This window comes from Drosophila subpulchrella, chromosome 3L, assembly GCF_014743375.2.
Source record: "Drosophila subpulchrella strain 33 F10 #4 breed RU33 chromosome 3L, RU_Dsub_v1.1 Primary Assembly, whole genome shotgun sequence".
Classification (NCBI taxonomy): Eukaryota; Metazoa; Arthropoda; class Insecta; order Diptera; family Drosophilidae; genus Drosophila; species Drosophila subpulchrella.
Genome location: NC_050612.1, coordinates 8,720,842 through 8,781,989, shown reverse-complemented (window position 1 = coordinate 8,781,989; position 61,148 = coordinate 8,720,842). Strand labels below are relative to the sequence as shown.

The following is a 61,148-nucleotide window of genomic DNA, read 5'->3' as shown; positions in this document are numbered from 1 at the left end:
AAAATCGAAATCTTACTCAATTATACATCAATCTGTACATGTAGAATGGAAAAACCTGTTAAATCTAAATCTACAAAAAAGTTCCTAATAAAAATACACGTTTACAAAGTATAAATAAATAAATATTTTGTTTTTTTTTAAAGTGAGTTCGTTTTATCGGGAGTGTGTATCGGCTTTTTTGTTGGAGACTGTTAGCAAGGACTTCTTCCATTTTGAAGAAATATTTTTTTTTAACATTAGAAAGACGAGGTTGGTGTTACCAGATCAGGAAAAATAAGACTCATGTTCATGAAGAGGAAGAACACATGGCGCCTTGATTCAAATATATTGCATTTTTAAGCTTGATAAGCTTGATAAAGTGTAGGAACAGAGAAGAACAAGAATGGATAATAAAAAAATAGGCGAAAATAAAGGGGAAGCATTATATATGAACCTAAAATAGTCCTTTTAATTATACGGACATCAAAAAATATATCTTTATTTGTGGTTGATTATTACTATAATTACAGCAGCTGTACATATATGTTTTTAACTGATTTTTGGGTGATGTAAGAGCGATTGGCCCAACAGCTTTACGTTTACAGTAATACTTTGGGATAGTTCTCAATTCAAATGAGTTTAAAAATTTGGGGTAAATGAAAGAAAGCCAATCATAAAATAAATTTCTGTGGTATGGCAAGGATCTTATTAATTTTACCCAAAAATAAGTTTAAAAAGAATTTACTTGTATTTGAATGCAGACCGAATTACTTCATATCCATTTTCGTGGTACTTATCAAAAATAATTATTATCAAGATTTACAAAATAGTAATCCATTCATAAAATATACAACTTAAATTAAGCAATCGGAATTCAAATATTATTATTATTATTATTATCCCCAGTAATTGCAATGCCATATAATGAATAATTGAATTAATTTATTTAGTCAAAAATTGAACACTTTGCACTTGGTAAAAAAGCTTACAATTAACTTAAGGCTGCAACAGATTCGTCGGGGGAACCTAAAGCTATCGATCTCAAAATAGTATGTAAAATCATCAGAAACAGAAGGCTGATGCCGCAATTCCATCGGCACAAATCGTTCATTGGGCTTAGTATGCAGTTCTTTGGAGTGGCCAATATGGCAGTTTGATAAAGAGTATATCTTAAAGTAGCTCCTTCAGGGATCGATGAAGGAAATCATGATGTAGCGAGTGCCATTGGTCACGAGCAGACCCTCGTGGTAGTGGGTCAGTCGTCCCGGATGCATCAGCATCCATCCCTTCTTGGTGTCGGTCACGGAGCAGTTGTACCTCAGGAAGCGACAGCCGCCGCCCTCGTAATCCACTCCCGCCCTGTTCATGGCGATGTTGATTGTGTAGGTAGAGGCGTCGTGGTGGGGTCGCAGGGAAGGCTGTTCATCCGGCCGATAGCGCACCATGAAGTTCATAAGCGATCGGGGAGGCTGCGAAAAATATCATCACATTATTAAATGTTTTCTATAAGCCAAAGACATAGCTTCAACTTACATTGTGAACGTAGCCATCGAAGACTCGCTCCTGCAGCGGGCGAACGAACAGCTGGAGGAACTTGAGATACATCTGGTCCAAGCCCACCTGCTTCATGTGGATGTCCCTGGTGGGCACCGCCTCGTAGCCGCCCTCCAGCCGGTTGTCCGAGTTGCTGCCGTCTGACCAGCTGTTGTGCGCCTCCATAATGGCCACCAAATCGTCGCAGAACGCGTCCGTCACGATCTGGAACCAGAAGACATCCGGACACGGCTGCGGTATCTTGTAGCTGTTGTTCAGCTGGAGCGAGTAGTTCGGGTGTATGTACTTCTCGGTCCAATCCAACCGGTTGCTGAACAGCGTATGGAAGTCCGGACGTGTCACCGTACTATTGAAGTTATCGGCGTTGACCAAGTGACCGAACGAGCGCAGATTGCTTATATACATGAAGATGCCCTGCGGAGAAGAGGGGACACACCTTTATATTTGCTAGCTAAAATAATTTTGAAATATTCCTTATTAACTTGGGTCACGTAATTTTTTATTGTTTAAAAAACCAGTAAAAGCGAATCTCTAAACATTCTAAAACATCCTCACAAATTTATAAAATACATTAATTCCAAATGATGAACCAATTCAAAAACTTAACCGATTTAAAGTTCAGACCAGGAACAGATATATTCATTATTTTGATTATTTCTAATAAATATTTAGAAAAATCAGAAAAAAAGATTAGGTTTGAGCAAAATCAATTAAAAATTAATATCCATTGCGGATTTGAATAGGCTATCTAATTAGTACCAAATTGGTAGATTTCAGTTGATTTTCCAACTCAAAAAATTCAAAAATAAGGATAATAATAAGGATAGTAATAAGGATCACTTCTGGAAATCTAAAATTGCTTTAATTATCTCTCCCCTATCAATTCAAGAATATTTTGTGCTTTCAAAATGGGTGAGTTAATTATTTTAATTACCCATGATTATAAAATGGTTTCTAGATATTTCTCAAAACTTACCGCATTCCGCAGTGACTCACACATGGCCATGTCGGGGTCGAATTCGTTGTGCTTGAAGGAGATGGCATTGAAGGCAGACTTCTTCACCAGGTAAATACTGGTCACATGGGGCACGTTGAACATTCCACTGCAAATGGGGTAAAAATAAATGTGATGAATGTGGTAGTCAAAACAGGGCGACTGATAAAGTCGAGAGCACAATGATTGCGATGTCCAGCGAATTTGCAACAATGTTGCGAAATGGAAAGTGACGTCGCACCTTCTGGCGACCCCAACTAGATCCACTTAATTCAATCAAAATGCTCGGATTGAAGCGGAGTGGATTGCTTTTTGCACAGAATTCGGGAGCGCAGTTTGAAAACAACATTCACCGCAAGCGATCGGCATCTCGGCTCGACAATAATGCCTCGTGGCATCTGGAATCTTGAGCGGATGGTACTCCTCTTCCTCTGCATCTTGATATTCGGGGATCTCATCTATATAGCTGCCCAAAGTACGTGGTCAAAGTGCTCTAAAATATTAGCTAAACATCGGATATTTTCGTAGGAAGTACGGCGGGAAAGACGGAGCGTCGCAACTACACGGGCAAAAAGCCCGTGGTCATCCAACACCGATCACAGGATGCAGTCAACTATTATGATCACGAGAATGTGAGTGGGCCGAGGATAAATTATAGACTTTTAACTACTTTATAACACATTATTCAGGGTGCCAAGATCATAAAATCTTCCCATTTCGAGTTGGATTACACCCTGGGACGCAAGATCACTTTCTTTTGTATGGCTCAAGGTGGGAATAATATTATGTATAGGCTAATTGAAGTACTTAGTACTGGGATTTTTCCTTTTTAGGCAACCCAAGGCCCACTATCACCTGGTTTAAAGATGGAGCAGAGCTATATCAGCATCGATTCTTTCAGGTACTCTTAAAAAAATATTCTTCAATATTATCTATGATATGTTCTTTCTTTATCCAGGTACACGAATCTCACATAGAGACGAACATCGTTAAATCTAAAATGGAAATTGATCCAACCACACAAATGGATGCTGGTAAGTGAATTTAATTATTTATTTAAATGTTTAAAGGTTAATCCCTTAATATCCTTTTATTTCAGGATTCTACGAATGTCAAGCGGACAATATCTACGCTATCGATCGTCGCGGTTTTCGCACGGACTATGTCATGGTTAACTTTTGAGCAATGTTTACAATTACCATTTTAAATACACAATTAAACTTTTTGACCCTGTAAATCTAAAATGTAACTGATGAATACTTTAAAGCATACAATTAAATAAAAAATATTTAAAAATACATTTTTGCGTCTCGTGTTATGGAAATTTTACATCTATTTGAGTCCGACCTTTCTCCTCTTATGTGTCAGTATCTGTGAGTTCTAAAGTGCACAAGTTTGTGTACGCACAAAGCCGACAAATTGACTCAATTACCCAATTCCAGTGATTTTTTTGCATTTATTTTATTAAAAAGTTTGAAAGCAAAGCAAACAAACCGAGGCTTTTTGGTTCTAAAGTGTTGAGTGCTCCACAGCCTCCAAAAGGATACAGTGGGTCACGACTTTTAAAAATTAGAGAAAATGAAATAAAGGATTTGGAATATAAAATTACATTATAGTTTATGTATATTGTATGTAAATTATAAAATTTTACTCTTCGTGATATCGTAAAATTAAGGTATTTCTAATTTAGGAAAACACACACAACACATTTTGAAGAAACTCTATAATACCATTATTATATTTTTAAATCGATCAATATGAAAGCCTTAAGATATTTGATAATGTAGAAAAAAATAACTATATTAAAAACCGAAATCCTTTCTAGAGTAATTTGGATTTAGAAGAAGAGAGAAAATGTACTACCTTAACAAATTAGAAAGAAAAAGCTTAAGGATTTGTTAAAGATCCTACCGAGTTATCAGTTGTATTGTTAGAAAAAGGAAGGTATTTTGGAGTAACTAACAATATGTTCTTTTAACTAGCAGTTTGGACCTTCTCCACATAATCCACCAGTACCATAGACCCATTGCCACTGTAAACTAGACCATTTCCCAGCAAGACACACGGAAAGGGGTGATACTACGTATGGTGGGCGATATCAGCAAGGGTCCAAATCAAATCAAGCCAGGGAATTGAGTGAAATATGGAAATGCGGCGATGAGAAAGCCAACCCATAACAAAAAGCCGCGAGCGGCGAATTTCGAGAGCACACCAAACGGATTTAATCCGCCGGACAATTGTGGCAAATTAGATGGGATGAGCAGAGTGGTGCAGACTCTGGCCGAGCGGATCAGTCGCCGAGCAAACGAGATTCGCACAGCAACGCCACCAGCCAGCAGCAGCAGAAAAAGCCATCGCGATCTCCGCCAGCAGCATATCCATCATCCGGAGAGTCATGCAGGTCAAGTGCCTGATCATCTGCCTCGCTTTGGGGCTGCTCATGCTGGCCACGCCCCTTTGCGAGGCTCGGCGAGGGCGTGGCCGTGGACGAACCAAGTCCAGGGTGCAGATCGGTCTGCCAATTACGGGAAAGTATCGAGATCCGGAGTCCGATCAGTACTACAACAACAATAATGTGAGTACTGAGTGAAACAATATGGGTTTATAGGTGAAATATCATAGTTTTAAGGCTCCAAATTAAAGATCCTCATCACTTCCCCCCACTCTTAGGGCGCCAAAATCCTGCAAGCCTCGCACTTTGATCTTGAGTATGTTCTGGGCCACAAGATCGCCTTCCTTTGCGTGGCCAAGGGAAACCCCCGACCCCACATCACGTGGTACAAGGACGGGGCGGAGATCTACCAGCACCTCTACATGCACGTCCATGAGTGGCGAATCGGCGACGACAAGGTCAAGTCGAAGATCGAAATTGACCCTGCCACCCAAATGGACGCCGGACTCTACGAGTGCACCGCCGACAATATGTACTCCATTGATCGGCGCAGTTTCAAGACGGATTTCTCCATTGCCTTCGACTGATCGGAACAATCCATTGCCACCGTTTTGTCTTACAATTTTTGCAGAAATGATTCGGTGATATAAAGTGGGAATTATTGTTTAGGCCATTGGGAACCTTTTTTTCTTGCAGTTTAATATAAATTTTAAAAATATTAAGAAATAGACTTTGTAAAATTGTACAACTTTGAAAGAAATGGTTTTCTAGAAAAATATTCTGTTAGATAGGGCATAAACTGTTTCTGTTTATAATAATAAACATAAATGTGTTCCTAAAATCATGACTGGACATAATATTTTTTAATAATATGATTGCCGTTCTGTAAGGGCAAGCCAAAATTTAACATAAGTAAATAACCTATGACGAGATTATATGGACTATAAAAATAATCGCGACACCTAAATTATCGTTAAAAATTCAAAACAAACATGTTCTCCAAACATAAAAGTTTTGAAATGTATTAAGAATACTTTCTCTTCTAACAAAGAAAGCTCCTGACATAATAAAATAAAATGTATAAGCCCAGGATAACTTAATTTTTACTTACATCAGTTCGTTCTTTACGATGTCCACGTAATCATGTGACCTAGCGTAGTAACCTCCCTCGGAAAGGGCGCCCCAGAAGTTGCTCCACAACTCGTTGTGCTTGGTGAAAAGCGGCCCAATGAATTGCCTGCAAGTGGGTCATTATTACTTGGGAAATCAAATTATAGAAGCCTTGACCTACTTGTTCATCCTGAGCAGCTCCCGGAGCACCTCGCTATCGTCAATGTGCGCATCTGCGTCCACGTAAAATATGTAATCGCTGTGATGGAGTCGAGCTTTGTCCCTGGAAAATACAATACATTACTAAAAAATAATACTTTACAAATTTTAGACTAATATCTAATTCAAGTTCTGAAGAATGTCATGAAATAGATTTTATAAATCGAATAAAAACTTGTTTCCATTGCAATTAATTTCAAAAGACTCACAAGAACTTCCAACTATTATAAAGTTTGCTTAAAAAATCAAATAGTGTTACCCAAGGAACTACTTGAATTCATTGACTCAGATTATACTGATAGCGGAGCACTTATAAGACTTACAGGGCCAACTGCCTGCCTTGGCGTTCGTCCAACTTATCCGTGGAAAGAACATATTTGGCAGTGGCGTACTTCTCGCCATGTTTGCTCACAAATGACTTGCTGTCATCGTCGTGGAAGGGGACATTGCTGAAGATGAGCAAGTGGAGCTTTTCCTTGGGATAGTTCAGTTTCTCGATGCCTTCGAGGAACTGGTCGAAGAAAGGCACGGGTTGCGTGACAATCAGGGCCAAAGAAATAACAGGAAGGTCTGTCTCCTACAAAAAAAAATTAATAATATTAATACAGATTATATAAAAGCGTATTAAAAACCACCCACATCCAAGTCCAAGAGGTTTTCCTGACAAAACAGGCAGACGCCGTTGTAGGTCCTGGCCAAATAGTTGCCATATGCATTCAGATCCACCTTGCTCAGTCCGTTGCCATGGATGATGGCCGGCGTGGTCATGAAATCCACATTCTGTAGAACACCCTGATTGCTCTCGAGATCCACTTTAAGCTTCACATCGTTCTTGGCACCATGCAGGTTTTGGAATAGCCGGGATTGGGTGTCTAACTTCATGCCCAGCTTGGCGCGTTTGGTCTCGTCGAGGAAAATCTTGGTAAAATAGAGCTGATCGTCAGCAGAGTCTTCAATGGGATCCTCCAGGAGCCCGTAAACTTGTGGGGCATATCCAATAAAAGCGCCGGAGTTGAGGAACCTTGAGGCCCTGCCCTCCACTTCGGGATAATCGTTGGCCAGACTTTGATCGGGCCAGCAATATTTCTCGGCTGAGACGAGCAGCTTGGCTCCCGACTCTTGGAACTTTTCATAAATCTCATCCAGCGTACTCGTAATGATCACATCGTAACTAAAAATATAATGGATTAAAATCATTTTCTTTTTGATACCATCAAATACAAACCTGTCTGTAAATAGGATTATTATTTCAGGATCATTTTTATAGGGCGCAATGGCTTCGCGGAGAAGATTAAGCTTGAAACCGCCTCCGAGTCTTTGCATATCCCCTCCTTTCCATTCTTCGCCCAGTCCCAGAGTAGTCACCTTTTGAGATTGAAATATTATATTAATATTAACAGAAATGAATTGAAATGATCTGAATTTTTAATGGAAAACTGGATTATCAAACATCTATAAAATAACATATCGGTGGAAGTGGTTATGAATATAATTTTCAAGCGGTTACTGGGTGATAACTAGATCTATTAGTTTGAAGTTAAACCCACGAGTATAAATACAAAACATTTCCACTGCCCAAATTATCAGTATCAGTTATAATAAAAATTTTGATATCACTGCAAAATTCAGTAACAAATTACTTCTTATTTTTAGCGACTATTACAAAGTACCAAACTATATATAAAACAAACTTTACTAGAAATTCTAAACTCATATATAAAAGACAATAACCCAACCCTCAAAACCCATTCATTTAGCAATTGTTGAAAGATCAAATAACTTGGGTCACACAGTTCTCTATATACAAAAAAGAAATTCAAAACAAAAGGGGAGAGATCAGCTTCAACTTATAAAAAAGCCGGGTAAACCAGCTTATCAGCACATTTTGTTGTCGGGTTTTTGAACAAGAAATACATTTTGGAACGGCAACACAAAAAGTGTCACATGATAAGCAAAGTCTCGCATCAACTTGGTGTAGAAAGTTCTAAGCTATCAATAGAAGTCGTAATGTATTGTGCTAATTACCCCCGGCAACTGCACCGAATCTGTCTGGACTACGTGATTCCAACATGTGTGCACTATATGTTGCCTATATGTTGTCGTTGCCCCACAAGTCCAGCCAATCTCGGTGTTCCACATCAGAAGATCGGACGCCACCGCCGGATGTTTGGGTAGGGCCAACCATCTACAGATATATAGCTACTATGTACTAACCAGACATGTGAACTATACAAAGTTGCCTAAGTGTGCCAAGCCACCGGACAAGTCTTGGGAGTCATATTCCTTCTCAGTTCTTATCTGTCATACATTTTATGTGCCTGTTTATATATGTACTAGGTTTTGAGAAGATTCGTTTGTCTGTGAGTCGTCAAATTAGAAATTCATCAATAACAATCAACACAGATTTACATATACCACAGTTGGAGACAGATGTTCTCAAAACCATAAAAGTGTGCAAATTTTGTCGGGGGAGATCATAACTGTATTTAATGTGCTGAATTTTTATTTTTATTTTAAGAACTCTGGGACTCTGACCTATTAGGATTGATGACACATCTTTAAAAATCACAACAAATGCATTTTATGTACTAAACATAGATGGTTGTTCGACTGTCTCTAAAATTGACTTGATGAATTTATCAAGATTTTATATTCGACCGCTAATGAATTGTAGATTTACCTAACGGTTCTTTGCAAACCAAATCTCAGACTTTAGATATCACGATTTAAGATTGTTCTAATTAATGAGGGTTTACATTCAATATTGGTCTCACCTCAATGTCGTAGACGCGTGAAGATCGGAGATACCGGAGATATCCATCGGTGGGTTCAGTGGCCACAGTGAACACTTTGATTTTGTCTGTGAATGAGGTGAATGAGCAGAGATTTATAGAGGGTAATTATTGGTAACACTAGAACATTAAAACAATATTCAGAAAATAAACTAAGTTTTCCGATTATCTGCCGGTTTAACTAGAGCTGTCTACTGTCATTTATATGATATATTTTATGGGGCCACAAATACATGATGATAATTGGATCAAATTAGAATAACAAAAGCTTCAATATGTATTGTTTTGCCGAGTCATTATTTTATGTCGACCACCAACCGGTCATATGAATATTAGCTAACAAGTTGAGCCAGTTTAGTTTATGAATATGTAAAAGAATTCGCTATTCCAGAACCGTCTGTATCTTCCATCTTGAAAGCAGATGCATCTGAATACGAACACTTGCATCTGCATCTGCTCCGTTTCCATGCAATTCCAGAGTAACGACCGCAACATCAAAGCGGAATAAAAACAAAAGCAATTTTTAAAGGCAAGGGGATGTGAGATGGTATGGATCATAAACAAATTCTCAGAGATATGTGGTACATATACACAGGGGAAAATTTCGAAATCGAAATGTTTGTAAAAATATTCTTTGCTTTAAATATATAAGGGAAGTGTAGGGTAAGGTGACGAGTAGGGTAAGGTAACGAACTTGTCAAATATTATATGTGACGTCACGTCAAAAATTGCAAATAATTGTTGTCGGTTTCTCTTATCGTGCCGACAATGTATTTTAAATTATATTTTTAAGAATTCTCGTAATTTGTTTGTGAGAAAATTTTGACTAGAAATGTGGAGCACAAATTAAAAAACCTATTCATTTTATTTGTGTTTCAGCAGTGCCAGAGCAAAGATTTGTGGAAAACCAAATCAGATATATACATACATATATACAAGTATTAATAAGATCCTTGGCACCAGTTCTTGGTATTTTGAGATTTTTTCTTTTGCGCCTTTTGGAAACATTTTGTAGGGTATGAAGATTAAATTTTTTTTGGATTTGTTGACTTTAAATCGTTATTTGCTATTTTTTTACAGCCGATTGCCAAAAAAACGAATTATTTTTTGTTGATTTTTGTGAATTAGATATTGAACAACTTAATTTGTTCAATTTAAAAAAAGAATTGAAGTAGACATTTTTCAAAATATACAGTTTAATTTGTATTCCATTATTGTACATCTTCACCTTTTTCAAAGAGGAAATAAATAATTTTCACATCTGCATAGAGTTTAAGTGTGTATTTATCAGTTCGTCACCTTACCCTACAACTTATACAAGTGAAAAAAATGTTGGTTTACGCCATGAGCTGAGTAGTTAACTCCGCTGGAATTTTACGAATGAACTTTTACAGAAATATACTCAATAGATGTCAGCAACTTTCTGCTTTCAAGCCTTTGAAACCTCACTTAATTACTTTTAAAATTGTAATACTAAATTTAAATGCTGAAAAACGTTCCTTAATAATACAAATTTATAGATCTTGGGTTGAGGAATGACAAATAATGTCCTTTTAATTTATTGTTCCTTTTTCTTTCTGTGTATTGGGGCTCTACGTGAGTGGGATGCACTTGAAGCCGCTTAAATGAGTGCAGTTTACAATTCTATGTCCGCTGATGAACTCATTCTAGTTAGAATTTAGAAACAAACCATTCCAATTGGACTCCGGCGCTGCAGCGACGTCGGCGTCTGCGCTGGCTGCTCCTTGCGACGTCACAGCCAACAGCAACAAAAACAAGGCGCTTTGTTGTTGCATTTTCATGATGCTAGAATCCTAGAATCGTTCTTTCTCACTCACACACACAACAAGCACTCGCTAACGGTGGCTTATATTTTATAGCGGGAACTTTACGTTACACTAGTTGCATTTTTCAAAAAAGGGTTAGGAAAATCAAAACACATTCGGCTCCTCGAAAAGTGGGAGTCCGCTCGGCTGAAAATCAGAATCGCGAATAACAATAATAAATACAATATACAATGTGTGACTGCTTGGCCGTTGGGTAAAAAATATCAAAATATATATATATCGATAGTTTTGAATAAAAATAAATATTTAGAGATTTTTATTTTCTGCATTTCGCAGCGGTTGGCGGATGGTCACACTAGCTAAATATGATAAACAGAAATGTTAAGATGTATCAAAATCTAACAGCACTGTTAAGATGTATCAAAATCTGTTTTCTGTTAGAAAACGTTACGTCTTAACATTTCGTTGAAGGGAGAGGAGAGGAAAAAAATTGCTGTAAATGGCGCTGCGAAAAAACGCCGAAACGCGCGAAAAGACAGATCGTATTTGTATTTTCTTTTTGAATTGGCTGGGCGGATTGTCATTCCGAATTTTTATAAATGTATAATAACTACACGTTTCAGAACCAAAGTATCATAGTTAGTAATTAAAGTCTTTCAGTCATATACGTGTTCATTAGGTTTAAATTTGAGTATTACAATTCCTAAACTTGGCCGTTGAAAAATATGTGTATATACAACAACGCAGGTGGAAAAGACATCGAAAATTACAAGAAAACGTAAAACCACGTTAAAAAAGGGGAAATAAAAATATTAATTATACAACAATAGGAGCAGATAATAAAACTAAAAAATGGTTTTATTGCTATAACAAATCCAATTAAATATCCGCATGAAATTGCTTTAAGCCGAAAATAAATAGATTCCAATAAAAAAAAATGACTTCCATTTAAAATTTATTGTTTAGGCGCGGCTTTCCATCAGAGAAATTATAAAAAAATTAAGGAATTTCAACTTTCTCGTCATTTTTTAAAGACTTTAAAATGACGTAAAATTGAAATATTTAAAGAAATGATTAATTATTTAAATCTAAATTAAGGATGTACTGTAGGACAGTTGAATTGCGATTTTTATTTTAAGTAAATTAACCCATAATTTATATTTTTCGAGAACAGAGAAAAAAACTACTGCGTATTCTCGAAACTCATATGTACTTTGTATAGCCTGAAAATTAAAAAAAAAACTCCAATCTTTTCATAATTAAAAAAAAAATATAACCAAAGATTTAAAAAAAAAATTAATTTGTTCCGACTTTTAAATGTATTGTTCCTAAAAACCAATTATTTAATGCATTTTGCTTAAAGTTTGCACAACGAAAAACAAATTGAATTTCGATCAAACTGTGGGATCCATTTGCATTATTCAAAACTTACATGAACCATAATGAACCTTGAATACAGCCAAACTCCCCATAATAAATTAATCGCAATTCTTTCGGCGCACAACATTAAATTTATTTAGGAAAATATTCAGCGCGTTCCGATTTAAATGTGGGTGTTACAAAGGTGAATGCACATAATGCGGTATGTGGTGTGTATTTACATTTAACTGGGCGACAAAGGAAAACAAAATCGCGTGTCCGTTCGGTCTGCTCGCTAGCCATCGCACCATAAATTGAGCAGATATATTTCGCATGTATATTGTCTCATTGAACAGGTCGTATCAAAAATAAATGGCAGAACCCAAAACGAACTCAAACCCATAAAAATCTTATCCTTCTTCATCCCAGAGAGGTGGGTCAGTTCCGATGACAGACTTGGACTTGGACTTGGAGTTTGGACTTGGACTTGGTGAGAGAGCGCCCGGCCGGCCTACAGCATGCCGAAACCCTTCGAGTAGTTAATGGCCTTCATCAGGCGCTCCTCCAACTTCTCGCGGCTACTGTACTCGGGCAGTAGGAGGACGTTGAAGCAGGTGTGCGAGGTAGGCAGCCGGTCGCTATCCGGACCGTGTCGCGTGATCAGCAGCCGCAGGCACTTCAGCCCGCCCACCGGAACACGCGCCGATCCCGTCGTGAATTCGAGCAGCTTCCGTTTTGATTCGTTGGGCATCGCATGCACAATGCTCCAGAAATCCTGGATGATCTGAGTCTCGTCCGTGTAGCCGCCCTCGTACTCCGTCGAGTTCTCAAGTTCCACGAAGTCGAACTCCTGCAAAGGATATTGATCAATCAAGACAAGTCTTGCAACTACTAAATGCAGCTACTTACCCGACTGCCGCAGACCAGCATCTCGATCTCCTCGGGTCGGAAGAGCAGCTTCAAGGGCGACTCATCCGTGACCATTTCGAAGCCCTTGCGGAAGGCATTGAACTGCTGCTGAATATTCGTATTCAGGAGGAAGTCACTGTACAGATTAACAAACAGCTGCTTGTTGTGCTGTCCCACCAGCACCTCTTTGCCATTCGGCACCAGTTCGTGCTCCACCATTTCGCCGAATACGTTGCTGTAGCTGATCTTGAAGGTCTGGTCGAACACCTCCTCCATGTCCTGGCCCTGGTAGTCCACCATGGACTTCAGACTTTTGTACAGCGCCGGACTCCAGTCGTTGAGATCCGCAAAGGTGCCGCAATAGCCCATTAGCTTGCGGTAGACCACCATGGGGAAGTTTACGGCCAGGATAACGTTGTTATATATCGCCAGGCCGATAATTATTCCTATCAGAGTGAACTGAGCTCCGTTCTCAAAGGGTGTGGCATTGAACCTGGAAGTGGGGATAAAGTTGAATTTTTAGTTGTGCTCTATATCGAGTAAACCCAATTGAACCCCTACCACATATTGTTGGTTTCCTCCTGCTGTATAAACATTCCAAAAGCCGGATTGAAAATCTCCTCCACAATCAGCTGGAAGAACTCTTTGGATACGCCACCTTCATCGATGCCCTGTTCTCCGACGAACTCCACGACCAACTGCTTTTTGAGATCCTTGGGATTGCTCATGGCCACCAGTTCCAGCTGAAACACCAATGATTATGTTAGGTATCAATTAACTAGAAAGGGAATATAAGTACACACCCCGATGAGCGCATCGTTGATGAGTTGGTCCCTGCGCACAGTCAGCTTAAGATCCGGGCGGGGAGTGCCGTCCTGCCCTTCCTGGCCAAAGTTGTTGAGCATTGAGTAGAGCGAGGTGTATCGCTCGCTGTACATCCTCATCCGGCTGTCGTAGTACAAGGCATCTACTTTCGTTGCCGGCGTGAGGATAAAGGCGTACAGCATGAACGAAAAATAGTTTGTTTGTCCGGAGCCTATCTCGCTCTCCATGGCCAGAGTCTTGTAGGAGAGGTAGTCGTGGTGCATCTGGATGTTCTCACTAAGCGCCTCGTTGTAGAATTCCTCCAGTGGCACCAATGGTCTGCGGCAATCTATGGCCGACACCTGCAGCGCCTTTTCTAACTGATCCTCTGCGAACTTTGGCATGTGCGGCTGGAGTACTGAGTTGTAGGCGAACAGGTCGTCTTCCACCGCTCCACTGCCGGATGCCGAGGTGGCCGCCGTTTCCGTACGATCCTCCAGCGGCACCCGACAAGAGGGTCGCTCCAGTTCGCTAGCCAAGATGTTGGCGTAAAAAACGATCTGTATAAGGAGAACGACCAATAAGTTTAGCACAATTTCAGGTATATGTGAATTACCTTCAAAACTTTGGTCACGCTGATAATGGACCCATTTTCGCGCATGGATTCTTCATCTAGGAGCACCTGTAACGTAATCTGCTGCTGGCAGGCGGCCACCAACGCCTGCAGCTGATCCGAACAATGGGCCGCCCAGATCCTGGCCAGACGCGCCTGTGCCGGCACTGGCATGGACGCTGCCACATGACACAGCTTCGGAAGCACCCTGTCCAGATAGTCCATGTCTACCACACTGTTGTTGGCTACGGAAAAGATAATTTGTAAATCAAGGAACCTATACAGACTTACGTTTAAGAACTCACTATTGGTGGCCAGGTCGAAGCAGATGACCAGGCAATGGATGACCTTCTCCCAATCGGGGCGCATGTAGTGCACCCATTCCGCCAGTTGGATAACGCTGTTGGTCAGCTTGTCCGTGATGGCACGCGTTTGGCAGCCAAACAGGAGACGCTGTACACGACGCAATCCAGGTAAATCCACCTGCGTGTCGCTACTTTGGGGCGGATCGTCCTCCGCAGTTGTCTCTGTGGGTTGGGCCATCGGCACGTCTTCGTCCTCTTCTTCGGGCTCCGCCTCCGTTTCAGCTTCTGGTCCTGCACAAGCGTTTGCTACTCCGTCGTCGGTTGCCTCCACTTCTTCCACCTGCTGTGTACTGTCCTCGTCTTTGTCGTGTTCACCTTCTAAGGTTCGAAGTTGCTCCTTGTTTAAAGCCTCCGGTGGATTGGCCAGCAGCTCCTGGAGACTACTGGAAGCTGCTGGTTCTGCGCTGCGTATGAAGCTCTTGCTCAGTCTATCCACACTGGAGAATACTTCGCCGATGGCATGGCAAATCCTGTCGTAACTGTCCGCCGCCCTGCACTGCTCGTAAAGAGCCATCAGGCTGTTGGCGTCCAGGCTCTGAACCGCCGGTAGGGTGGGTGTACAAGGTTCCGAGTCGCCGGAGGAGGGTTCAACACCGCCGAGGTCCAGCTGCGGCGCACTTTGGACAGGATTTGAACTGGCAACCGCCACTACAACGGCAGCTGGCACACTCTGCGACTGTCTGCTGGTTGTGGTGGTGGTGCTGGCGGAGGTAATGGTGCTCGTCGAGCTGCCGCTGCTGCTGCTACTGCTGTCGTTGGGCGACAGCATGTCCACGTCCTGAGGACTGAAAGGAGGGTTAGTGGATCTGTCAGGGCTCAGTGGGTTGTAACAAGTAGAGCCAAGTCTTAAGCAAATTGCATATTAATCTTAGTACATATTATATGCAATTCAGTTAGCACAGTGTAAGCATTAATAGTCAACCGTTAAGGGTTACAAATAAGTGCATAATTGTTATAATTGTACAAAATTAGAAGGTTACAGTACAAGAAACTACTTTGAACTAGCTGACATCTTTACATTTCGCAAAACCAGTGGACTCTATACATTATCCATCTTATTTTATGAATCCTAATGGCTAACGAAAACTACTGGTTGATCTCGACTTGGCACAACCCACTTGTGGGTGAAAGATTCCCACCTGCTGGCCGCCGATGTGGATGGCTCGCAGAGCTGTGCATCCTGTGAGAAGAGCTGCAGGGCCCGGGCGGCCACCTCGTTGGGCGTCATGGGCGCCACCTTGCCGCTGGAGGCGCAATTGGCATTGCTGCAGTGGGCGTTCCCGCAGCCGGACTGCAGTTGGTGGAAGTATCGCTGGATCAGGCTGCGCACCGCCGATCGCTTCATTTCGGGCGTGGCACGTCCGCCCGCCGTTCCAGCTGCAGATCCCGATGCACTGGTGGGCAGAAAAGGGTCATTAGAACGCCACAATTCAAGTAGAACAAGCCACTCACCTGGAAACACCTGGCAGATGCTGCTCCTCCTCGCCGCCGCCGCCTCCGCTCATCTTCGCTGAAATCTCCGTACTTCACGCCCCCACCGCCTCCGCCCCGTTCTTTGTTTGTCGAATGGTATTGTGCCCCACGCGCAAAAAAAAAGGGTGCAAAAAAATCGATGTTGATGTCCCTTTTTTGTGTCGCTGTGACCTTAAATTCTCAAGTTGCCGCTGCTCTGCCGCTGTCTTGCCTCTGCCGCCGCCTCTGCTGGCCGCGCATAGAGCTCTGAACGCCCGCTTCCCTACGATACGATATCTATCATAAATAACTCAACGATTCATCACTACGATTTGACAATTTTGACTTAAGAACGCAAGTGTTTTTCAAAAACGCAGTGGCAAAGCAATATTGAAAATCATTCGCGGCCAGTGTGCGAAACGCGCTTTGCGGCGGTGTTGGTCAGCGCTCGAGAAGGTATCGCCGCGTCTATCGATAGAATGCGGTTGTAATTTTAAAATAACTGAAGGTTGCACTTTGTGCTATAATGTAGCTAAAGCTATTATGCGGCCAAATTTAGACAAAGAAATATTACAAATAATCAAAATGCTTCCAGGTCTTCTTTATACAGATAATGTCGCCGTTATAAATCGCGGTTTCAGCATATTTTAACTAATTTCCTCAAGAAGCAGCACCTTAAATATCCAAAGCATAAGTTGCAATTCATTTCTTGTGTTCTTCAACAATATGTTATCGCAACCCGTTCTTAACTATTCAATTTGAAAACATATTTTGACAGCAAGGCCTGTTTAAGTGAACTCTGAACATCTCATTCTGACTACAAAGAATAAAATTTGTTGACTACTGAGTGTGTTTGTGTGTGATATTTCATAGACCTTTGGTTGTTTCTAGTTTGACACATTCGAGGTCGACTTTGACCTCGGTTTAGTAACTATTTCCTTTTTTTTTGGCGATTTTACAGAAAAGTTTGCAGAAAAATGTAAGAGCAAGACTTTGAAGCATATTTATTATTAAAAGCATTTCTTTGTCTAAATATGACCCCGACTACGGTAGCACGCGATAATCTTTCAAATGAATTAATAGAGAAAAAAACATACTCCAATACCTTTGATTTTGACATACAAAGGTTTAAATTAAAGCTCTCGTTTTCAAGATATTAATAAAAACAAGAGAGAACGCTATAGTCGATGCCATAACTATAAAATGCCCGTTACTCAGCTAAGTTTATTATGTTATATGTTTTAAATGGTTGGTCCGATTTCAATAATTGTAGATGTAGGAATGTAATGGGTATTAATAATAAGAACAAGCTTATATTTACATTTTTACAAAACATTAAACAATGTAGGCGCTAGACATGGCTAGATCGACTTGGCTAGTGTTCCTAATAATACTTTATAGGGTCGAAACGCATCCTTCTATACCTGTTACATACTTTCCGTCGAATTTAGTAAACTTAAATTCTACGAGTTAAGGGTATAACAAATATTGGTGGAAAACATAGAGTATTAAGAGGAATATTGAACGAGTTATGAATTAAAGACATAGCCATGATGGCTCCCAACTATAAGTCCCCAAGGGTTCCAAAACGTGTGAAATACTTCGAAAATCAATCAATAGTTTTTAAATAATGTTTACATGATACAATAAAAATCATAAAATATTTCAATTTGATATTTTTATTCCTGACTTGCGTTAAACGGTTAATAAACAAACAACTTACATACTTACAACTTAAATAGTTTTTTGCTAAATTTTTTTATTTATTTTATTTTATACATCGATGTTTTTCCACCAGTATCGAGTTCTCCTTACTTGATACCCAATATCGATAGTTTTACGGCGACCAGTACTGCAGAACACCCGCGGTTTTTATCAGCTGTCAACTTAAAAAACAAATAACCTTCTGCTATCGGACCTATCGTTATCCGATAACAAGAAAAAAAGAAAAATAACACGCAGGAGAAAAATACTGGATTCCGCAGCCGGAGGCCTTGAAATGAGTTAATCCGCCCAGCAGGAGGACCTAATCCGAGTACCGTGATGACGGAGCAAGAGGATTTGGCCAGCGGCGGAGGCAGTGCATCCACGGCGTCCGGGAACAATTGCCAAAACCAACTGCAGCAATGCGTGCGTGGGAATGTCACCTGGGAATTACTGCCCGTGCACCTGCGATCCGTTCTGCACAACAATCAGCGCGATTACGAGAAGTTTGTCTTTAACTACAGTTTGAAGAACCAGCTAAGATTTCGGGGCAACCTGGCCGCCAAGGTGTTCCGCCGGGAGCAACGATACTACGAGCTGTTGGTCCAGAAAAGCATCAATGGCTTGGGTGCATTTCCCTATCACCTGGCCGATATCGTCACCAAGGGCTTGAGGGTCACGCCCTTTAATTATTATCTGGATGTATTGGGTCAGCTTCTTCGGAGCGACAAAAGCTATGACACATTGCCCAACTTTACGGCAGCCGATTGCCTGCGTGTTCTGGGCATTGGCCGCAACGAGTACCTGGCCCTGATCAGCGATCTGAAAACCCACACGCCACGCTCTTTGATCTTCGGTTCGCGGCCCAATCCGCTGGACTTCCTCCCACGCTTTCCCGTACGCATACACATCGAGCCCTGGTGGCGATTGGACATTGGCTACGTCCTGGAAGCGGACATCCGGTATCTAACGCCCGCCGAGAGGGGCCTGTTGGATGACCTCATCGATTTTGGAGCCCAACCGGCTGGCAAATGCGACCACGAGGTGGTGCACAGCCTGTACAGGAAGGGTCTAATCTATTTGGATGTGCCCATCAGCGGGGAGGATAGGATATCTATTCCACCGTTGCGCAACTTTGTGATGAACCGCGTGAGTGGGGATTACTTCGAGAACCTGCTGTACAAGATTTTTGTCAGTGCGGATGAACACATGACCATTGCCGAGCTAGCGCATATGCTGCAACTGGAACTGGACAGCGTTAAGCAGGCCATTTCCTTCATCTGCCGCCTGGGTTTTGCCCACCGCAAGCAAGACTATCTGAATCAACCAAATCATAGCAGCTGGGAGGGATACAACCAGGAGCAGATGCCCGAAACGCCACAGATCACGCCGCTGAATTACAACCTACATGCTAGTAACAGCTTCGAATTTGACCAGAGCCCCAAGTCTCCAAAGACGCCCAAGGACAAGGATAAGGACAGCAGTTCGATAGGCTATCTATCCTCGGATGGCAACACCAGTGACTTTAGCTTTGCCAATCTGAATACCACACCCCCGGAAAGGATGAACAACAGCGATGAACAGGAGCTGAGCTCCGAGCTGGAAACAGAGGATTTGACTACCACAAAGAAGCCTGCTCCTGCGGCTGCGATCTCGGCAGCTGCTCTGCCAAAAAGCGGTAAGAGGGTGGGCTTCCTGTTCGACTCAACGCTCACCGCCTTCCTGATGATGGGCAACCTTTCTCCGGGCTTAAAAAACCATGCGGTGACCATGTTCGAAGTGGGCAAGTTATGCGAGGAGAGCTTGGATAGCTTTTTGGCTGAACTGGAGCAAGTTTCGCTCCTGGATGCTGAGGGCGAGGGCGATGTCTCGCGCTATTTTGCACATGCCGTAATTCTACGTTCCACCATTTGCTCACTTCGTCATTTGCTGCCGGGTGGTCTGGATCTGCTGCGACTTGAGTGTCTGGAGGGCTTGGACAGGCAGACAAGAGATCGCGTTCTGGAGAAGAAGTACAAGTTTATCATTGCCGCCTCGCCGTTGACGGCGGCACTAAGTAACACATTTAGCATTCCCTACTTTGGCCAATTCCTACGTAGCTCCGATGTGGCGCCCATGTGGAGCAAGCTATTCTACAATCATATCACAGGTATGGGTTAATTAAGTTACTTTTTATTACACAAGTTATTTTACTGAAATATTTCTATACTAAGGCTATGGACCGCCCAGTTTGCTGCTCTGCCGGGGAACTGTTCTAAAAACCTTGCCACGTTTATTCCTGGGATACGGCAAACTGCTGGTAAACATCCTGCACTCCGACTCGTACGTGCTGAACTCTGAGAATTTCCGCAACCTGAACGATCAGCTCAAGAATGGTTGTGTGCTGCTCCAGGGCTATGGAATCCGCACAGCCGGCGTGCTTCACTATGAGTCCTTTCCGTTCCAGCCGGCGGACACACGCCAAGTCAAGTGGGCCGCCCATCGAGCCGTGCGCAAACTGGCCAACCTTTTGAACCTGCGCCAGCAGTGCGGCTATATTACATTCCTGAACACTGGAGTGCCGGATCTCGGCTGCGAAGATTACGAGCTGCAGGTGCGTTTGAAGCCGGCTCAGCGCCAGAAACGCTCATCAATCGCAGCGCCCAGCAAAACGAACCATGTGCCAAGTAACGAGGTGACAAGCTTTCAGCTCAAGAGCCCCGATGAGAACCACTTTGCGACCACGCCGGAACATGGTCCTGCGAATGAGTTTACCTCTCCAGATTGCAGCCAAGTGCTGGCCAGCGAACTGGCCAAGTGCAGCAGTCGATCGGATCTGGTGTCGCAGAGTTCGGTGGAGATACCGATGGCACTGGAGGAGGTTTCTCCAACGGTGGAGGAAGAGGAGGACGCCACTGAAGAGTGGACCCTGCTGGACGTTAGTTTTGGCGTACCACTGTTCGATGTGGACACCAATACAAGGATTTGTGAGCAGCTGGTCCAAGGTCTCTGCAGCGACGCCAATCTGGAGGCATTGCCCGCAGCCGCCAGCCAGGCGCAGGTTCTTTTCCTAGATTTTGTGCGGCAGTGCCTGTACTTCGAAGATGATCCTGCAAAGCAGTCAGTGCAGGCAACCAGGCCACTTCCTCACCCTAGGATCAACCTGGCCTTTGAAAACGGGCACGTGGGCCATTGGAACGGGCGCTAAAGAGCCCACGCATCGATGCATTCCCCGAGTATTCCGTATTTTCTTTACTTTCCCAGTTACTTATCAGTTTGTAAACAGTTGGCGGACCGATTTATAAGCAAACAGATCTATATTTATATATACGTATATATAACCGCTACCGCATTCACGTATGCTAACCATCAGCCAAGTCAGCATCGCAGTCTGAAAGTTTGCGTTTGTTCGTTTTTTATTAGTTTTGTAAGCTCCTTGGGGAGACAGAAAGATAAAGATTGGCTTTGTGCCCTCCAACCATATACACATGCATAGCTAACATACCTATACAACTATTATTGTATTTCTGAATAAATGCAATTTTAAAACTTATAACTACAGTACTGGAAAATGCCTGTTTATTCGTTTGAAAACTTATTCATTTTTGCTGGAGGACAAAAAGTAAACTATTCCTGCAATTGGTTATCAACATGATTTCTGTATGTAATCTATTGATAACTTCAGACCTTATTGAAAGATAACTTTGGTGGATTTATTTTCCGAACGCGCCCATTTCCAAAATTTTTTTTTTTTATTTGATCGAAAAATAATGTTTTATTCTAATTTTTATATATATACTATTTTTGTATAGTTTATGAATTTTTTGATATCATTTCTGTATATTCGTATTTATCTAATTTATTGTAACATTTAAAACCTTTGAATCCCCAACTTTTATTATAATTATTTAAAATTAAAATTACGTTACTTTTCTGCAGCCTTATGTCCATGGTGAAATTGCTTTTTATGCTGAGTCTGATTGAAAAAAAGTAAGAAAATTGGGAAACTATTAAAAACGCACTCGATTTTTCTTACTGCTTTTTAAATTAGACAAAAAATATAGTTTAGAAAACATATATTGCTGGGTTTTATAGATATATATAATAGTTTAATTAAATTAAATATTAAATTAAACGAAATAGAACGAAGTATTAAATTAGTATATAAATACTGAAAATCCCAGCGAAAATTGCCTAAGCCCCGATAACATACCGTTTATCGATGCATATAGTATTCAATTATTTCATCTTTCAGTATATAAATACTGAAAATCCGGAGTTCTCAAACAACAACAACGGCACAACAAACGAAAAAGTTTGCAATTCCAGGCGCTGTTTTTTTTGCTTCGCCCAGCAAGTAAATAATCCACCATAAAACCAAATGATTGTGTGAATATAAAGTACAGCTCATCGAGCCAAAAATAGTGCAGTTGAAATGGTGAAAAGTGAAAAATAAGCTGTGAAAAGCGAACGCGAAACAAGTGCACCAATTGGAAGGGGGCGAGAAAAAAAAATTTGGTGGGGCAGTAAATGCCAATACAATACACGAAGAGAGAGGGAGGAAAATGTTCTCTCTCTCTTGTTATCATTTGCGCGGCAATTGTTTTTGTTTCGGCCACTTGACAATTGCCCAGTCTTATAAATCCTTCATTCGGTGAAATAAAATCACCCATTTCAACGGGAACTGAAGTTAGTTCACCTGTTCGCGCGAAAATCGAGAGTGATCGCAAGTGTTCGTTTTAAAAATAGCGTTTGGCGTCGCCATTTGAAGGCCACCTGTCGAGTGCACTGCCTGCGGATATTTGTGCCCAGTGAAGCGTGAATCTGCAGAAAGCGATTCATTCGTCGAATTATCTGATTTGTGTTTGTTTTCTGGTCTGTTCTGTGTTATTCAACGGGTTAATTAGCTCCTGGCCAGGCCAAAACAATCAATGCGGAGAGCCAAAAAGAGTAAAGAGAGAGATAAATAGAGAGAGGGCTGCCAGCTTTCTGTAGTTTTGTCTTTGGTTCGAAGATTTTCCACCAACAACCTTGTTTAGTACAAATTCGGGTGCTTAGTTTAACCAAGATAGCCATCTGTATTTTTTTTTGTGTTGGCATTGAATTATTATGCTTTTTAAAAAGAAAAGTTCACTATTCAGAGGCAACGCGACAACCCTGAAATGGTCGACAACTCCCAGCTGTTTGCTTACTCTCCTTCTTTCTCTCTCCGAAAGCAAACACTTTGTTGTCGTGCTGCCAGCCAAGCTTTTTTCAAGCCAAGGCTGGCTATTTTTCCGTCTTAGAAATCCCAAGTCAGTTTATAAATATTGAACAATTTTTGAAAATTTTAAAGCACTAAACTTAAAATGTATCAAAGTAAACAAGCTTGGCTAGCAATTTACAAATTGCTATACAAATGCAAGGCAAATTATAAAAGCTTAGGCATTTTTTTTTCCAAGCTTTGAAAATGAAATTGATCAAACTACTATTTTATTGCTAAAAACTTGTATAAAAAATTAATTTGACTTGCAAATGTTTGTCAACCTCCTAATGAAAATATAGCTATTTTATGGCTACATTAAGCTGTAGCCACTTTGGCTACCAATAGCAACACTGCCGTGCGCTCTCCATTGTATTGTTGTCGCGTGCTCGCTGCCTCTCTCTCCCTCTCTGGCGTCACTTTTGGCCAGGCCAACAGCTCACGCACACCTGCGACGCTCATTCTGACTGAATTGCCCGTGAGTAACCGTTGGTCTGAAAAAACGAGCGCGTGTCGCGGGTCGGAAAATCGAGACAAAGATTAAGAAAAGTTCATTATCAAATGCAGAAGGAACAACGGAAAATAAAGCCGCTGAACAAGTGAAAATCGAAAGGGAAATGCCAGCGAGAAGTCCAATTGGACCGACCCTGCCCTTGAAAGTGTGTATGTGCTGGCCGCAAAAGTCTGCGCCTTTGTGTGCGTGTGTCTGTGCGTGTGCCTCCAAAAGTGTTCAATGTAAAAATAAAATATCCGATTAGGTTCTCGAGCACAACAAAAGCAACCTTGAAAAGGCAGCCAAGAATCTGCCTTTCTGCTTTCGGCTATTTTTACGCATGTGGAAATGCCCGAACGGTTTTCCAAGTGTCCAATCGGAAAACTCACGTCGAACAATTGGAAATTCTTTGGTCATTTACCTATTCAACGTGTCTCAGTGTTTCCGTTTTCGGTTGGGGCGTGATCACGCATCCTTAAACAGAAAAACCAAAAGGGGTTTTCAGTTCTTTAAATTACAGCTGCGGTCAAATTAATAGTGTATTGTGTTGTAAAAATCCATAAAAAGCAATCAAAACAAACCTATAGAAAACCAGAAAAATTAAACCTTTGAAGAGTTGTCAAGTTAATAACTATTCGATTATTTGGCAATCTACCAAATTCTAATTGTAAAGAAGTTATAAAATATATGTTTTCAGTATAGGAATTATATTTTTTTTAATAGCAATCTTATCAGCAACTTGACCACTATTACTTCGACCGCAGCTAATGCCCTTTTCACAACTCCGATTGTCAGGTAAAAAGCAACCCACTGGAATTCACTTCACGCACAAAACGACATTAGAACGCAGCAGGATGTGGAAAGCATAGTAGTGGCAAGCCAGTAGACAGCACGCAACGAAGGCCGGAAAATCGTGGAAATGCCTAGCTAATTAATTAGCTAAGTAGGCAAAGAAAAGCTGCGAATATAGGCGTACCTTCTGAACCAACAATAAATTCCGATTTGTTGCAAAATTTATAACCAGCCAAGGCTTAAAATGACATCATACGCAAACGACACCACGACTTCGGCAGCAGCGGCGACATCAGCTGGCGCAGTGGAAGCGGCAGCAACAACAGCAGCCGTCAACGCCCCCCAATCAGCTGTGGGGGGCGTGGCGGCCCCTGCAGCTGCTGATTCATCCAAAGTCAAGGGCCGCGACAATTTGTCCATCAGCCGCACACAGTATGGCGACGAAGATGGCAACAGCAGCGATGGTCGCGAAAAGGCCGACACAACGCCGGAGAACATCAAGAAAATCGCCGAAATCATGGACAGTCCGGATGGTACGATGTCGGCCAACTCGCCCATCCCCTCGCCCCGCCACGTGCAGCTCAGGAACCCCATGAATCCCGGCTTCGTGGGCCTCGGTGCTGCCATCGACGAGTCCTGCGGCAAGTTCTGCCTTGGCAAGCCGCCACCATCGCCGGCCGAGAAAGGTGAGACATATGGAAAAGTACAGTTTAGGCTCTTAAGTACAACTTTAATGGGCTGAACTTGTGGTTAGAAATCAGAAAATGCTTTACTGAAATACTCTATATGGTCCTATTCCTTAAAACTTATGCTACAGAACTATAAACTAAAATAAAAAAGTATATAATTGTACAGATCACTTAAAAAACAGTAATATACAACTTGTAAATTCATTGCACATACCTTTCGGGTTTTTTCAAAAATCCAACATGAGTTAATAATGACAAAGTTAATTCATCTGGAGTTCCCTAAGCAAACCTGCATTTTGTATTTATGACTAGGTAATTTTCAATTTATTGGCTTTCACTTACAGCGATTGAACAAAAAAAATCATGAATGTAATTGAACACATATAATTTAATTGTATTAGAACGTAAAAAATTAGTTTGTTGCTTAGTTCAGAAACATATGTAAGATTTTGTTTAGCATACTATGGAAATCATTTTTCTTAGCCCATGAATATTTATGAGGAAAGCATTATTTAACATTTTTTCATCCCAAAAACTAATGAGATTAATTTTTTTTTTTGTTTAATGACTGTTAAACTTTAGTAAATCTTAAGAATTCAAAGAGTTTAACGTTAAAACTCTAATTTTTTTTTAAAAAGGCTGTTTTGTATTTGTAAAAAATAGTACTTAATTTGAAATGTCTAAAGCTTATGTTACAGAATATCGACTGTATATGTAAACGATACAGCAGCAACCGCAAACCCGGCGACAATTGATGGCTAATTTAACCATGGTGTTGTTGCTCCGGCTTTGTTGTTCCAGGTTGCGGCTTGTCTTCGCTTCTTGCCTTTTTCTCCGTTAATTTGAATTTTTAATGAAGTTATTTTGTGCGAGTCTCTGGCCACGACTAAGCGCAAATATTTATTGCAATAGTCATGCCTGAGACTCACAAACACACCGAAACACACTCCCTCAAACACACCTCGGTTATGTTGCTGTTCAGATTGGCACAGTGGGCCGAGTTGGGTTGAAAAGCAAGTTCTCCATTCTGGTTTCGGGAAAGTGGAACGGGATCAATAGCCCGCGAAAGCAGCCAGTGACATCAGCTTGTGTTGTCTTTTTTTTATGGCCCTAGACTCCAAACTTGTCAAGTTGTCTTTTGGAAATTCCGGAAATACTGATTTCAAATATATTTTTTTTGTTATCTTTAAAATATTTGTTATTAAAGCTATTCATTTACGATCCTATTAAGTACTATTTGTGAACCCTGACTAGGTATAATCACTTTTTAAATTGAATAAAATGTGTTTATTTGAAACCTGTTCAGTTTTTACATTGCCTTCGTTGAGTTGCATAATGAAACTTTAACTACGAGGTTTTAACAACACCTAAATATAGAAGCAATTAAAAAGATAATTTGAGAATACATGGATTGATTTAACCTATGTATACATTTATCTTCAGTTGGATGTTTACAAACCCGAAACATTGATTGATATATATGTTATTCTTATTCTTTGTTATGTTTGTTCTCAAGTGTTGCAATCAGACATATGTTACACGTGTAATGAATGCAATTTGTGAATTAGGATTTGGCATTTACCCAAAATTTAAATTGAACAGGGAAAGAACTTGTGGTAAATATTTCACGACCGTTCTTCAAAAAGACTAAAGGTGTTATGATTATTATTGCTTTGAATGCAAATTTCCAGACAAGTCAGCGTTTCAAGCTTTTAAGGTAAACAACTTTCGTAGTTCGTATAAAAATACACTACCCAAAAACATATTTTAACGAATATACAACAGTTTGAATGTCTGAGTTCTGTTTACGTTTTCATTAAGCGATCTGCGCACATGAGTGCTTGCATTCCTTTGTTTTCAATTAAATGATTCTGGGTAATATTGGCCAGCCTGGCATTCAGAAAAAGTAGCCTGTATCGCAGTAACCTCCGATCGATCAACGCCCGCAGCTGTTGGCTGAGTCATCCACTTCCACATCCAGATACTCAGTCGCAAATCTGTTTCACTTTTTGAATTTTTTATTTTGTTGCGTGCAAGGAATGAAAATGTGTGAGATAATGACGGTGATTGTCATAATTGTGTAAGATTTGGCAAGCGTTTCGAAAAGAAACCAAAGCTGATAAACATTGCGAAATGGGAGATTTTTGAAAAACAAATCTGCGCACTTGAACAAATGGTAGTAGAGGGGAATTGGTACCTGGGAATTTAGGTTTTTATTCAAGTACCGTTGACAATGAGAGTCGAAGTGTGAAACCACTCCGCAAACAGGGTATTATGTCATTTCTTAACTGAGTTTGGGTATTGGGATAACGAAGGTTTTTGAAAGTGACCTATTTCAAATTGTAGTTCGTTTTGGTTTTGTTGCTTTCACATTGGTTTCTAATTTTGATTGAATTATAGTTTATATGCATCTTAAAATTCAAAATATCTATTAATGAACATAACGCAATTCAAAATATTTCAACTCTGGTCACGTGCTACTTTGCTTGTTGAATCCATTTTCCTATTACGTGTGTATTTTCATTACGTCTCTTTTTGCACATTCCAATCCAATATAAATTTGAGGCATTAATTCTTGGCAAACACCCAAGAATCAAACAGATTCAGAACAAATCTCTTGGTTCTGGCCTTGTTCCCAAATTGATAACAATTTGGGCATGCTTAATTAGTTGTGTTATTAAATTGTAGGTTTTTGAATATATTGTCAAGAAACGTTTTTAAAATATTTTAAAAATGTATTTTTGTCTTAAAGTATAATTAGCCTGATGTGTCAGAAAAAGAAAATTGGGGCATGTTCATATTATCTATGTTTTATAAATGTTTAAAAATGGTTCCAACTCACTTTGATAAACATTTTTCTGCACGTCCGTCCATATGTATGGTCGTGATCTAATGGACTTTAGATACTTATGATTGTTCCATAGGAAAACATAAGAAGCATGAAATTTTGTTGAACTACTTCCCAACAATTTTCTTCTTCAACTCGAGCACCACAATATCTCAAGTATATATTATTAAAATGCCCCGTAAAAGCCAAACAATCGCCGATAACAAGGCGCAACAAATAGCCGCCAGTCGATGACCTCATTCGCAGATGACAAATGATGATGATCACCGATAGCTTTCTCTGGTGTCGCCGAGCAGAAAAAAATATAAATAAATTGTTAATAGCATTTATTTAAATGTGAGAACTTAACCCCCTCGAAAGGCAACAAATTCGAAGTGGAACCAAAGACCCCACACCGAAATACATAAATATGTATGTAGTATGTCTGATTGATCGGCGATGACGTAAGCCCAAAATGCAATTAGCGAAACCAATTGGTAGCGTGAGAGATTTGGTTATCGATTTCCGTTTTGCATTCGCTCGATTACGATTATCTTGGACTGCACATTTGCTAACCGAAATTTGGCTACCCCTCGGAACTGCGGCGAGTGAAAAGCAAATGATCCAAAATCAGCAGGCGGTCACAATTTCCTCTGCTCGACTTTCCCAAAACAACTACAATAGAAGCTAGCTGACCGACAAAAAAAAAGGCAAAAGTAATATATATTTTGTTTTATTTATTGCGAAAAGTAAAAGCGACTGCACAACGGCCACCAAATAAAACCAAACAAAAGACTTTTAAACGAGCTCTAGCACTACTACTCGACATACGGTCTACGGCAATGGCCAATAGTAATAATAATGGCAATAATACCCGACATTTGTGTGTTGTGCCAACAGTTTTCAATTGTTGGCCCATAGAAAACTTGATGGTGGAAAAAGGCAGGGGCACGGTGCCCAGCGATAACTCGATAGAAGACATTTTATGGCCATGCACAGTGGGCAGCGTAATTACCGTTAGTCGTTACCTACTGCGGTCTATTGTCTATCGGCGATTGCTCCGCTCTATGGAGGGGACTGTATTTCCTGCCAAATTAGATTGCAAATTTTGTGATCCAACAAGCGAGTAATGTCGTTCTAGTTTCAAGCCAATCTGTAACTTCCTTACCATTTTATCACTCTTTTAGGCCTGTTTTCTTATATTTTTCTAGCAAACTAAACAATTTCTTAGCTTACTGTTAGGATCTGGAAGTCTTCGGAATTTGAAAATGCGTTAGTCCACAATATGAGGTTTGCAATCTGCTATGCTCTATTAAATATTAACAGTGGATCAAATGACTTTATGACTTAATGACAAATAAAGGCTATTATAGTCCATCATTCATAGCTCGACTTTTCATATTTGTTACTACATTTTCTTAAACATTTATTGAAACATATATTATAACAGTCTTTAGCTAAACGAAATTAATATAACGCATACAAAGAAAGTTTTTTAAAAAAAGTTTTAGCACTCAAATTGATAAACAATATTTTCTAATAGCTTGACTGTGTCAAATAAATAATCATAAATACCGGAATTAAGAAGAATTGAGAACAAAGAAAATGTGCGCCATATTTCCCTTAATGATTCCGATGAAGCAGCTACATCTGAGGTTGATATCTGAGAATCTTGCTTGGGGTACAATTACGATAGCAAGTTAATTTGTGCCAATCAAAATGATCTTTAAGCTTTAATGTGAAAACTTGTCTGATAGCAATGAATATATCTTTAACTTAAGTACTGCAATTTTCTGCAGCGATGAACAAGATGCAAAACAATACTTATAAAAGTTTATCTGCAAGCTTGAATACATATAGAAGAAAGATATGTACCTCCATCTATTTAATTTCACACCTAAGCTAATAATAAAACATTATCACCTTGACTCCTTACTTAATTGCACATCTGCATAATGGTTAGCCAAATAATATATTTTGGTTCGTGACCAAAAACTTGTTTAAAAAAGGCTGGATATGGTGTTTGAAATATATTTTCGTGGCTAACGAAACGGAAGTTCCATGGCCAACAAAGTTTGGCAGAGCGTAAAAGCAATGTGGGTCTGCCCCGTGGAACACCCCCATCCACTGGCAGAGAAAAAACCTGCAATTGACCGAAATCACCGAACTCTAACCTTCACTTGCCGGGCAGTCGACCGCCTTATAGAGAGTACGTGTAGAAGCTACCCATCCATAGATCACGATTCTGAGAGGCGGCCCCCTAGATGGTTTCCCACCTCTCTACCGTATGCGCTTGTGCTGGTGCTTGTGCCACTTCGCGTGGCAGAGCTGAAAGCAAATTGTTTGATTTTCTTTTCTCCCTGCTTCGGTCGCGGAAACGTATAGAAATTGTTTGCGGAAGCAGTGAGGGATCTCCCCGGGCTGCAGGTGGGCGTTTCTGGGCCCTTGAATAGGTCGAACTTGGTGGAAGCTATATCTCGGTGTTGTCATCCGGGATACAGCTTGATTACGTGTTTCCTTATTTGTCTTGTGGCTGGAACAACCAGATCACAGATGCCATTCGGCTGCCTAAAACTCTTGGGATTTAAATATGAAAGACACAAAAGAGTTTAAGATGTTTCTTAAATTAGCCGGTTGTTTGTTTTAATTAGTTGGATCGATCCATATTTGACTAACGAGTTAACACTCATATTTTTCAGAGGTTTGGATATTCTGATATAATCTAAAGTAGTTATAATTGAACTAAAAACAAATATATTTTAAAAATTTTTAACTTTCCAGAATATTTTATATTTCCTGAATATTTTATATTTCGAAGAATGTTAAGTTAATAAGTAACTAATTTACTTTTTTAAAGAGCATTTCCCTTTCTGCCTTGAATTTGAAACTTTAAGATCACAGATGTTTCTGGGTTGTCTAACATTGTGGAATTTTAATTTAAGTTCTTTCTTAAATAAATTGGATTGATCCATAATTGGGTAGCATCATTATATGTATCCAAAATTGAATTATTTCGTAATTATCTATGGTAATTAATGAATAAACTAAACAAATTCTTATGTCAAAGTTTTATTATATATTTATAGTTTTTTATAGTAAACAGAATTGTATGTGTTAGTATGTTGGCTTCGTAAACGACTTAATTGGTTTTATAAAAGCTAGCTTTTATTTTACCACACTTACTGAGAACCGCTCCTGCATTCCTACATTTTGTTGCACCTCTTTCATATCTTTTCTTGTCCGCTTGCCACTTCAGTTGCGATCAGTTGAGTTCAGATTAATTTACGCCAACAGCTTAGTTTCGTTTTCACCGCTTAAACGCTAATAATAAAAGTAATAATAGGTAATAATAACTGTAAATAAATGCTAATTTAATTGTGTCTGTTTGCTTATTTTCTGTTCCATTGCAGCGGCACAGAGCAGAGCGAACCAGCAACATGGCACTCCGCCCGGCAACAGCAACAGCAGAAGCCACTCCAACCACAAACCCGCCGCCGATGAGGAGGAGAACTCGAGCGAGTCGAATGCCACCACGAAAGCATCGCTGGCCTTCACCATTGATCATTTCGATGCCTCGGAGAACGATTCGGCGGCTCAGGCGGCGCGCTACAAGAACATGATGGAGCGCATCCAGAGTCGCCACAAGCGCGGTGCTTCCATGTCCAAGCTGGAGACGGACAAGGATACCACGACGGCCACCTCGACCAGCGGACGGCAGTCGCAGAGGAGCAGCTTGGATGCGGGCAGCAGCATGGCGGACGATGTGTCCTCCCTCACAGCGGCCACGCCCAGTAGCGAGCAGGCGCCTCCGGTGCAGGTGAAGATGCGGGTGCGGGAACGCAGTGCCTCGCGGGTGAGGGACGCCTCGAAGCGGCACAGTTGGTCGCCGCGAAGCTCCGCCAATGCGCCCGAACCAAGTTCCGCACCTGCGCCCAGACCCACCAGTCGATCTAAGCTACCACCTCCGCCGGCAGCGACCAAGGGAACCTCTAATCTGGTGGCCAATCGCACGGCCAATCAGTTCACACCCCGCTCCACCGCCATGCAGCTGGCACTGCGCCAGGTGGAGATGATGTGTCCACAGCCGCCTTTAGCGGACTGCAAACCACTGGCCGAGAACGATGCAGTCAGTGAGGCAGGCACCTACACCCTCGACGGGGATAACTATACGGAGGAGCAGAAGGATCTCATGAACATCGATAGGAACGGAAAGGGGGCGGGTGCCAAGCAGCGACCCAAACAGTTGCCAGTGAAGTCGAACAGGGGCAGCAATGTGCTGGAGGTGAACTACTACCATGAGACGCCCCTGCAGGAGCAGCTACCACAGCAACTGCTAGCCCAGAGGAGCTCCACAGGTGGGGAAACTTATTGATGAGTCTTGGCTAAGACCTACTTTATAAATAACATATAATGTAAACATGTATGGCTTACTTTTCTGCAGGTGCCTATCTGGATCAACTAAAGAGTCGCGTGCTGCGTCAGCAGGTTCCCCTGTCGCCACCCACTCCTCCATCGCCGGCAGCGGACATGGGCTGCTTCACCAGTGTGACCACCAGTGGAGTGCTGGCCAAACAGCGGGCCTTGGACACCCATCCCAAGCTCACCCGCCACTCGCACAGCTTGTCCACCTCGCAGATCGACAGCTCCGAGTATGTGAGCAATGAGGCTAAACTGAGGCACACGCAGGCCCTGTCCGGATCGGCCACCGATCGCCAGAAGGCCGAGTACCGCCTGAATGTGTTCACCACTAGCACCAATCAGCAGCACCAGTTGCCGGAGACGCCCACCACGCCCACACAGAGCTCGGAGGCCGCCCTCCTGCAGACGGCGCAAACCAAGCAGGACTGGATCCAGGAGTGGGCACGGAATGCCCGAGCCAGGAGCTTGGCGCAGGATGTGAGTGGCACGAGCGCCAATCGTCGGAAGCAACAGCAGCAGGCACAAGCGCAGGCACAGGTGAGTTGGCTGATGGTAACCGGTTGGCCAACGGTATTTGATAAATGATTTTATGGAAAAACCCCATTTGAATATCCAAATCTTGTCTGGCTTGTTTGGGTGTCAGTGAGTCACCATTAGATTCTTTGAGGATCACATCCAAAATAATGATTTATAACCCAATTTATTAAAACATATATTTTCAGTAACTGATTAGATTTTATTACTATACAATTTCTTAATATTTTTGGATTATACTTAGGTTAACAATTGCCTCACCATATTTGCAAAGATCAAACTGCGTGTAGATTTCCAGCGTTGTTTACCTCATCCTATTAACGAGTGAAGATTAGATTGCTAATTTGATGATTCATCACAGTCAGTTAGTGATCATTTTTATAGGCACAGTGCAAATTTGAGATTCTCATATTAATTAATGTTATTGTTCTCAAAGATGATTCTATGATTGATAGAACCAACATTTCCCAGTGTTGGGATTATTTTCTTAAATTAGTGTTTATTTGGTATTGATTAAATAGGGGTACTGCAAAAACAAATGCTGCAATACCCACTTGTTAGGGTGTTCATTTTTATAGAAGCTAAAAAATCTTTTTAGTCCTTTTATTTATTTTAGAAATTAATTTTTACGAATATCCTATTTTATAATTTTAATTTGTTGGTCACTACCAATTTTACACAAAATTAATACATTTTACATTAGCTTGACATTCGCTGAAAAATTTACACAAAGTAAACACACATCTATCTTAGACTCAAACCCATGACCAAACAATGGCAGAAATATAGCACACTTTTATGGGCTTATGAGAAGATTGGTACAACTTTATTTTCATACTTATTCATAAAAAGGAAATAAATTTAAAATGAAATTAGATGTGCTGTGCATACCAATGACCATCACATATTATTTTAATTGAAAGGTATTCATCTCCTTATAATGGTATCCTCTACTTTTAGCAACTGATGACCCGGAGCTACAACTGCTCGGATACGGGTGGCGATTCCCTGACGGATGACAGCCTGAGTCTGTACAACCAGCAGCAGCGCCAGTACGCAGCGGCAGCTAAGCTTAATCGCAGTCTGGCGGAGCGGTACCGCCTGCTGGGCGACTGTGACTACGCCAGCGATCCGGCGTTGTGCAGCCATGGCGGCGGAGGCAGTGGTGGGCAGGTGGTGGAGCCGGGCTACAAGCCGCCCAAGAGTCCCAGCAAGATTCCCTCGCCGCTGCACACGCTGGGACGTGCGCGCAGTGCCAGTCGCTCGCGTCCACCAACCGATGCCTACTTGGAGCATACAGCTGCGGCTATTAGTAACCTGCAGCAGTCGCTTTCCCGCAGGAGCTCTGTTAAATCGCCAGCTCAGAGTAGTCCGCAGCACAGCCTGGAGTCGGGAATGGGCGCAGGAGCAGGCGGTGGCTATAGACGATCTCCGCTTCACCGGGCTCTCATGACCAGCAGCATCAACGAGGCGCAGCTGCAGTTGCTCACCAGCGGCGAGTATCTTCTGAAGCAATTGCGTCGCCGCAAGAATTCGCTCGAGTACGATCCCGGCCAGGAATTGGAGCAGGTTGAGCCAGCTGCTGCCCCATTGTCGCCGCTGCGTCGATCGAGTAGCTTCCAGCAGCAGCAGGGACAGCATCCTGTGCGTCAGGCGCGTCCGAATTTCCAGAACCTCTACACACCGCCCGCTGCCCGCCACGCCCACGCCCTGAGCACCGTTAACCAGCAGCAGCTAAAGAAGTCCGCCAGCAGCAATAACTTTGAGCAGGCCTACAGCGACTACGACAATGAGTTGCAGTATTATATAAACGATGAGGATGAAATGGGCACCACCGGGGCCTACTACTCAAGCAACGAGGAGGAGGAGGCCGACGAGAACCACGAGAGCCAAGGCTCCGTGCCGCTGAGCAACACGCGAATGAACAAGGCTCTACTGATGCGGATCGAAAGGAGCAAGCAAAGGGTGGCCGGATCACAGGCTCCGGCCAAACCCACCTCAGCGCCAGCGGGAAAACTGAGCCTGGCACAAAGTGGAGCTGGTGTGGCTGCCTGTCCCAATACCCCTGAAATGCCGCGTCGTGGAATCAAGAGTGCTCCGAGGGTAGCTCCCGGATCCGGCAATCGAAACACCCGGCAGTCCATGCCCAGGGAAACAAGCCTCAGTCGGCTGGCGCAACAGGTGCCCAGTTCCTTGGCCAATGCCAAAAAGCAGCTGCTCCAAACCGCAAGTGCTGGTGTCAACTCCAATCCGAGGGAACAGCGCGTGCAACCCAAATACCTGGACATCTCCAAGTACAAGTCGGCGCAGTCGAACAATTTTCTGCGCAAAAACGATGCCAAGAGCACGCTAAAGCCGGCAGATCAAATGAAACGAAGTCCAAGTGCCTCCTCCATGGGTTTGAGTCGCGGTGAGGGAACGAGGGCCAGTAACCGGAGTGTGCGCAGCGCTGCCTCCGCGATGAACACCAGTACAACCTCGCTGGGTGGCGGGAATCCGGGTTCACGAAACTCTTCGGCAATGCGTCGCGATGCTTCAGGTGGGAAATCTTTTTTGTTTGTTTCAACCTTCAAGAGATTTGGTAGCAATAAATTGGCATTTCTTTCAGTTAACAAACAAAAGGAGGCTGAAATGGCCATGTGGAAGCGTCGATCCACCTATGATCCCATGAAAGCCGCCGCCGAAGATCGCCGCAAGAAGGAAGAAGCGCGACGTGCACAAAGCGAAGCTCAGCGACAGATCAACGATGAGATCGATGAAATACCTTTCGAGAGGTAAATTACATGGTCATTAGCTGTCTATACCCTTTTAATAGATAGATCTGTTTAGGTAACTTTTAATGTGTTTAACCCCGTGTTTATAAATGTAGAGATATTTTTATAATTCGTTTAAAATATTTTCTTCAAGAAACAACATATTGCCTAGGAGCAAGAATGTTTAAATGTTTAATTAGATTGAAATCTGGACTTCTTAAACTCTAAACTCTTAAACTTTTTGACAGATTGAGAATCTTTTCCATTGAAGAATTCATTTAGAAGGTATACACTAATGCAATTAAATCTGTACTTAGCTAAATAGTCTTTTTATCATATATAGCAGTGTTAATCACTCAGTACACTAGCTTACAAAAATTAATTTGTTTTCGAGCTCAGCGTTCAAACCGCGTTTTATAGGTTAATTTAAGCTCCCTGTACACGCCGGTGTCACTCAAAAAGATTTTCAAAGAACTCCTCTTGACATATTCGCTAAAACCATGAATTTTAGGCATTTTTGTATCAAGCAGCGTATATCTCAAAATCCAATTATCCATCCGTTTGACAACTAGCACTATCTGAAAGTACAAGTACAATACAACATTTAAAAAACTTGTTTATCCCGAATATCTCAAGAACGATTTTTTGGACAATTTTAAAGTGACAACAGCGAGTACAGGCAGCCCAAAGCCTTTAAAGCTGAACTTCTTCGCTGTAAACTAGTGTTATTTAGGCCTAATATAGTACATTGTGGTATAAAAACTATTTGCTAAGTAGCTCTAAGTCTAGATTTTAGGAACGATATTTGACTGCGTAGGTCTCTTTTTTCGATACACTATTCTATAGTTATTTAAAACATACTTTTAATTGTGTGCATTTGATTTGTAACCTTTATTTTGGTTCTTTTATTAGCTTAAGGTTGTGGGTAATATCGCGGCTAGAGGTAAAGGTGCGTTCTGGACATAGACAAATATATTAGCTGTAATCAAACTATCTCTCATGTCTCACTCCTAGTTGAAACTTATAATTTCTCATAACTGAACTTAAGTAGTGGCCCAAAACGAGTTCAGTTTCGAATTTGTAACGTAACACCGCTCAGTATAATCGGATGAGTAGGAACTAAGTCGTAAATGATCCAGCATTCTGTACTTATGATTTTGCTAATTGATTTCTTCTCTTTTAATTTCTGTACACCCCGACACACAACACCACCACTACCAATCAACACCACGAAAACAATGCAATAACAATCGGTAGGCCATCGCGCTCCCACTATCGCCGTGGACAGTTATGACCAACGGATGGTGTGCTAGTAACCGATTTCTGAGCCATCTACCTACACCAAAACATTCAGTTGACTATCTTTCCACGAAACCAAATTAAAAAACCAAATACTTTCCACTACGAAAACATGCCACACGATCTAACACGGTCCAAGCAGCAGCGGCAGCAGCAGATTGTATCACTAGGATCCGATTCTAGTGCCAGATACAATCCCCAAATCGAATCGAACAACGATCATTTTGAGAGCGGATCTATCGTGCGTAGTATCCTCAGAAAATACGATTTTCCAAAGCAACGACAACTAGAAACAAATATATAATAGTGACAGCCAACCCGAAGCCGATTGTGCGCTATCATTTGCCCATGTAATACAGAATTCTTTAAGAAACAGTCGTAGTATTACCGTTGAATATTATATGCATTAATATCAATCATTTCGTTGTTGTTCGCCGTTGTGCAATTGTCTCGACCAATTTGTTTGTTCGTCAGTTCGTTAGTTACTTTGTCTTGTGCGGCTTCATTTGATTTTGTTTGGCTGAGCAATGAATTCGACCAATAAAATGCTCTCGAAGATTGAAAACTAACCGCATCAATTCTAACTCCATATACGAGGGGATTCCCGAAACTGATTATGCCTTTGTTTATTTAATAAAAATAATCAAAAACGCAAACAGTTGACGAAATCACTACTATAATCTGCATTAGTAGCTCATTAGGGAAATTGGAAATGTGGATTAACCATTGATTGTGGTGTTTTATGAAAATGTTGTAGGTTTGAAGACAAATTCATATTGAAAGTAATTAATTAGTCTGACCAGCTAACAAAAATTATAAAATAGTTCCCTTCATTCCTGTATTTTAAATACTTCCTTTTCGTATTTACTTACCTGACTTGAAATTCTTGATTAAATTTGACAACATGTTGACGAGACCACTTTCTGTGCTTTTTAAAGTCTTTTTATTTACCCGTTTTAAAGTCCTCAAAATCAATTTTCATACTACCACAGAGATAATCCATTGTTAATCCACAATTGTCAATTTCCGAATCTTTCAAAATTACAAAATCCTACGTTTGCTCTGGCGAAAAATCTTCGTTACTTTGTAAATTGCTGCAACCTACTACCTACTTAACCAACCATATAATAATACATTTTTAGTTAATATTTCTCAAACGGTTTTGTAAAGTGTACAAATGTTTGTCCTGTTTAAAGCCTAACCGACATCACATTAAACATGCCACCCGTTAACCAACCTAACCACGAAACCCGCTAACTACACATAAGCCAGTCAGTAGACCAAGCTAACACCTAGACAACAATTAAAAGCTTTCTTAGAACTCGCTAGAATAAAACTCACCTGAGATCGAGAAATAACACATCCATCCAAATTGTTTGCATTTCGATATGTGCATATAGAAATATTGAAACATTTTTAGTTCCAAGTTACATCAAATATTAATAAATATGTTTTCTGCATACAGTGTGCTGCGCCCAGCCAACAATTTGACCATCACAAGCGGGGCCAACAGCTACAGCCCGCGAAACTCCGTGGAAAACGACGCCTGGACGCTTGGTGAATCCTCAGAGTTCGGGGAGTATCCCGATGACTACGACGAGAACGATGAGGTGGATGGCGACGAGGAGATCGACTACGTGGGCCAGGAATCCGACGATGTTTTTGAGACGGAATCCGGCGAGGCTGCGATCCAGGGCGCACAGTAGGCCAGCAAACACAAAATGCAAACCAGCAACAGTGATAAATAATTCGATATATACATAACTATATATATGTATAACATATTTCTTAGCGATTGATGATGCGACATACATAGGCATACCCTCTTATCAGAGTTGATGAAATATCATTAATAGATTAGCTGACATGATTTTCCCTCGGCTTATTAAACTTATTTGAATGAAGTTTATAATTTGAACACCGAAAATCATCGAATAATCCAATAAACTGAATATGCAAAAGGAAAAAGTTACTCACTTCTGATCTGTCCAAATGCCATAGCAGAAATGTTTTTTAAATGTTCAAACTGATTTGTAACGCAGAGAAGTTCACTCCTGTTCAACGAACAAGAAACAACACAAATAATAGCTAAACAAAACTCAACATTCAAAAATCATCTGCTTAGGGCTTCTTTAAATGCTAAGATTCAAAACAAATTGTTCAAATAATGGAATGTGTTTCGAATAGATATACTAACAATGTCGGTTATGGTGCAAATGACTTTAAGATAAATGAAAAAATACTCAGATGTATTGTTGGCTGAGTGAAAGGTTAGAAAAAGAAAGACTTTGAGTCGAGCCGAAATGACTGCAATCAAGTGCTAAACGAAACAATATAATTTTAAGAATTGCTGACCCAAAAGATCAGGAAAACTGACCAAGAGGAATTGAACTTTTTGGCGATCTGAGCTTAAATTGAATGCGTTCGAAATCAGCCCTTTCTTTACCCAAATGCGTTTACTGTGAGCAGCCCAAGGAATTAAATTGTTTTCGGTACGAATTTGTAGTTACTCATGTATGAACTCATGTCTGTAGGTTTTTATAGATACATATTTGCGAACTTTCGAAGAAATTACGATACGGTCTAGTTTTATATACGCCTACAACACACTAGCTGAGTACTTCTTATACAGACGTCTAGATTAGTACTACATAAATTGAGCATATGTGGTATTCGCTTTTAAACCAACTAAATCGTTAAAATATTTATCATTTGCAGCAAACAGATTAATGTCAAATATATTGCAATGGTGTCGGTGTCCATAAAAGCAACTGCTCCCTGGATATTAGTGGCTTTGAGTTATTTAATAAAACCATTATTGTATTTTTACAGCAGCCGGTATTTGAAATAATAACTTCAAACGCCCAAGTCAGCCTAAGCAATAGACAAAATACTATAAACAAAGACTTTTAACAGTTTCAAAATGTCCAACGAAAGGATTCAGGAGCAGTTGCCCGGTTTTAAACATGATTATTTAATGCAAGTATATATTTTAAAATAATTAAATTGTAATGAAAAAAAACTAAGCATCAGCCGTCTAAAACATTTTTAAAATTTGTATATTTTAAGTATTTAAAGAAAGAATTGTTTTTCGTATTGTGTCCTATTTCTTGTTATTTTATTTCTCCAATAATTTTAGATAACCAAAATAAACGATGACAAAAATAAACAAATTTGAAGAAACAAAAGTGTTGTATGGATTAATATAATTTTTCAGGTTCAACGTACGCCAATAAATTTCAATGAGATTATGAGCTATGATGAACGGATATTCATTCTGCGGCTATATATAGTGATCTCCTCGCGCACACTCCCGGTGCGTTTCGTCACTACGTGGACTGTCATCCCGATTTTGATTGGGACACAAAATCGACCAATCTATCCAATTTCTAAAAAATGTTTTAGTCAGGTTACATTGGGCAAATAATTAATCTCCATCACAACTTAATTCACTTCAATACCTACATATATGTAACAAACGATTTGGATATATGAATATTTTGCATTAAAGTAAACAAGTTACGAAAGTGGAATTTGTAAAATGCGGACTCTTGGATAAACAATATTTGAATTTTAATTACGAAACAAAAACAAAACAATATTTGTATGCGGGAATGGTGGGTGGGTGGTTGTTGCTGCTAGAAATTGTGATGAGGGGATAAAAAGGAAACGTCAATTAGATTTTGTATACCACTGAAAGCGAAACCAAAACAAAGCAAATAATTCAAACAGACTGGTGACTTTGAAGTCGAATCAACTTTAGCGATACTCAAAGAAAAGAATTGTATATGTATAAAATGTTTGAATTTTATTTATATTGTTTAATTTTAAATAATAAAAACCCATTCGATGTTCACATCAACTTTTTTTTTAACCAGTTTCGGCTGGTTTGAAATATGTGTACATATTTTCCTTTCCAAATATGTAGGCGATACACTTTGAAAACTCAAAAAAAATCCATTTAGACCTTACCATGCCATAGTTTTTGCTATTGGAAAATAAAAAACACAAATTACTTGCTGGAGTGAAAATCGAATCCAGTCTGGAAGTTCTCAACTTTATTTGTTAAATGGTTTTAATTGTTAAAGAACTTGATATTTAAAACTTGTTGTTCTCCAGGAAACGTTTGCGTTCGCGCTCTCGAAATTCGCGACGGGCGGCTGGCGGATTTCCCTTGGGATTTAATATTATGTGGTTTTCTTTTAGGTAATTTTTGGGGTCGTAGGGTTGGGCCCGAGGATCAGCATCCCAGTCATCCTCAGTCTCGACCAAAAATTTGTTGGCTTGGGGCTCCGCCGGGGGCAACGTGTCCGGCATCTTGTAGCGTTCCAAGGAACAGCGGTCGGGGCACTCGATGACATGATCCTGAAAATCGGGAATACCATATGTTGTCACCGCGTTGAATTTAGTGTAGGACTACTCACCTTCATGGCCGCTGCCGATAGCAAGTGGGTGCCATTAAAGGGGCAACGGTGCAGGCTCCGATCCCCGCCGCAACTTATTAAGTGTTTAGAAAAACGGGATGGCATTATACGATGCGCACTGTTATACGGGCAAGTAAGATAATTTTCGTAATTGACTGGGCCAACCGCGTACTTATTTTCCTCCATTTGAACTTTTTTTCTTTTTTTTAAAAGGACGAATTTTTAAAATCTTTTTTTATTCTTTCCGAGCGTTGATAGCGTTCCGACCGAGTTTATGAACGTGTGGCAGGCAGTTTTTCCCGAAGTCAAGATTGAATGATTCAAAACGAAAAAAAGGGGCACGTGCTATTTTGTAAAGGCCTACTTACACGGGTACATTTTTTGTATGAGCTTTTGGTATATTTTTAAGTCATTTAATTTCACTTTCAAACTAAGGCCTGTTTACACTAGGCTTGATTTTTTAGGTTTTGGAAAGGAAACAGAGGTGGTCAAAAGTGAAGTCTTCGGATATATTATGGATATTTTTCGGTATATTTATTATTTTATGCCTATCGTCGGCGATTTATAGAAGAATATAACGTATAACTACAATAGGAATGTGTTTTTTCGGCATGACCCAGCCTGACACGAATATAAAAAAGGCTGTGTAAACTAGGGTGGAGTTATGGGGTTATTGGCTTAACCAAGGTGGCCAAAAGAAGGGGTCTTTGTTGGGTGTTCCATATTTTTTAGGTATTTTTCGGTATTTTAGCCGAAAAATGATTTTTTAATTTAATTTTTCGATTTCGTCTTTCTTTATGCAAACATTTTTTAATGTCAATGTAAAGTATTTGATATTTGATAGGTATTTCCAGTGCAACTAGCAAGTATTTTTCTGACTGAGGTTATCCAGCTGAATGTAAACCCATGTGGACCCTGCATATACACAAAATAGGAAAAAGTCCGTCACGGCGAGAGCCAACAAAATGTACAACAAATTGAAGCAAAACTAATTAAATTATATGAAATGGGAATGTAAACAACGAGCTCAAGCTAAAACAAAACAAATAAAACACCCATAAATATTTATCATAGAGCAAAACAAAAACAAAACAATTTCACGGTGGAAATAATACCCGCTTCAGAATCAGTAAACAAATGTTATTAAATATTGTGTAATTTGTATAATAAATAAATTACATTTTAAACTTTTAGCCAAGTGAAAATCGTCGGTCACAGATGGACAGCTAGAAAAACGAAAAAAAAATAGTTCCGTAATTAAATAGTTGGCATTTCAAAAAAAAAAGTGGTTTAGCTTTAGTTTGGTTAGCTACGTAGCGAAGAAAATAAGTTTATAGGATAATATGGCATGTACATAAATAAAAAGTTTACACTGAAAAGAAAAGGTTTAAAATCGATTTGATTTAATTAAATAATTACTTGTAAGCTTACACGTATTATTATTATCATAGAATAGTGTAAAATAGATATTGGAAATTGTATTTTTCGATTTTTCTCTCTTCAAACTCTGTTCAGACAGACCACAAAAATTTTGTTAACCCGCAACATTTATCTGTCAGTAGGCACATTTTACGAAATTTGGATTGCCTCACCTTCTACATTCTTTGTTTTTAAATGAAAAACAAAGAAATATTGAAAACGGTTGAGGATATGGGCCAACAAAAGCTTATTAATTATTAGGATTGTTATTAACCTTTGGATTGTTTATTGCTTAGCACGTCTGGTTTCTGGCTACCTCATCACATGGATATTTTGACTTTTAATTCCCATTTCCATTTAAAAGTTTTGAAGTGCCCGTGAGCCCCCAATCTTCGTGCTATACTCGAGGGTATTTTCGTTTTTATATAGCATTGTTTTGGTTCTTTTTCTGTTTGAGTTTAGTCTGGCACTTAAAAATGGTTTTATTTATGGGCTTTTATCATTTCAGCTTTCCCAGGATTTGTGATACGGCCATAAACAAATAATGCCTAATGTGCATTAACTCATAAACAATGCAAATCAGTATTTACGAAAAGTGATTGAAGGAATCCGGGTTCTTGAATTTATTCACCACATTGCCACTGGTACTTGAGGCCACTTGGCTCCTCGTGATAAATGGCACTATATTCATCGATCGCATTTACCGAGGCCCCTCCATTTCGACTCTGCATTTGTTGCTTCTTAGTGCGTCAATGAAGACTTTTCAGCCTCTCAATTGCCATTCAGTCCTGAGTACCAGATACATTTGTCATCTGCTGCCGGCAATTATAAATATTAGGCATGTGTGTGCATATATCATTACTTTATGAAATGTTGTGGTGGGATGACAACTTGCAGTACTTGAGAATATTTTCGTTGGGCAATGGAAATTTGAATTTTTCTTAAGTTGAGTGCAAAATAAATTCTTTATCTTAAAGCACAGCTCGAATCCACAGCACGAAAAAACCAAGGAAAAGCTTTAAAGTTACGGTTCAGAAGCTTAATCCCTTGTTTGCTTCTGTGTAAAATTTGAAAATTTTGGTAGTTTTTAAAACAATTTTTTTTCCTGTGAAATAAAAATGCGTGTTTATTGAACTGTAAAAAAAAAGACGGTGTAACATAACTTCAGACGATGCCACACAATTTAATAAATTTTATTGCAATTTTATTGCTCCGGATAAATCCTTTTTAAATTATAATACAAGCTTGGGTTATAGACATCATACATTGGATGTCTCATGATAATGTGCTTGAAATGCCAGCGCTCTGCGAGAAGAGTTAGAATAGAGATAACGTAACCAATAACCAAGGCTACAAAGGAACTCCAGAATTTCTGAATATTCATAAGTGCCTCTTGTTGGGCCAGAGCCTCTGCTGGTAGATGCACTATGGCGTCCCTAAGCCACTTAGATATCAGTCCTGTGGGATAAGTAAAATTAAATGGGGTTTCCGTATATAGACCAAGGATTCAAATCTACCCACCACCCTCTGCCAGATGTTGAATGGAGCTATCAACCCGATATTTCAGGGCCGAGTTCTTCTCCATCGCCAGAACTACGGGCATATAAACCACACATTCCTTCATGATATGCAGAGCTGATCCTACTCCGGATCCAGAATCGTCCGCCACTCGTAGATAGCGGAGATAAAACTCGTTGTCGTAGTAGGCGCAATGTCCTTTGGCTATGCGAGCGGTCTGAAAAATAAATGATTACATATTTTGTACTTAAAAATGTAGTAACAGCAATGAAGGATTTTAGTACGTAAGTTGAACAGATGTTTTTTACGAGTTACATTTGGTTTATTATATTAGCATGACCTTCTTTCCGACTATATATTTCTTAACAAATTAGTCTCTCCTAAAGCTATTAAGTCACCGGAATACTTTTCATATCACACGAGATTATTTTGCAACTTGAAGAATTAATGCCGTTAAATAAAAAATCCGCCCAAATACGCTTATCACACAGATAAGATATTTTGCCGTTGGAAACAAGTTAGAACTGGTTTTTGTTTTTCCATCTTGTGGTATAAAGTTCATTGTTAAAAAATTTGATAAACAGTGTCATTATAAATCACTAAGTTCGAGGACGACGACAATAGTATCCGAAATAGCCAACTCCACGAACGCTGCCTTAGAGGACAATGGGACATTTGCCACAGATGCGAAAACGTGAAAATTGTTAGGACTTATACCCTCTGCCCACAACCGATTAAAAATCGCTGTTGCAACTTTAAGCGGTACCTGTTCACATAGAAAATCGCTGAAGCGAACAGCTGATCGGCATCGGCAATTGGGCGAGTTGTAGCGTCACTTACGCGGATACCTCAGTGTGAATAGGCTATATAGCTGATATAAATCGGAAATTTGAACGTGGTTCTATCGGTGCTCCAATTATTGTTATCTGATTGGCGCTGAAAAGACGGCATTTTGATAGTGGAAACAAATGGAAATACCTCAATGGGAACAAACTTTGGCAAAGCATTAGATTTGTACATTTTGGTATACAAATATTTTCATATTTTTCTTTTGGTAATTAATCACTCTTTGAACATTTATCCAATACTTATAAGTTCTTACCAGATCATCGCTTTGAGCGATTACCTCCATCTTATCGCCCACCTTTCGAGCAGTCTCATCGGAGGCATTCTGGAAAAACTGTCTGTTCTCGGTCGCTCCTGCAGAGGGTGGTATGTGGGAGCCCAGAAGATCCTCCAGGGTGTCTATAGTAACCCTGCAAGCAACACATTTTATTAACGTATTTATCGACTGTAATCAAGTTGTAAAAAAAATATATCCCTTACCTAGCTGACGGGTTGGCCAAAATGGCTGTGAAGCTGGCCCTATATGTGGCCACCAAAAGGATGCAGTAGATCCAGTACCACCCAGTCAGAACTCTCAGAGGCCAATTCCGGGGCATTCGGGGTAAGGCCACATAGAGGAGCATGCTATAAGTCAGCAGGATGCAGTTGGCGTAGTCGTCGAATAGATCCCGAGGTCTCCGGGATTCCTTGGAAGGACGATAGCGACTGATGGCGATGCGAAAGCTAACTCGGCGATATATCTTCGGATCCATGGGAACTCCACGGTTCCGTCGAAGGCAACGAAAGAACCCCGAGGACACATTGCTGTTGATAATGGCGTTTAGGAAACTAATGGCGTAGAACACAGTGCCCACCACAAACAGGGAGAGTAGAACCCCCGCCCACATGCCACCGCTGAAGGGCAGGATGAAGGTCTGCCAGGAGTTGTCTGTCGAGGATTCGGGTGTGAGAAAGGTCAGGCACTCGAAATTGTGCGGCGAACTGAGCTCCACCAGTTGCAGATACACCAGGAACTGATGCAAATCCCCAATGGCAAAGCGAGCACTGTGAGCCGCCTGTGCAGATTAAAATGTTAATAAGTCAACAAGTCGCTAATAGCATGTATATCATAATCACGTTTTATATAGGTTTGTTTTAATCCCCACTTACCACCTCTTCAATAAGCATTGAATCGATGCGGCTTTCGTTCTGTCCATATCCATCGGGATTACCATTTCCATAGCCGTTCTCCAGCTCCCAGTCCATGTTTTCACTTTGGTTGGGTCTGTAGTAAGCGGGTTTGAAGTTCAACGCCTTGCCCAGGGCATTCATAATCTCCACTTCAACTCCCTGGAAGCTGTTGCTCGTATTTACCCATAAAACCATGGGCACGTGCTCGGAAATAGCCACAGGCACCGAGGCTCCTGGAAAGGGGTAGCATTGAAAGGGATCAGAATCTAGGAAATATTTTGAAACGAATCAATTTTGTCCTTAACGGTTTTATCCCTAGAATGGCACGCAAATTACTAGGGTTTGTAATAGCATTAAAATGTAATTTTTGATGTCCAAAGATGTGAAACAATATATATTTTAAGCTCAGGAGTACAAGGACTTCTTTTTTTATTCTCTACATTCTTTTTAGACGCTAATGACTCACTTCACTACACATCCCCAAACATTTATATTAATAACACATTTTGTTTTTTAAAAATAATATATAATATATAATATATAATTACATACCAAACAAATCACTTGTCTTATCCGCAAATAAAATCTTTCCACTGACACTTTTTCCCAATTCCCATTGGGCGATGTTCTTTAAAACCAGGACACCACTTAAAGTACCCGGAAAGGCTATGGTGGAAATGGTGAATCTGATCAAATGATTCCCAAATTAAAAGACATTAAGCTTAAATGTTACACCCACTTATTGTCCAACTGGCTTTTGAGAAAAATGGTGCTGACAAAAACGCTCCATAGGTGGATCATATCCCTCTCGAAAAGTCGCGAATCGTGTAGCAAGATGAACTTTTTCTGCAAATTCAAAGATCTATTGTCGTAAATGTATCTGAGAAGTCGCTGAACCTGCCAGCCGTTTAAGATGGTGATTAGATTAAATTCACAATCGCTGGATTTAATGGCCCTCACGAAGAGCTCAACTTGCTTGGGAGGCCTCTGGAAATCTTCGCTGGCATTGGCACGCATCACGAAGAAGGGGATTTCTTGGCGACCCACCGACTCGAAAAATACCCGATCGTATATGGGATAATGCAGATCATCCGTGATGATGCTAAAGCATCTCTTTACATTGGCGGTCCATAGGATTTTTTGCAGCAGTATTTTCAGATGCATCTCATACCCCTTTGGGGGAATGAGGGTGTGAATGCTGTGAATCGTGGCCATCGCAAGGGATACGTAAGTCCCAGCCAGAACTCCCAGCCATCGCATCCTTTCGCCGCCAAAACGCACACTGACTGCCGGCCACTCTCCATTCCAGCAGTTCGTTAACCTGTTTACCGGGAACCCTCGGGTCCTCATTGCATATGCAGATCTAATTAAACTTGTCCGAACTCCGTGAACCGGGAGCCCCCGGACTGTCGGCCAGTCAGTCACCCATCAACCTGATTTACTCGCATTTCAACTTTCCGCCGAGTGGGGTTATCTAATTAAAGTTTTGCGGCCCAGGGGTTAATTAGTTTAGCCAGATAAGGTGCTCAAGGTTAGAGGAAGTCCCTTTTCTGGGTGATGTAACATAATAGCATATTCTCAAATGAGCTTTTATTGGCCTCATCATTTTGGGATAAACTAAATAAATGAAAGTTAAATTTAAAAAGGGATATGTACCATCCAAATGTTTATGTTTCATTTCATAAGAAGTTTATTTTAATCTGTAGGAAGACCGAAAAAATTATGTTAGACTAGTAGTTTTTCAAATTGGAAGTAATTTGGAACCCCAATTTACCTTATCAAATATATTTGTAGTTATAAAAATGTAATGCTATCAAATTTTAGCAGTGTCATTTAAAAGTATTCCGTTGTGCAGTAAATCTTAGTTTCTAGTGAATAGTTATATATATATATACATATATCATCTATAGATGATAAAATAAACATTTTGTATCAATATTACATTTATATTCTATGTGGGTGAAAACATTCAAATTGACAAAGAATTCTAAGTGATTGTAATTAAAAAATAAGAACTTATAAAACGTATTGCCGTTTCTAGACATTTGTTTTTAATTATTAGAACCTTTTATTTATAGGACAGGTCAGAGGCTGTTCCCGGAAACCTTAAGAACTATAGGTTAACTACCTCTTTGTGCCATAGCCACAAATCCTGATTAAACAGATCGTATCCCAATCAATAGCTGCACCACCCGGCGATAACCTCTCCTAACCAAAGCAAAGCGATGGCAACCAACTCGCTCAAGAACCACAATATAAGAAGAAACCGAAGTGGCAATCAAGCGTCATTAAATTTCATTTAATCAGTCCGTCCACCACTGATTGAGATCTATGGCGAAAGTTGATGTACCGATACGATGTTGTCGCTAATTCGATGACTGACCACTGGCCCGCCCTTCCATTTCCATTTCCCTTTTCCCTTCGAGCAGACAATTGGATCAGACCAATTTATCATAAGGCCATAACTAATCCGTCCGTCTGTCTTCATTAGGGGGAGACACGAGATCGGAGGACCAGTTGATGATATGAGGCTGAGTACGGCTGCTGATGAGATACTGCAGTCGCGAAATCAGCAAATTGCGATCATCCGCAGTCAAGGCCCGGGCACTAACGATATAGTAATGCGGACGACGACGTGTCACTGGACAGAAGACATCGGTCCGAGTGTCCGAATGTCCGGCAGTCAGTCAGTCAGCCGATTAAAGCGCCCAGAAGCCGCATTCAAATACCCATTAATGTCAGCTCAAGTCAGCTGGAGAGTCCGAGCCAATCAGCCGGCGGATGTGATGCGATGTGGGCAGGTAACCAGTTACCTACTTACTATACCCATACCACCCATACCTACATATATCCACTGCCGTTCTTCTGCGCTTTATTGTCGTGTAATTAACTTTTTCCGAATCGTCCGGATTTGGAATTGTTTGCACATAATTGCAATTTAATTATTTTCTCTCGCTCGTTTCCCTTTTCATGTTTTTATGGATTTATGTTGGTCGCGCGGTCTGCTGGCCATTAGCTCGGTAACAGGTAACACCCGGCTCTGGGACCAAAAGACCGATACCAATACCGATACGAGGCCGAGACCGAGACAGAGACAGAGGCCGAGACCAGAACCACAGCCATCCCATGTCAGACCTGGTCGGCAGGTAGGCAGTGCAGAAATCGATTTCAGACGCCCCCGGACCGCTTCCCATGTCCAAGTGTCAGCCGGTGCCGGGTTTATTCTCTGGACCGACACTGGGAAAAAGTTTGGGTAAATTCTGAAAAAGGTCGCGACATGAAGAACCTTAGTTCACAATTTAAACAGATTTTACAAATAAATATTTTATAAGTTAAATAGTAAGACTCTAATTGGTAGAACCTTTTGCATTTATGTGGATTTCAAAAAATTATAATTTTTTTAAATTGTATTTAAGTTTACAAAATAAATTTTGGTTATAAATCATAAAAAAACATCCTAACTAAGTGTAATAAAAAACAATAAGTTAGTTATATGTTAAAAGCCAAGTTTAATATTACTTTAATCACAAATTTCATTTAAAAAGCATAATGTAAATTATAGTACAGTCAAAATATGTAGTTAAAAAATCCATAAAATTACTGTACATAAATAATTTTTCTATAATAACGTTAAGAAACTAAAAAAAAAAATGTACCACCAATGAACCATTTTAAATCGACGAATTATAATTAAGTTCCCCGATTATGAAAAGTGCACTTAATATTTGTGCATGGTATCATTTTTTAGCACTTTTATAAACGACTGAAACTCGTTATTAAGTGTGAAAAAGTTAAAGAACGTTGTTTTAACAAATAAATTAAGTTTAAAATGAGTTATATATTTATTTTTTTAGTTTTATTTATTTAACTTTGACTTTAAGTACCAATACCTTTATGTATGTAAAATATTATTTTCTTTTAAATAAATAAAAAACAAACCTAAATAAATGTATTTATGAGTGTTTCAATTTTGGAAAAAAAAAAAACAAAAATACCAAAATATATGTTCTTAATATGATACTGTGTCTTCCAATGTTTTCCAATATAAAATGAACTTTTATATTTTTTTTTTATTTAACTTAGACATTAAATACCAATGCCTTATTTTTATGCAAAAAATTATTTTATTTTAAGTAAATAAAAAGCAAACCTAAATAAATGTATTTATGCGTTTTAAATTTTTGAAAAAACAACAAAAACACCAAAATTTATTTTCTAAATACGATACTATGTTTTTCTTCCACTGTTTTTCCAATTCTGTGCTCCTAACGAGTGCATCGCATGCGATGGGAACGAGCGGAGATTTCGGCAGGGGTGTGGGAGTACCGAGGTAGAATCAGGGTCCAGCCGAGTGGAAAACATTTTGCACTTTTATGGCCCAGATTCACTTGGTCCACGATCCGTGGCCAGCAACAATAACAGCCAGAACAACAACAACGGACCGAGGGCTAGCCGCTGTTTGCATTGACACATTTTCTATTTTTGTTTTCCTTGGGAGATTTTCTCAGCTGAATTTATGGGTTCCTTGAGGCCTCCTCCTCGGCTGATCCCCGTGCACATGAGTCCCGGGCATTCGATATGCTCCTGTTTTAATTCCTACAAAATATTTTATGCGAATTTGGCAGTTTATTGTTGTCGGCTTTGGCTTACAGTGTGAAATGTAGCAAATTTTCCACAGCATGTGCGTGTGCGTGTGCCGGTGTCCTGGGAAATAATTCAACAGTTTTCCCACCTTCTGTTCGGCCCGGCAAGTTTCCTTCTTCGGGCACAATTTTTCCCTGATTTATTGCCCCAGCTGTGGGCCTCCATCTTTATCTATCTTTTTTTTTCGCCAGTTAAGCTCTTCGCTTACTTACAGTTTACAGGGCAAAATGAAATATTCTCAAGTCCATCCAAAGTTTCTTTCTAGTCCATTGACAAAGTTCGGTTCACACGCTCGGGAATGGAAAGATATACTCATCTTCCCACTTCTGATTAGTGAATCAGTTGGAAACTGGTTGAATATGCAAATCGAATTTTGCCAAGTTTATTTATATATTTTTCGCTTATGCATATACATTTATTCAATTTACATGTGTCGCAGGCTAATTTATTCTTTATTTGGAACACGTCGATGACAATTTATGTAATCCTCTTAAAATATCTATGCTAATCTAAATTATATTCCGGTCGGAAGTTATCATTATCAATTTAATGAGGTTGACCTGATTTATGTTTCCGATTTTCCCCTGAATAAGTTCTAATTCCAAACCGTAAAGGAAAGGCAGCAGAGCTTAAAGCCTATTTGGCCTTATATTTTCAACAAATATAAATCATAATTTGAATATATATCTAGATTTGTTGCTTTGAAAGTTCAATGAGATACCACCTATTTAAGATTAGTTAATTATTTTCCGATTGTCTTGTTGCTTTATGCTCTTAGAATTTTATTAAACTTTCTGTAACCGTTGCCTGTCTTGACACCTGGGTTTCAGATCCTATAAAAAACTTATAAGTTATCAAGAAATTATCTGTTTTGGTTACTAGGAAGAAACCTTTGTTTTTTCAGTAAACCTATTAAGTTTCAACTTGATCCGATGCCTACAAAAAGTTATACCTATTAAAAAACCAAACAAAGACGATTAGGAATTGTTTTAATGTACTGACGTATTTCAACCGAATTTTAGAGGAAGTGATTTCCGATTTTCTTGGCATAAACTATGAGAACTAAATCTCTCTTATAGATAATAACGGAACCATTTACCTAACGCATGGAAATGTAAAAGAATGGGTGTCTGAGGGCCTCGCTTATGTAACCCTGATATGGGAGGACCGGCGATATGGTCGGTAATCAGTAATCAGTAATAAGTAATAGTGGACTATGTGTACCCACGTGTGTACGATGTACACACAGGTTTGTGCCCATGTGCGCCGAGTCTAATCAATCTGAATGGCAGACAGCCGTATTATCTGACCAAACTGGCGACTATTTGAACTAATTTCATTATCTTAATGAGGACGTTATTAAATTATTCACGTTTACAAAAGCGCCGGTCGATTCCAGTCGAACACGTTGTCCAATATCAATGACTAATCTACGAATCTATGCACAAACAACGCACACGGGTCGTATACGTATTCCTGCTCCATTGTGCTATATTATATCTCCCATTGCTCCCTGTTTGTATCTGTGTGTGTGTGTGTATCTGTGTGCTCCATTGAATAAAACTTAATCAGCATTTAATTAAATGCACAGAGAACAAGGCGACTGCCATTTGCTGAGGGGAGGGGAGGGGGGGGGGGGAGGTGGAAAGGGGTGGCTGGGTGGCAAAAAGCGATTTCGTTGATTATGTAAATCAATTGAGCAGCGAGATAAAAACGCGTATTTTTTCTCCCGTTTCGTTTTTGCTGATAAATCGAAATCGTTCTTTGGCATTATTTTCTGTTTTTCTTGTCTCGTTCTTTCCGACCGTTTTTTTTTTGTTTTTCGCCAGCGGCTTTGACGGCTAACGGTTTTTATATAATCACTTTGTTCATCGGCTGTTTGCCTAGCATTTTATTTTATTTTATTTTCCCGATACACTCATTGTTTTCCTGCATATGTGTGCAAAGCGAAAATCATGACAGCGAGCCTCTTTTTATGCCCTTTCCAAAAAAGGGTTACATCTTTTGACCAAAAGATACGGTCAATCTATAACAAAAACTTACTTAAATAACTCAGAAAGCCAAAATAAATATGATGCTTAGTACAGAATATCAAAAACAAATATTATTAAACCAGTTAAGATATAAAATGCAAAGATATGGCAGGTTATTATTATTAAGGCATTGGATAATGCCCATTTATAAAAACCAGTTGATTTTAATATACTAAATACCCATAAAAAAGATATAGTTTTAATTTCTTTATAAAAGGGTATTTCGAACTTCATTCGACCCCTACTTTTCCCTTTTGTATTTATACAACAATAATGGAAACTAGAAAAGTGCTTTGATTTGCAAAATTGAGACGGGTAACATTATGCGCTCAGTGGAGTCCAGATAAATGCCCCTGCATACATACGACATATACATTTAGATTTAGTGCTCCATTGAGCAAATTGTCCAGAGGCTAGGGGTATCATTTCTGACAATCCATGCAAATGAAACTGTTTAAATGGATCCGCAAATGGATGGTCGTCAATGCGTTTTTTGTTTACGTGTATCAAGTTGTCCAATGGGGCCATTACATAATGGCTTTTTATTGAGAAGTGTAAACTCTTCATTGACGGTTGAAATTTCAGCAGAACTCATCGTTTTTTGCACTTTCATATTATTTAATCGAATTGGGGTTTTCTAGAAAGTTCTTACCCTAACTTAAATGGCTAAAAAAAATATATATCTTTTAAATGATTTTTACAGATTCTTAAAAATACTGCCAATTTATGTTGAGCCATTTGAATAAACAAAGATGTTTACTCATTTGTTATATTTTTTAAATATAAAAGTAGTTTCCCAGACTTTCTAAAAACTTTGGCTTAATTTTTTTTATGTAGGTATTTATTATTACTTATTTTAGTATAAATATTAATTATATGTTTCTAAAGTAAACTTATCAGTTCGATAAAATTGTATTCCCCTTTACCGCATAAAAACCAAAAGTTGAGTCAGCGTAAGATTTCAAGAACTCATTTTTTTATTATCAAAGACTTTGCTTGGCAACACCAACCGAAAAATATACCTACCTATTGGTTGATTTTTCGAAAACGTTGTTTGTATATTTTTAACAAAACATTAAATTAAATTGCTCTGTTTTCGCATTATTTTGTTTTGAATTCTAATCAGCAATGAGTTGCGTATTTCCCCATCTTTAGACTAGGTTCAATAGCCCATATTACTTTTTAAAATCGAAAAATGCAAGTCAGAGAATGTTATACCCATTGCAATTTTCATTTATATTACATGCTTTGATTTTTCCCAGCATTTGTAGCTGATGAAATGGGTTAGCAAACTGATATTCTATTCCCGTTTAATACAGCTTTCACCTTCTAGAAATGAAAGGTACTAAATGCTATTTCTAGAAACATTTTCGCATAGAAACAGAGCGTTGAGTCAGCGTCAGATGTTCAATATAAAGAGTCCCGAAGGTCCAAGGTTTCGGGCTTTACGTCAACGAATTTTTCCGTTGGAGTGCTACTTCCTCTCTGTTTTTATTTCTGAGGAGCTGACGTGGTTTCCAGCACGAAGCCATGATGAAATTATTAAAGTCGTCGGGAAAGACAGCAAAAATCTGACTAATGCGAATATGGTTGCCATGGGCCATTTCACTCAGAATCTTTGGACTGATGTAATTTACTCACAATCTGACAAAAAAATATTCGGTGACTGGTTTTTTGGGCCAGAACTAAGATAAGCAGCATGACGATATTGCATAGTGATAGCCAATATTTTACAATATTGATTAAAGGTTACTTCCGCCAAAAATTCCAGTGATTCATAAAACTCAAACGTCAAAAATAACATATTTTTATAAAATTTTTTCCCAATACCATTATGTTTCCCTGATTAAAGTATTCAATATATATTTTATCTAAAATCATTTATATTTTAAACTTTAAATTATTAGGCACTGCTTTAAGTAAGAACTATATTCGTATCCTTACAAAAATTATCCATTTTCTGGAATAGACTAATATTATGTTGAAATACCCAGACTATGAGCCATTTTTGAAGTGTTTTTCGCATTGCTGGAAATGGGATTGCGAATGGAAACGGAGGCTCGACGTTTGGATGACACACTTTCCGTAGCGCAATCACTTCTTATCGCAGGCCATCGAGTATCATGTTTACCCAATGATCTAATCAGCGACCCATACTTCTTTGTTCCCCCAAAGTTGCAAAAGAAGCAGACGCTTTGTCTACGCGATTCGGGACATGTTCGTGGGTTTTCTTTTAGTGGGATGGTGGGTCTTCCGAGGGGGTGGTTGGGAAAACTGCAGGGGGCCGGGGCAGTGAGACCACGCCATTTCACCGTATCTGAAGTGCAAAATGTTCGCGATAAAACACGCGACCTTGCCCAGTCACAACACAAAGAGCCATAAAACGATGGAGTATTTGGGTGGGGAGGCGGAGAAGTAGAGTTCTATATAGGAACGTGACGCATATTTTCCCTAGCACCGTTAAATATTGATTTAATATTCTTCAGATATATATACAGAGCGCTACTAAACTCACCTGTTACACAGTACGGGTTAGAAAAATAGGGCAAAAATTGTGACTTGGACTTTTAATGGGAAAACACCTATGAAAAAGATCATTTTTCATTTATTTTTTTAAAATGTGTTTTTTTTCTCAGAATTGTCTATGTTTTTTTCCTATTTCTGTGCTTCATTAAGAAGATATTATAAATTGCAACTGTAAAGACCCCCGAGAAAGGGTATTTAGCTTAGATAACTTTTCCGCTCGCCAACATATTATCTGTAATTAAATAACTTTTTCACAGATGCCATAATATATTCAGCAATTGCGGCAACCGTTTGAATTGCCCGTGTTGTTACTTTGACCGCAACTGTGTTTATTCATACATATACTATATGTACGAATGTATGCACAAAATCAGTCAGACGATTTGTCGTCGCCGAAGTGAGTTACCTGGGGCTAGATAAGTTTGCTGGGGGGAGAACGGAGCCACCTCAGCGGGACTCGGGGGGCTCTTTGGGTCAATACTGGTTGCGAAAACTGTTGACTGATACTTAGACGGTCGCAAATTGCCGTGTTTTCGTTATCGCTATCGCTATCTTATTTAACATCTGGTAGACAAACAGGCGACGGAACGACCTCTATGGAGAACCGATTCCAAGCTATAGGTTAACAAAGGTTTTAGAATCGGTATATTGAAATATATTGATCGTATTTCGTCATTTTAATTTTCTATTTGTTCTAAAGGGTAGCTTTCCTTAAGAAATTAAACGGGATGGGTTTATACTTACATACTTAATTATAAAAACACTTAAAAGAAGTTCTAAGACAGTTTGAAAAGTACATAGGAAATAAATTATACCAAAGTAACTAGTTACAATCGTGATGTAAAAGAAAAAACGAACCTTTTTTTAGTGCTCCTATCTGACTTCGTCTGAACCCATCAAATATACCCGAAAACTTTGTGATCGATGTCAAAACAAGGCAACCTCAAGGAGAATCGGGTACCAGCGGGAGATTTGGGAAAAACCCGACAATTTACTCATTGTGGAAAATTTGAGGATCACTTTGGGTTACTCGGGTCTGGTCTCAGGTATACCTTATATAAGGGCGAGAAAAACCAAAACCTGATGAGGTCCTCACATCAGGTAGAGTTGATGGACAGGAGGTATTCAGTGGCAGGGGGTTGGCCAGTCAGTCCGCACTTTGGGCTGATGAAATCATTTAGGGAAATCAAGAAATCTTATAAACGACTGCCGCCTAGAAGCATTTCCATTTCGTTACGGTGTGCATAAATTACGTCCATCAAAAGTTCGAGACGGTTGACACTCGATACACTTGGTGTTTCTTTTGTTGCTATGCTAAATCTATTCCAGTCCCAATTTTGTTTAATTGATTTAGTGCGACATGACCCGGGAAGCGGATTCTTGTGCTCGACTGAGCTGTGATCTATTTTTAGGTATACGACAAACCCAACTCCTGACCTCGTCAGGATTATAATTTCTTGAGTTCCGTTCCGCACCAAGAAAATCAATTTCTTAATTTATATTTATACATTATGTAAATATGAAATATATATTCAATACTTATAATTATTATTCAAGGCCCGAAAGTATGGGTTTATCAGATATTTAGCCCTAAAATTATGTTTTTTGGAAATATTAACTCAAAACATGTTTTAATAGGTCATGTTATTGGCGGTCTTCAGATTTTAAACACCCAACCCAATATATACACCGTGTATTCTCTTTTTTATTCGTGATAATAAACATGTTTGTAAGTTTAGTTACTCTTAACTTAAATTTGAATATTAGTTTCTGTTTAGTTTAACACGTGCTTAAATTATTAAACAAGAACTGTAGAATATTTACAATTTCTAGAAATAACTCTTAGCCAAGAACATGTTTTTCTTCATGTAGCCGTAATCCCTTCTCATACGGATAGGGATTCAGAGTCGAGGACGAGTACAAAAGCGTAGACATTGCCGGCTCCTGACCTTCGTAGCACACGCAATTTTAGGGGTGATTAGCGCTCAGATGTTGGGCACATGGCACCTACCCCTGCCAATATTCCCACACCCATTTCCATTTCGACTCTTATGGCAATAGCTATTCCCAGTCGAGAGTTGATTCCGCAGCTAGAAGAGGAAGGGGCTGGGCCGGAGTTGAGTGCTAAATTGATAAATTGCCTTGATTGGAAAGGAAGTTGCGAGTTGCTTGGGGTTGCATTGTTTTCCCTCGTTTTCCTGCGCTCCGTTCTTTTTACGGTGTCCATTTCCCGTAGAGCTCCAGCTGAGAGGGCCCTGAACTGGCCATTAAAAAGCCAGAGTCGAGGGCCCATTATGCGCATCCCTAATTGTGGACGGGGGTGAAGCTAACCCCTCGCAAGGGGTTACCCACTGTTTCATCAATCTGTGTTCATAATCAACTTGAACTTGGAAGGTTACACGTCAGTAGATTGTCCACCATGATTTTATAATCCTATTTGTTGCTTCCCGCTTCTGAAATATATATTTTGTATAGGTCTTACTTTAACTAGAATATTCTTGCTTTTAAGAGTATCTTTTTTATGAGCCACCTGACATTAGTCACCTCTTTCTTATCAAAATCGATCATGCGAGCAGACTTCTTTGTTGGGAGTTGTTTTTTAGTTGTCCAATAAAAACTGACACACTCATCGATATAAAATCTTTTTTGGGTTAGTCATTTATTGTAAGATTGTAATTATTTTATAAAATGAAAAAAGGGATTTTTATTACCAATAAATAGTTATATAAGTATTGTAAAGATATATAAAGTACAATGTTTATTATTAAACTTATTTGTCATTAATAAGAACCATTTTGTAAAAATATATAAAGTACAATGTTTATTATTAAACTTATTTGTCATTTATAAGAACCATTTTTGACCGTTTTTCAAGTTGCTAAACTCCTCTCCTTTCTAAATGTTTTTCAAAATAGGTATACCTTTTAAAATTTAATTTTACACATTCGATATAAAAACGGTCCCTTATAATATTTGGAATTAAGTGCTCTTTTTACTGCACAATAATCACAATGCCATGAAATGGGCTTACGATTTGCATAATGGCATGAGGGCGGTCATCAAATTCCCAGCTGGATTTTGACATTGTTGATGGCATCGCCCATGGCATTCTGATTATATAAACTGCCGCTCTTTATCTCTCTTTGTTTCAGGTCTCACATGACAGGTGTGTCATAGTCATAGTCAGCATCGCCATTCCCATTCCCGTTTCCATTCCACTCTATAGTTCTCTAAACATGGTTCCTCCATCGTGACAACTTTGTGTATCAAATTTTTGCATAGTTTTCCATGGAACTAATCCACGTTCATCAACCGACAGAGGTGAAAATGAAGAGGGGATGATGGAATAGCGGAAAAACAAAGGCGTAGGGGGTGGGGAATTGCCACCCAGAACACATGTATGTCCAGTAATTTCATCATTTCTACGTTTTCTCCAATTTCATGAAACTTTACGTAGTCGTCTAAAACAAAAAAAACAGGGAAAACATGAAATAGAGAGAGGCAAAGAGAGAGGTGGTACAAAAAAATAAAGAAAAAGAAAGAACCCGTTGCCAGGCAGAAAATGAACTATTGATGGAAAAAAGCTGACGGCGAATGCAACAACACAAGCGAAAGACACAAAAGATACATCGCATGACTTTTTAGCAGATACAAGTACAAAATACAGGCCACCTTCTCTAACTGGAAATGTTTTAGGGCTTTGGTTACAAAAAAGTGTTTTCTAAGGTAGCACCGGCTGGATTACAAATAATCCAATCCAATCCAATTAAATAAAGATTAAATAAATTTCAATATTCGAAGTATTTTTAAGTTATCTTTTTCAAAATTATTAAGACCACCGATCCTAGTAATCATATTTTAATTGTAGGTTGAGTTTATTTTTTGTTATTTGTTATGCTTAACATAACCAATTATTTCTTTTGGAACTAAGCTTACATTTTTGAAAATCAAATCTGGGGTAGTTTCAATCTGCAACTTAAGAATCCAAAAGTATCTTTAAGATACGACCTAGGCAGTTTCACCTGTGTACGTGCAAGTAGGTGCATCTGTGTTTCTGTGCGTATGTGTGCAGAATAAAACAGATGATTGCCCATAAGCAAAACGAACAACAACAAAGGCCGGCCGGGCTCCAAAGATTCTCTCCTCTCTCTCTGCCGCTCTCCTCCGCTCTTTCCCTTTGGCACCCCTCTCTTCTTTCTGTTGCAGCAAAACAACAAATAAATAAATAAATAACCAGCTAAAAAAAAAAGAAGAGAAAAACAACAACAAACACTTACTGCACACACACAGTGGGGCACAAATGGAAAAGAGATGAAAATGAGACGTTGCCGTTGAGCACTTCGATTCCAGTACGTTTGGCCCGCTCAGTGAGTGAAAATCGGCAACTGCGCGACAGAGCCGTGTGTGCAGGCAATAAGAAAAAGCAACAAAAACGGCCACAAACAACACAGCAACAGCAACAACAACAATAACAGCTGAGGCAGCAGCAAAACCTTAGGCATAATACATATACTTACTTACCTACCTACCCAAATACATATGTATCCATCTAACTAACTTGCCACATGCATATGTACATAGTTGCACACAAACAGCGGGGGCCAAATTAATAGGGGATGCTATGCGCTTAATTCGATTTGAGCCTACAACATGTAGGTTAACCTTTTAAGACCCCAGATCTGTAGACTTAATGTCTTCAAAATGTATTTCCAATTTTGTGAAAGATTCCAGGATTTCAAAGTATATTCTAAGTATCAATTTAAATTAGTTATATGTATGTAAAAAAATAATTCGTTTTTTTGAGGAATATTATAAAAATCCAAAAAAAATTTAAAATTATGATGCAAATGGGTAGACTTTCAAAAGAGAGTTACTATGGTATTTTCCTTTTTTGTGTATATCAATCCTAAGTGGCTCAAAAACAGATCAATAATCTTTATTTACAGTCCCTGATTTACTAAATTCATAAACCAATTTCACGGATTTCAAATAAAAAATCTTGTGATAAACACTTAAAGAAAAACATAAGTTACAATAAAAATTTTCTGAAAACAAGTTCATTGAACTCCGAATTAGAACATTTCTAATAACAAAGATTACGCAACCAGAAAACATCTAAATAACTGGATGCGTTAAACAAGTTAGCTAGTTATTGATGTTATTGTTCAGAAATAAATAAAATATCTTTCTGCATACCGAGTAAAAAGTTAAAGAACGATTAAAAAAGAAACCTGCAATCTGTTCTGCTTTATTTTTGGCAACTTTCCTATCGACATTCTTTATGCACTTATACATTTATAATAAATAACTTTGAATTGATAGAGGTTTCAACCCAAAAAGGTTAACCACCTACGATATCGGTTGACCGATAATGGTTATTATTCAAGCAAAACGTGTGATCGTTAAGTGTTTTTCACAACCTCAGGTTTACTGCCACCGATATAAAGTTTATTTCAGTTGATTTCAATGATATCAATTGCAATCGAAATGGTATAAACTTTGGGATCT

At 39.6% G+C, this 61,148-nt stretch overlaps 8 protein-coding genes across 15 annotated transcripts; 4 read left to right on the top strand and 4 right to left on the bottom strand.

Moving 5' to 3' along the window:
• Nucleotides 1-901: 901 nt before the first annotated feature.
• LOC119553722 (procollagen-lysine,2-oxoglutarate 5-dioxygenase) lies at nt 902-11,020 on the bottom strand. The gene is made up of 10 exons (XM_037864307.1): nt 10,731-11,020; nt 9,023-9,108; nt 7,474-7,613; nt 6,888-7,419; nt 6,572-6,825; nt 6,211-6,312; nt 6,031-6,156; nt 2,510-2,636; nt 1,513-1,947; nt 902-1,448 (listed from the first exon to the last, which is right to left on the bottom strand). Exons 1-10 carry the CDS (start codon nt 10,840-10,842, stop codon nt 1,164-1,166), a joined length of 2,199 nt encoding a protein of 732 aa, XP_037720235.1. The 5' UTR covers nt 10,843-11,020; the 3' UTR covers nt 902-1,163.
• LOC119553723 (immunoglobulin domain-containing protein oig-4) lies at nt 2,845-3,825 on the top strand. The gene is made up of 6 exons (XM_037864309.1): nt 2,845-3,002; nt 3,056-3,159; nt 3,217-3,298; nt 3,361-3,428; nt 3,486-3,561; nt 3,627-3,825. The coding sequence occupies exons 1-6, from the start codon at nt 2,912-2,914 to the stop codon at nt 3,707-3,709; spliced, it is 504 nt and encodes a 167-aa protein (XP_037720237.1). The 5' UTR covers nt 2,845-2,911; the 3' UTR covers nt 3,710-3,825.
• Nucleotides 4,809-5,789, top strand: LOC119553724 (immunoglobulin domain-containing protein oig-4). The gene is made up of 2 exons (XM_037864310.1): nt 4,809-5,102; nt 5,198-5,789. The coding sequence occupies exons 1-2, from the start codon at nt 4,923-4,925 to the stop codon at nt 5,504-5,506; spliced, it is 489 nt and encodes a 162-aa protein (XP_037720238.1). The 5' UTR covers nt 4,809-4,922; the 3' UTR covers nt 5,507-5,789.
• A 1,298-nt stretch (nt 11,021-12,318) lies between the features above and the next one.
• Nucleotides 12,319-16,905, bottom strand: LOC119553999 (ubiquitin-protein ligase E3A). Its single transcript, XM_037864706.1, has 8 exons — nt 16,330-16,905; nt 16,017-16,271; nt 14,818-15,662; nt 14,516-14,757; nt 13,899-14,459; nt 13,657-13,838; nt 13,096-13,588; nt 12,319-13,036 (listed from the first exon to the last, which is right to left on the bottom strand). The coding sequence occupies exons 1-8, from the start codon at nt 16,380-16,382 to the stop codon at nt 12,698-12,700; spliced, it is 2,970 nt and encodes a 989-aa protein (XP_037720634.1). The 5' UTR covers nt 16,383-16,905; the 3' UTR covers nt 12,319-12,697.
• Nucleotides 16,906-18,229: 1,324 nt separating this feature from the next.
• On the top strand, nt 18,230-21,576 carry LOC119553898 (protein FAM91A1). The gene is made up of 2 exons (XM_037864567.1): nt 18,230-20,182; nt 20,247-21,576. Exons 1-2 carry the CDS (start codon nt 18,373-18,375, stop codon nt 21,218-21,220), a joined length of 2,784 nt encoding a protein of 927 aa, XP_037720495.1. The 5' UTR covers nt 18,230-18,372; the 3' UTR covers nt 21,221-21,576.
• Nucleotides 21,577-22,272: 696 nt separating this feature from the next.
• LOC119555639 lies at nt 22,273-40,166 on the top strand. Of its 8 annotated transcripts, XR_005219906.1 has the most exons (9): nt 22,273-22,369; nt 24,543-25,225; nt 31,463-32,410; nt 32,497-33,011; nt 33,969-35,547; nt 35,617-35,782; nt 36,010-36,046; nt 37,019-37,410; nt 38,526-38,664. XR_005219906.1 is itself a non-coding variant. In XM_037867165.1 (8 exons), the coding sequence occupies exons 2-8, from the start codon at nt 24,784-24,786 to the stop codon at nt 38,619-38,621; spliced, it is 3,783 nt and encodes a 1,260-aa protein (XP_037723093.1). In that variant the 5' UTR covers nt 22,273-22,369; nt 24,543-24,783; the 3' UTR covers nt 38,622-38,769. The 8 variants fall into 8 exon arrangements, 6 of the variants coding, with proteins under 6 accessions (XP_037723093.1, XP_037723094.1, XP_037723091.1 ...); XR_005219905.1 differs by lacking the exon at nt 36,010-36,046; XM_037867165.1 differs by lacking the exons at nt 36,010-36,046; nt 37,019-37,410 and adding an exon at nt 36,674-36,710 and having other exon boundaries at nt 38,526-38,769.
• Nucleotides 40,167-41,084: 918 nt separating this feature from the next.
• LOC119553995 (gametocyte-specific factor 1 homolog) lies at nt 41,085-42,286 on the bottom strand. Its single transcript, XM_037864701.1, has 2 exons — nt 41,485-42,286; nt 41,085-41,425 (listed from the first exon to the last, which is right to left on the bottom strand). Exons 1-2 carry the CDS (start codon nt 41,668-41,670, stop codon nt 41,159-41,161), a joined length of 453 nt encoding a protein of 150 aa, XP_037720629.1. The 5' UTR covers nt 41,671-42,286; the 3' UTR covers nt 41,085-41,158.
• Nucleotides 42,287-44,107: 1,821 nt separating this feature from the next.
• On the bottom strand, nt 44,108-47,977 carry LOC119555232. The gene is made up of 7 exons (XM_037866512.1): nt 47,177-47,977; nt 46,990-47,123; nt 46,417-46,670; nt 45,748-46,322; nt 45,524-45,677; nt 44,425-44,638; nt 44,108-44,361 (listed from the first exon to the last, which is right to left on the bottom strand). The coding sequence occupies exons 1-7, from the start codon at nt 47,785-47,787 to the stop codon at nt 44,108-44,110; spliced, it is 2,196 nt and encodes a 731-aa protein (XP_037722440.1). The 5' UTR covers nt 47,788-47,977.
• Nucleotides 47,978-61,148: the final 13,171 nt, after the last annotated feature.

Bases quoted from the DNA above. Each gene is read 5' to 3' on its own strand.
- LOC119553723 (XM_037864309.1), top strand. From the start codon at position 2,912: ATGCCTCGTGGCATCTGGAATCTTGAGCGGATGGTACTCCTCTTCCTC. The intron at 3,003-3,055 runs GTACGTGGTCAA...ATATTTTCGTAG, and splicing joins CATCTATATAGCTGCCCAAA to GAAGTACGGCGGGAAAGACG. The intron at 3,299-3,360 runs GTGGGAATAATA...TTTCCTTTTTAG, and splicing joins TTTCTTTTGTATGGCTCAAG to GCAACCCAAGGCCCACTATC.
- LOC119553724 (XM_037864310.1), top strand. From the start codon at position 4,923: ATGCAGGTCAAGTGCCTGATCATCTGCCTCGCTTTGGGGCTGCTCATG. The intron at 5,103-5,197 runs GTGAGTACTGAG...CCCCACTCTTAG, and splicing joins AGTACTACAACAACAATAAT to GGCGCCAAAATCCTGCAAGC.
- LOC119553722 (XM_037864307.1), bottom strand. From the start codon at position 10,842: ATGAAAATGCAACAACAAAGCGCCTTGTTTTTGTTGCTGTTGGCTGTG. The intron at 2,637-6,030 runs GTAAGTAAAAAT...CCCCATTTGCAG, and splicing joins ATCGTAAAGAACGAACTGAT to TGGAATGTTCAACGTGCCCC. The intron at 1,948-2,509 runs GTAAGTTTTGAG...TCTTCTCCGCAG, and splicing joins GTGAGTCACTGCGGAATGCG to GGCATCTTCATGTATATAAG.
- LOC119553999 (XM_037864706.1), bottom strand. From the start codon at position 16,382: ATGAGCGGAGGCGGCGGCGGCGAGGAGGAGCAGCATCTGCCAGGTGTT. The intron at 16,272-16,329 runs GTGAGTGGCTTG...TCTGCCCACCAG, and splicing joins CATCTGCCAGGTGTTTCCAG to TGCATCGGGATCTGCAGCTG. The intron at 14,758-14,817 runs GTGAGTTCTTAA...TCTTTTCCGTAG, and splicing joins CTTCGACCTGGCCACCAATA to CCAACAACAGTGTGGTAGAC.
- LOC119553898 (XM_037864567.1), top strand. From the start codon at position 18,373: ATGACGGAGCAAGAGGATTTGGCCAGCGGCGGAGGCAGTGCATCCACG. The intron at 20,183-20,246 runs GTATGGGTTAAT...TTCTATACTAAG, and splicing joins ATTCTACAATCATATCACAG to GCTATGGACCGCCCAGTTTG.
- LOC119555639 (XM_037867160.1), top strand. From the start codon at position 24,784: ATGACATCATACGCAAACGACACCACGACTTCGGCAGCAGCGGCGACA. The intron at 25,226-31,462 runs GTGAGACATATG...TCTGTTCCATTG, and splicing joins ACCATCGCCGGCCGAGAAAG to CAGCGGCACAGAGCAGAGCG. The intron at 33,012-33,968 runs GTGAGTTGGCTG...CTCTACTTTTAG, and splicing joins AGGCACAAGCGCAGGCACAG to CAACTGATGACCCGGAGCTA.
- LOC119553995 (XM_037864701.1), bottom strand. From the start codon at position 41,670: ATGGAGGAAAATAAGTACGCGGTTGGCCCAGTCAATTACGAAAATTAT. The intron at 41,426-41,484 runs GTGAGTAGTCCT...CCCGATTTTCAG, and splicing joins TATCGGCAGCGGCCATGAAG to GATCATGTCATCGAGTGCCC.
- LOC119555232 (XM_037866512.1), bottom strand. From the start codon at position 47,787: ATGAGGACCCGAGGGTTCCCGGTAAACAGGTTAACGAACTGCTGGAAT. The intron at 46,671-46,989 runs GTATGTAATTAT...ACCCCTTTCCAG, and splicing joins TAAGACAAGTGATTTGTTTG to GAGCCTCGGTGCCTGTGGCT. The intron at 45,678-45,747 runs GTAAGGGATATA...TGTTGCTTGCAG, and splicing joins TTGGCCAACCCGTCAGCTAG to GGTTACTATAGACACCCTGG.